General features: G+C 44.8%; 2 protein-coding genes and 1 non-coding gene across 3 annotated transcripts; all 3 read left to right on the forward strand.

The window, feature by feature from the left end:
• The first annotated feature begins 8,750 nt into the window (after positions 1–8,750).
• Positions 8,751–8,857, forward strand: LOC113604006 (U6 spliceosomal RNA). Its single transcript, XR_003425822.1, has one exon. It is a non-coding gene; the product is annotated as a U6 spliceosomal RNA (small nuclear RNA).
• A 15,931-nt stretch (positions 8,858–24,788) lies between these two features.
• IL19 (interleukin 19) lies at positions 24,789–31,620 on the forward strand. Its single transcript, XM_015079930.3, has 5 exons — positions 24,789–25,306; positions 25,461–25,526; positions 28,253–28,405; positions 29,329–29,403; positions 30,880–31,620. The coding sequence occupies exons 1-5, from the start codon at positions 25,163–25,165 to the stop codon at positions 30,973–30,975; spliced, it is 534 nt and encodes a 177-aa protein (XP_014935416.2). The 5' UTR covers positions 24,789–25,162; the 3' UTR covers positions 30,976–31,620.
• Positions 31,621–45,289: 13,669 nt separating this feature from the next.
• Positions 45,290–47,463, forward strand: IL20 (interleukin 20). The gene is made up of 4 exons (XM_015079931.3): positions 45,290–45,685; positions 45,962–46,027; positions 46,122–46,274; positions 46,860–47,463. The coding sequence occupies exons 1-4, from the start codon at positions 45,353–45,355 to the stop codon at positions 47,157–47,159; spliced, it is 852 nt and encodes a 283-aa protein (XP_014935417.3). The 5' UTR covers positions 45,290–45,352; the 3' UTR covers positions 47,160–47,463.
• The last annotated feature ends 10,515 nt before the right edge of the window (positions 47,464–57,978 follow it).

A 57,978-nucleotide genomic window follows, 5' to 3' on the forward strand; every position in this document is an offset into this window, starting at 1 on the left:
ATAGCATTCTTTAGGGGGGGAATAGTACAAAATCTGACTCAGAGGAAATAATTTATCTGCTAAAAGAAATACAAGATTTTATAATACAAATTGGCAGAAACCTGGGAAATACATGTAGAAGTGTGCTCTATGGGCTCTAGACCAAGGATGATAGAATATAGAACTGGATCAGATCATATTTATTGGGTGCATTTATCAGACACTGTTTAATGTGTTAGTTCTTGCAACTGGAAGTGGCAAAAATTTCTTGGTTGGCTGACAGAACCTTGGACTCAATGGTGGAATGTGCTTAATAAGGCTGGAATGCTGGAACTTCCCTGACATGACGTAGAAGAAGGCATTCAGGACAGGAAGAAAGGAATGATAAAGTGACCTTATCGCATGAGATCTGCACACTTACCCCCCCAAGCACATCAACCAGAGGGCCCAGAGGACAAAACATTGAGAAATGCATTGCTGATATTAGCACTTGCATCTCTAAAAGACTCTAGGGGTGCCTGAGTGGCTCAGTCCGTTGGGCGTCCGACTTCAGCTCAGGTCATGATCTCACACTCCATGGGTTCGAGCCCCGCGTCGGGCTCTGTGCTGACAGCTCATAGTCTGGAGCCTGCTTCAGATTCTGTATCTCCCTCTCTCTCTGCCCTTCCCCTGCTCATGCTCTGTCTCTCTCTGTCTCAAAAATAAATAACAACATTAAAAAAAATTTTTTTTAAATAAAAGACTCTGCAGTGGTGGCTGTTTTCTCTAAGCCAGATATAGTGGTGAAGATACTTACACTGAATTGGGCTCGCTGATGTCAATGGGAATGAAGGGATTCCCACATTGCAGAGGCCAAATGACAGAACTTAGCCACCAAAGACAAGGGGGCATTTACCATAAAAAACAACATGAACATAGTGGTAATCAAACTGTTTTGAGACTAGGAATCTTCAATTGGACAACTGATCATGGTGCACCTAGGAGTGAAAAAGATGGATAGACTACCAGAATATTGTTTGATCTTTATATAAAAAGGCTGGTGGCCAAAAATTTAACTTGAGTGTCCTCTCATCCAGTTTCTAGACCCAAGTCAGTTACAGATGAAGAGTCCCTTGGTTGGAGGGGGACAAAATTACCTATCTTGTGGACTTCCGTTAACATCTTTCTCCAGTTATTCCAGTGCCTGTTTAATGGATCTGTATATAAAGTGGCTGTAATGGCAGGGATGGGAGTATGTGTAGGCTCAACAACAGGAACTTGCCCTAATCAAGCTTTTTCTGACCAGCAATGCCGCTGAATGCCTAACTTGCCAGTTACGCAAAGCCCCTGATATGACACCATTCCCTAATGAGCCCAACCAGCCCACAGGGGTGAGTTGACTGTTCCCTTCTGTCATGGAGGAGAGCAAAATTTTTTCCTCCTTGGAGGAGATATGTATTCTGAGTATGCGCTTCCTGCCCAACAATCTTCTGCCAGCATCATCTGCGATTATACAATATGGCATACTGTATGCAAGATTGCTTCTGATCAAGAAAGTCATTGCAGCAATGGATTCATGCCCATGGAATTCACTGGTATAACCACATCCCCCGCTACCCAGAAGCAGCTGATTTGTAGGAAGATTTATTGGCCTACTGAAGGTATGGTACCAGTCGAGAGATTATATCCTGAAAGGACAGTTCTTCCTCAAGAGACATAGATTATACTTAGGATCATAGATAAATACGTAGTTCTGAATGTCCCATAGCCTATCTACATGGGTCTGGGAATGAGAGGTAGAAGCGGACTGGCTCTTCTCACTACTAGATCTCAGAGCCTGCCCACAGACGTTTGGTTTCCAATCCCTGTGACTCTGACCTCTGTTCGTTTGGAGTCTTGATTCCCAAAAATCAAACGCTTCTTCTGGAGCATATATCAATCCTGCGTTGATGTGGAAAATGAGACTGTCACCTGATCATTTTGTGTTCCTCATGCTACTAAACCCATAGGCGAAGAGGAGAGTTACTCTACTGGCTGGGGTGATTGATATTGATTAACAAAGAAAAATCAGGTACTGCGTCTCGAAGGGGAGGATTATATTTGGAATCCAGGGCATTCTCAGGGGTGACTTTAGTATTTTCATGTCAACAGTAAAAGTTAATAGATGACAATTTTCCCACCCACCCCTGCCAAAGGCATATCCAGTGATGATTCAGACCCTTTAGGCAAGATGGATTACCCCACGATAAAAACAAAAACAAAACAAAGAAACAACAAAAAAACAACTATCTGAGGTACTGGATGAAGACAAAGGAAATATGAAATGGACAGTAAAAGAAGGAAGTTGTAAACATCATTTGTAGCCTCATGCCCAATTACTTGCTTATTATGTATATATGTGTGTGTATTATAATTGCATATATTATTTTATTGTTCTCTCTCCTTCTTATCCTTACTATTTTCTCAAGTGTTATTGGAAGTTAATTGGGTTTTTAGAAAACATATGTTCAGATGAAATTGAATTTGAAAAATAACAAATGTTGCTCAGAGACGGGGGTGCAATGGTAGTCAGGACTTTACAGATTTGAATTTGGTAAGAAGGCAACATTGTCTTGGTTTGTAGGCAGAAAAGTTGCCTTTCGGGGGGAGAACAAAGGTTTTTGGGGTAACGTCAAAGTTCAAAATTTGTAGAGTAGTGTTATGGATGCTGAATAGCCAGCCAAAGGAATGGACTGTATCAGTTATTATGTTATTGCCTCTCGGTTTCAAACCGTTTTTTAAAATGGGAAAATGACTTTATTTTGTCCGGGGAAGTGGGCAGGCATCTAGTCTCAGAACTTCTGGGATTGCTTCTTCATGCTGGCAGCCTTGGTAACCTTGAACACCAAGGATCCTAGAGCTGGGACTCCTAAAGCCATATTTTGCTTTTCCAGTTGGCTCTGCCATTTGGTCACTAGATGGAGACTACAAGGCTGGAGGAGGAACAAGAAGTGTGCTCCTTGCTGTATATTTGCTGAGGGTTTTTTGTCTGCTTGTGTTTCCTATAAGTATTACCCCAGCAAAACTTCGTCATCATAGCATAAGCGTTTTCTCCCTGGAACAGCAACTGAATCCGCTTTGCAGTTATTCTAACACCTACGGAATCACCTTCATCGTGTCTCCTTGGGGACACCAACAACAGCCAGCCACTGCCCTTCCACAAAGAACTGGGTCCCAGTGACCTAAGTCCCCTCTTCTGAACTCAGACAACTAATACTGGCTGAGCGATGCCTCCTACTCAGAGGTCTGAGTTTCAGTTCCTCATGGACTATCTACTAAGTTTCTAAGTTTTAATAATTTAATCTTTGTTTTGCTTCCTCTGAGCCCTGCAGTTGCAACTTCCATGATATTTTACAACTCTCTTTTATCCCTTTGTTTACTGTGATGGTTAGTTTTATGTGTCAACTGGGCTTGGTCTATAGTACCCAGTTATCTGATGAACCCTAATGCAGGTGTTGCTGTTAGGATATGTTCTAGATGTGGTGGACATCCACAATCAGTTCCCTTTAGATCAAGGACATTACCTTCAATAATGTGGGTAGTCCTCATCCACTCAGGTGAAAGACTCTAGGAGCAAAGCCTGAGGTTTCCTGGAGGCAGAAGAAATTCTGCTTCACGACTGCAACCTTAGCTCTTGCCGGAGAACTTCCAGCTTGCTGACCAGCTCTACAGATTTCAGATCTGCTGGCCCTCATAATTATGTAAGTCAGTTCCTTGAAATAAATCTATTAAGAGGTTTTGGTTCTGCTTCTCTGGAGAGACATACTGATACAGTTATCAAGTCAGGATCTTTGGATGTATTAATATGTATTAGCCTCTCTGGATCCAAATAACTGGCACGGTTTTGATCTTCTGAGGGAACCTTAACTTATTCAGTGATGCAGAATTGGTGCAAGTTTTAGATAAAGACTCCTACTCTAAATGTGAGTTTAAAAAGCTAACGTGGGTAAATATTACAGCCAGTAAATAGAACATTGCTTAGTCAGAGAAAATAGACGACAATGTAGAATGCGTTGGTTAAAAAACTTAGCAAGAGACAATGATGATGAACATGCAGAGCCCGTGGAGTGTAATGGAGGGAAACAGCTGTATAAAAACCAGTTAATAGAGCCGTAATTAGAATACACTTGAAACACACACAGATTTGAAGAACAAGTGCTTTCTACAAATCGTGTGAGTTCTCTAGAAGGACAGGATTATTCTGGAGCAGAAGGAAAAAAGAGCAGAACACCTTAGGTCGTATAAAAGATTAGAAGTTGGAAAAGAAGAAACCGCAGTAGATCGGAGCAGAAGCTACTTGTCTGAGACACTGGTTTAGAATCCATTTCTTTAGGGAGGACGTTCTCTTTATCTAGTCCTATGTAACAAATCATGTAAGAACATGAAAGCTTAAAACAATAAGCTTTCATTTTGCTCACAAATCTGAAGTTTGGGCAGGGCTCAGTGCAGACAATTTATTTCTGTTCCACACCATACCAGCTATAACAGCTAGCCTGGGGTTGGCAGATCAACTTTCAAAATGTGTTACTCGTATGGCTGGTGCTGGCTCTCTGGGAGCTCAGCCAAAGCGATGGGCTGTGAGCCTTCTCTCCATATGGGCCTCTCTCCAGGCACTTTAGGGCTACTTATGGCAGAGTGGCTGGGATCAAAGAACAGGCATCTTAAGAAACAAAAAGAAACTGACAGGGTCTGAAAGTCTGAGCCCAGAAATTGGTACAGTGTTGCTTCTGCTGCAATCCACTAGTCAAGTGGTCACAGAACCCAGATCCAAGGACAAAAGATATAGATCTCTCTTCTCGGTGGGAAGAATATCAAAGAATCTGGGGCAGGGTCATGTTTTAAAACAGTAATAGTAGAAGAAGCAATCAAAATTTTACTGTTAAGAATACCTACTTGGCCAAGTTAACTGGTGACTTGGCCAAGGTAACTGGTTACCTACTGGTAAGTTAACTGGTTAAAGTATAGCCCCTTTTTTAAGGATGGCTGGCCGGCTCAGTCAGTGGAGCATGTGACTCTTGGTTTCAGGGTCGTGAGTTCAAGCCCCACATTGGGCATGGAGCTTACTTTGAAGAAATAAATAAAACATTTTTTAAAAGTATACCCCCTTGGGGCGCCTGGGTGGCGCAGTCGGTTAAGCGTCCGACTTCAGCCAGGTCACGATCTCGCGGTCCGTGAGTTCGAGCCCCGCGTCAGGCTCTGGGCGGATGGCTCGGAGCTTGGAGCCTGTTTCCGATTCTGTGTCTCCCTCTCTCTCTGCCCCTCCCCCGTTCATGCTCTGTCTCTCTCTGTCCCAAAAATAAATAAAAACGTTGAAAAAAAATTAAAAAAAATAAAAGTGTACCCCCTTTTTAATTGTTATATACATGGCTTTCTTGGTGACATCAGTCCTACCTGAATATCAACATGGTTTGGGGGATTAGACAGCAAAATGGAAATAGCATAAATCCTATGGAAAAATAGTCTTAACATTGACACCAAGGCAAACCATAATCAAACATAGCTTAGAAGGAACCTGGTAAAAAAAAAAAAAAAGAAAAAAACAAATTACGTACCGAGGAACAAAGATAAAAATGATAGCAGGTCACTCATTGGAAAGAGTGCAAGCGAAAAGACAGCAGAGCATTATCTTTAAAGTACCGAAAGCAAAAAAAAAATATGCGTCAATCTAGAATTCTATACTCAGTGAAAATATCTTTCAAAACAGAGGTGAAATAAAGCTTTTTTCAAAAATGCAAAAGTTAGAAGAATTCATTGCCAGAAGACCTGCATTAGAAGAACTGTTAAAGTCTTTTAGGCAGGAGAAAAACGATTCCAGATGGAAATCTGAATGTACACAAAGAAATAAAGAGCAATGGAAATGGTACTACATAAATAAATGTATCAGATTATTTTTTTAAGACTCTCTTTAAACAATAACTATTTACAAAATAGCAAAGGTGTTATTTTAGAGTTCATTACATCAGTGCAGGTAAAACATGACAATAATCACATAAAGGCTGGGAAGGGAGAAACAAAGTTTGCTACTGTATGGTTTTATAGTTTACATGAAGTGACATAATATGATCTGAAGGAAGCATGTAATAACTCAAAGAGGTATGCTACAATCTAGGCAACAACTAACATAAGAAAACAAAGATTTACACATAATAAGTCAACAAAGAAGATAAAATGGAATAATAATAATAAACTCAATGAAATCAAAAGGAGGCAGAAAAAGAGGGGGGAAAGCATTAACAAACAGATGGTACAAATAGAAAACAAATAGCTGCAGGGTAGACTTATGCCTAACCATATCAATAATCACATGAAATGTAAATGGTCTAAATACTCCAGTTAAAAGGGAGTACTCATCAGATTGGATTTAAAACAAACAAACAAGGGGCACCTGGGTGGCTCAGTCGGTTGGGCATCCGACTCTGGCTCAGGTCACGATCTTGCGGTCCATGAGTTCAAGCCCCGCGTCGGGCTCTGTGCTGACTGCTCAGAGCCTGGAGCTTGTTTGAGATTCTGTGTCTCCCTCTCTCTCTGACCCTCCCCCATTCATGCTTTGTCTCTATCTCAAAAATAAATAAACGTAAAAAAATTAAAACAAACAAACAAACAAACACCAACCATATGCTGTCCACAAGGAACACACAAATAGGTTAAGTGTAAAAAAAATGTGGAAAAAGATATACTGTACTAATACTAGTCAAAAGTAAATTGAAGATCACATACACACACACATGCATATGTTTTCTGACCACAATGGAATTAAATTAGAAATCAGTAAGAAAAAGACATCTGAAGAATCCACAAATATTTGGAAAGTAAATAATGTACTTCTAAAACAACAACAACAACAACAAAACCCTGGATCAAAGAAGAAATCAAAAGAGGGATTAGAAAGTGTTTTGAACTGAATGAATACAAAAATACCACATCTCAGAATTTGTGGAATGCTAATAAAAGAATACTTAGGGTGAAATTTATAGCACCAAGTGATTATTTGAAGAGAATTTCATCAATTTACTAAAGGCCACCTATGAAAAACCTACAGCTAACATTATACTTAATGAAAAAAGACTGCATACTTTCTCCCCAGTATCAGAAACAATACAAGGATATTTCTTCTCACCACATGTCTTTAACATTGTATTTGAGATCCTAGCCATTGCAATAAGGCAAAAACATAAATAAAATAAGGCATCCAGATTGGAAAGGAAGAAGTAAAACTGTCTTTATTCATAGCCTACATAGACAATTCTATAAAATCTACAAAAAGGCTATGGAACTAGTAGGTGAGTCAAGTAAGACCGCAGAATACAAGATTAATACACACAAAAAAAGTGTGTTTCTAAATGTACAAAAATCAATTGTGTTTCTGTATACCAGGAATGAACAATCAGAAATTGAAGTTGAAAACTGCAATTTACAATAGCATAAGTATGTGAAATACCAAAGTTTAAATTTGACAAAAGATATGAAAAGCTACAGTGAAAACTAGAAAGCAGACCTAAATAAATGGAAAGATGTACCTTGTTTGTGGATCAAAAGACTCAGTGTTATTGATATACCAGTTCTCCCCAAATTGATCTATCGATTCAACCAAAATTCCAATAGATACTTTTTATAGAAATTGACAAGCTGATTTATGAAATTCAGGGACACTTGGGTAGCTCAGTCGGTGAAGCATTCATCTTCAGCTCAGGTCATGATCTCACAGTTCGTGGGTTCAAGCCCCGCGTCAGGCTCTGTGCTCACAGCTCGGAGCTTAGAGCCTGTTTCAGATTCTGTGTCTCCCTCTCTCTCTGCCCCTCCCCCACTCACGTACTGTCTGTATTTCTCAAAAATGAATAAGCGTTTAGAATATTTTTTTAAATAAATAAAATTAAAATTAAATTTATGAAATTCAAAGGACTAACAGTAACTGAAATGGCTTTGAAAAAGAATAAATGTAGAGGACTAACATAACCTGACTTCAAGACATATCATAAAGCTATAGTAATCAAGACAGTGTGTAGAGATAAACAGATAAACAGTGAGACAGACTAAGGAGTCTAGAAATACATCTATATACATATGGATAACTGATTTTCGACAAAGACGTAAAGTCTTTTCGTGAAGAAGGGATAGTCTTTTCAGCAAATGGGGCTGTAATAATTAGATATCCATTGTTTTTTCAGGGGGTGGGGAGGAGCACCTGGGTGGCTCAATTGGTTAAGCGTCCAAATCTTGATTTCGGCTCAGGTCATGATCTCACGATTGGTGAGTTCAAGCCCCACATCACTGTCAGTGCAGAGCCTCCTTGGGTTCTCTGTCTCCCTCTTTTTCTGTCCCTCCCCTCCTCACTCTCTCTGTCTCTCCAAAATAAATAAACATTTTGAATAAATAAATAAATAAATAAATAAATAATAAATTTTGTTCCCTACTACACATCATACACAAAAATGGATCATAAATTTAAGTATACAACTTAAAATTATAAAACTTCTAGAAGAAAACATAGGAGAAAGTCTTTGTGATTTTGGCTTAACCAAGATCCCATAGATACGATGCCAAGAGCACAGTCCATAAAAAGAATAAGTTGATAAATAGGACTTTGCCAAAATTAAAAACTTCTGCTTTTCAGAAGTGACTTCTAATAAGAGAATGAATGTAAAGATCAGCCACAGAACGGGAGGTAATATTTGCAAAGCTCATATCTAATAAAAGACTTGTATCCAGAAAACATAAAGTGCCCCCTAAATTTTATATTAAGAAACAAACAATTTGTGCTGGCTTCAGAAGCACATATACTAAAATTGGAACAATACAGAGAAGATCAACATGGCCCTTGCACAAGGATAACATGCAAATCTGTGAAGTGTCCCTTTTTTTTTTTTTTTTTATGCCATGACCTCACAGGGCAATAAAGGGTTCACATTAAAAGAGAAAAACAGAAATTGTGGTTTATATACACAATGGAATACTACTTGGCAACGCGAAAGAACGAAATATGGCCTTTTGTAGCAACGTGGATGGAACTGGAGAGCGTGATGCTAAGTGAAATAAGCCATACAGAGAAAGACAGATACCATACGTTTTCACTCTTATGTGGATCCTGAGAAACTTAACAGAAGACCATGGGGGAGCGGAAGGAAAAAAAAAGTTAGAGAGGGAGGGAACCAAACCATAAGAGACTGTTAAAAAACTGAGAGTAAACTGAGGGTTGATGAGGGGGTGGGAGGGAGGGGAGGGTGGGTGATGGACATTGAGGAGGGCACCTGTTGGGATGAGCACTGGGTGTTGTATGGAAACCAGTTTGACGATAAATTTCATATTTAAAAAAAGAAAGAAAGAAAAAGTGGGGGCTCCTGGGTGACTCAGTCCCTTAAGTATCCCACTTTTGATATCAGCTTCAGGTCATGATTTCACAGGTGTGAAATTGAGCCCGGCATCGGGCTCAGTGTTGAGTTTCTCTCTCTCTCTCTCTCTCTCTCTCTCTCTCTCTCTCAAAATAAATAAATAAACATTTCTAAAAAATAAAATCTTTAAAAAAAACAGAAAAGGAACAATTCAATTTAAAAACAGATCATAAAATTTGAACATATTCTTCACCAAAAATTCTGTAAAAACTAAACAGACATCTACAACATGATCCAACCATTTTCCCAAGAGAAAAGGAAGCATATATGTCCATACATACAATACAATTAATTACGATTAAAATTTCCATTTCTCAGTTGCAATAGGCCCAATAAGGGGCTCAGTAGTGCTTTCACTCCATGTGGCATCAGCTGGGGTGGCTTGAAGGACAGCTGGGGACTGGCACAGTGAGGGTCCTCTGACACAAGCTCATTAAGTACAAACTCTGAGTGTCTCGCAATCTTGCCTCATTTCATCCTGCCACCCTCCGCCCCACCCCACTTCCAAGCTCTACCCATGTTGATCAACAGGTATTTCCCAGACTTACCATTCTCAGACATCTCCAGGTCTCGTTCTAACATGGTTTTTTCTTCTCTCTCCTTGACTAACTCCTATGCATCCTTGAAGACTCAGTCAAGGTGTCACCTCCCCCAGGAAGCCTCCTCTGATACCCCCTATCCCCACACACTTCAGTTTGCATTAAGTAACTCTCCATTATATTCCCACAGCATGTGTTTCCCTTCTTTAAAGCACTTCTCACTCTGTAATGGATTATTCCTTTTATTTCCCTGTCTCTCCCACTAGACTCTCCGCTCTTTAAGAGAAGAAACTTGTCTTCTCAGTGTGTGGGATATGGTAAATGCTCAGTATGCTGAATCAGTGAAGGATGTGACTATAAAAGAGATTCTGTAAATGAAAATGGTGTCAAAATACCACATTAGCAGCAGGGCCCAGCACCTGTAAAAGGCCACAGTGAAGCAGGTTCTCCTGGACCCAAGATGAGTTGAGTTCAAGTGTATAAAGCATTCTTGAGCAGTGCCTCATGTGCAGTAAGCAGGTCTTCAGAGGAAGAGCTGACCTTGTTAAAAATTCTTTCTGCTCCTCCATTAAGCGTTTCCCTAGAATGAGACCTTGAGTGAGTGACTTCAGCACCTTTCCACCTGTTACTCTTCCTCAGGCTCTGGGAGTTCCCTGAGGTTAGAATTCCCGAAAGAGGAATCCTCTGGAAGAGGAAGTATTCAAGGCTTACAGTCTGGGTGTGTCTTTCTCTTGGCAAAAGCTTAGTCCCTGTGCCAGTGCCGTCGGCTTCTTTCTCCTACTGGCTTCCATTGCAGCAGGTGGATGCGGGCATTTCCACCTGCCGGGTGTTTCTGAGCTTCCCCAGGCCTGGCAGCGCTGAGGAGAGGCAGGTGCGAGTCAGTGACACATGTCCCTGGTATCTGCCACCCTGGAATCAGCACCCACCTACTCTTTGGGTCATTGGGGTGGAGTGGACCCTCTGGAATGAAAGCCAGTTACCCCTGGGGAGAAGGCTTGGTCTTCACCTCACTTTGGAAGAAGTGCCAGGTTCTTCAAGTTTCCTCAGGCCTGACTCTTGCCCTGCCTTTCTGGGGTGACCGAGTGCTGAAAAGTCCCAGATTCCTCCTCATACCATTCCCGCCCCACCCTCCCAGGAATTTGGGGAAACTTGAGCATGGCAGTTTTAGCCTGAAATGTGATTAATATTTGGTGTTGGGAAAGCCAGAATTCCGAGCTAAGCTTGAAATTTTGGGGATGAGGGGAGGAAAGGGGAATTTCCAAGATGGCCCTGACAGGAAAGAGGGCAGGGTCCTGGGTAAGAAGCTTGAGTGCAGAGAGGGGGTCTGAGAAGGGTTGATGGGGAAACACCCCAGGATAGAAGGGCTGAGAAGGAAGGCATGTGAGAATGGCAGATGTAGGGTCTTAAAGAACCATGCTTGGGGCAAAGATAGAGGGAGACTCCTGAGGAGGGATGCTAGAGTCTGGTGGGTGATCTGGAGGAAAGAATGGAATTTGGTACTTCTGTCTTGTGTTTTCAGGTCGACCTCACTTTCTCAGGAGCTCTTCTCTGATCACACAGGGTCTCCCAGGGCAACACTGTTCTAATCCTCACCCCACGCCAGAGTCAGACGCTGTGGGTGCAGACCCCAGCTCTTCCATGACTAGCTCTATGGCCCTTGTCCAAATATTTAGGCTCTTTTCCCCTAAATTCCCTCAATCTGTGTAATGTGGCCGAGAATGGTATCTCCTCACAGGGCTATAAAGAGGAAATAAAACAATACATTGAAAGTGTTTAGCTCAGAGGTCAGCTCTTGAGTGGTAAGGGCAACGTGATGGCAATGACTGGTTAGACATCTGTTTCTTCTACCACTGAGAGGCCTGTGGGGAGCCAGGGCTGCATGTGTTGTCTGCTACCATGTCCTCAGAACCTAGCACAGTGCCTGGCACATGACAGGGGCCCAGAGGGTATTTGTTGAATGACTGCATAAGTGACTAAGGTGAGCTCAGGTTAGGGCCCTTGTGGGGGTTGGGGCACAGGGTTATAGGTCACTGTGTGCACCCTCCATTTTTCTCTCGGTGACCCCAAGTTAAAAAAAAAAACAACAGACATCGAGGTTATTCCTGGATAGAAGGCCTGTGAGCAACCACTTTTCTTTCCTTCTTTTTCTCTGTTGTCTCCACAATTTTTCCCTAGCAGAGCAAGGATTACTTTTCTAATGGTTAAAAAAGAGAAAATTCTCATAGAGCTTTGTTTCCAGTCGAGCAGAATGTCTTCCCCCTCCTCTCCCATCCCCTCTTTCCCCACCCTCACCGGCCCACACTGGTAAGGACGCTTGTTTTTTTAAAAACTCATGTTAAGGGACACCTGGGTGGCTCAATCAGTGAGGCGTCTGACTTCAGCTCAGCTCATGTCAGAATCTCGAGATTCGTGAGTTCGAGCCCCACGTGGGGCTCTGTGCTGAGCGCTCAGAGCCTGGAGGCTGCTTCAGATTCGGTGCCTCCCTCTCTCTCTCTGCCCCTCCCCTGCTCACAACCTCTCTCTCTCTCTCTCTCTCTCTCTCTCTCTCAAAAACTGAATAAACATTAAAAGAAATTTTGTATTTTATTTATTTTGTAAATGTTTGTATTTATTTTTTGAGAGAGACAGAGCCAGAGGGGGAGGGGCAGGGAGGGAGAGGGAGACACAGAATCCCAAGCAGGCTCCAGGCTCTGAGCTGTCAGCACAGAGCCCAGCGCAGGGCTCAAACTCATGAGCTGTGAGATCATGACCTGAGCCGAAGTTGGACACTTAACCAACTGAGCCACCCAGGCGCCCCTAAAAGAAATTAAAATAAAATAAAATAAAATAAAATAAAATAAAATAAAATAAAATAAAAACTCATGTTAATAAAATCCTGAAGGCGGTACAAAAAAGAAAAAGAGGGTGAGAGAGAGAGAGAGAGAGAGAATGCTGTTAAACAAACCTAACACTGAACAAGATCTGGAAGGGACAAGACGGAGAAGCAACTGAAGGAAACACGTGGGTAGGTAATTCGGGGAATGGATCCTGCTTCTGCACTCCTGCCCATCACCCTCTCAGCCCCCCAGTGCCCCTTGGAGGTCTCACTAGCTGCTTCCTAACAAGGGAATTCTCAAAGCACAAAGCCATGGGGATGAGGCTCCTGCTTTTCTTAAGAAGGATCTGACTGAAGCAGGATCTGACTGTAAAAGGATCTTTGTGGGAGCACCTGGGTGACTCTGTCGGTTAAAAGTCCAACTCCTGATCTCGGCTCAGGTCATGTTCTCATGGTTCATGAGTTCAAGCCCCACATTGGACTTTGTACGGACATCGTGGAGCCTACTTGGGATTCTCTCTCTCTCTCTCTCTCTCTCTCTCTCTCTCTCTCTCAAAATAAGTAAAGAAACTTAAAAAAATAAATAAAAGAACCTCCATGTGTTTAGAGGGAAAGAGTATTTCCAGCCCTAAATCTTGTGGTGCTCAGCAAGGAGCATATACATGTGTGGCAAGGAGTGAAATGTCTCCTGGTGCCCACCAGGACACTGCCACTTGGTGGCCATAGAGTATTGTCTCCAGAGACCCGGCACCCAGGCTGGGGGAAGCACTAGGGGCTGCCTGTGGGGGAAGGAAGGAGAGTGGTCTGGAGGGAAGGCACCTGGGCTAAGAGTTGGGGTGCTCATGTTGGAGGGCTGACTCTACGTGGCTGCATGACCCTCCAGTCACTGAGCCTCAGTTTCCCACCTGGAAAACGATGATGGGAACATCTTCCCTACATCTGAGGAATCTGGAATATAAGCAATACCATATGTGAAAATGCTTTGGAGAGTGTGAAACGGTGACAGACTCCCGTTGGTGAAGGGGAAGAGTGTTCGCAGAGAAGTGCAAAGCATGGGCTCCCCTTAGGGAGTTATGCTTCTGTTCCTTGCATTTTCAAATTAGAAAATGTCTATTGAGTTCCCCCCTTCAGCTAGGAGCGGCCCTATATATTATGTAGTCTCGTCCTCATTTGCCCCAAGTTCTAGATGAGAACACTGAGGCTAACAGAAGCCAGCCTTATGGGACTTGCCCACGGTTGTACAGCGGGCAAGCCACAGAGCCAGGTCTCAAATCTGGCCCGTTTTTCTCAGTCTGACTCGGAGTGAGCAGTTTGTGTTGGTTTGCCCAGGACTTTTCCATCTTTCAGACTGAAAATTCCGTGTCCCAGGAAAAGTCTCAGTCCCAGGCAACGTGGGATGGTTGGTCAGTCCAAGTTCGGGGCTTATTCCATAATTCAGCAGTGTTTGACTCCTGGTGGGGCTTTAGACCCATGGGAGCCAGAAATTATTCACCTGCTTCTTCCTGAGGGAGGGATGGTTCAAGTTCCCCACCTTGGGAAGACCCCTCTACAGGTAGGACTAACATGAAGGAACTCAACCAAGAGGCCAAGTGGCGGCTCCCTCCCAGTATCGGACTTGTGTCTCTGTTTCTGTGACTTCCATCACAGAGCATGTTGTGGCTTGCTCTTAGATAAATAGGTAGAGAGAAAAGGCAATTCTTCCTTTCCAGATGAATGCCCCTCCCTGGGCACCTTGTCAACCCTTACACATGTATGCAGCACATGATTTGTAACACAGGGCAAGAATGGTCAATCCCATTTCTCCCAATGAGGAAAGTGAGGCACAGAGAGGTTCACTTGTCCAAAGTTACAGAGCCAACAACTGTCAAAATTAGACCCAAGCCAAGTCTTTTAAGGTTTAAAATTTAGAGTTTATGGACTTCTGAATGTTCATAGGTGGACATCAGAAAGGTTGCATGTTCTGTACATTGAGGGGGGGGGTTCATCCCATATATTTCATGAATTTCTCAAAGGAACATAGCAGACATCTTGGATCTGTAGTCTGGGCATGATTAACTTTTTCTGTGTTTAAACATTGATGGTGCTACAAGCTTTAGGGATGGCAAGTTACTCTGACACTTACAATGTGCTTCAGTGTTATTGTGCTTCAAGTGCATTGGACAAAGCGATTAATTTTACTTGGATACAACTGGTTACATTGAATTTTTTTCTCTTCTTGTTTGATAATTCTTTAATATGTGTAAAATATCATGTTCACAATTTTTTTCTTCCGGTGCCACATTTGGTTTAATCTCCAAGATAGGTGCACACACTGAAAGAGAAAGGACTATACAATTCAACTCTTCCATAGCGAAGGTTGCTTGTCTCTACATCTTCCCAGGGGCTGATTGTCATGGACACTGGGAGAGAATCATGTAAACCATTTGGGCCTGACCTCTCTGATTTTTCTACGTTAGGACTTTACCTAAGGGGCACCAAAGAAAAGTGTTTCTATGGAACGAATCCAGGAGCCCTTTCTTACTGGGCAACCCACTTAGTGGGCAAGCTCTTTGCATTAATCACCCTAACTTATAGGTGCCTGTGGGGAAACACGAAAAAAATTCTGCAATCGTGTATGCTTTTGGAAGTTCCCATTATCTGCCATTCATTCCTTCACTCATTCAATAGACATTTATGCAGTATCTACTACGTGTTATGTTTTGGATGCAAAATAATGAACAAGACAGACAAGATCTCTGACATTATGGAATTTATACCCAAGCAAGAACTTGACCTTATGTTCTCTAACTGAAAGACTGACTTACCAAAGGAGAACCATCTAGTTGCTAGCTGGAATGCAGTCCTCTGATGAAGGAAACCGTGCTGAGAGGAGACCAAGCAGAAAAGAATGAAGGGGGGGGGGAGGATTTCTGGAGGAATTGCAACATGCTTTAAATTTGAGCCTTCAGCTGAAAATCCTAGCTCACTTCTAAGAGATACCAACAGCTGGCTCCCACTCAACATGCCAAATGGAATGAATACGTACCTGGAATATGGTGGAGGTTTAACCCATCCACTGGAATAATCCTCTAGGATTAGTAAATTTAAGCAAAACCTCTGGCTTTCTGGATAGACTGGATCCTAAGAGTTGGGATAATACCACAACAGAGTGCTACTGGCTGGGGTCTTCGTGCCTGCCTGCTCTCCCACCTATATTCAGAGTATTTCAGATCCATCAGCCCGTTAACTTTGTTAACTTTGTTAACTTTGTTGCCTGTTAACTGTAACTATGCAGTAAGCCAACAGCCACCAGACCAACCTCCTCCTCCCCTCAGGTCTCCTGAGAAGAAGCTCTCCGCAGGAACTCCCTGGCTCCCAGTGCCTGTGGGAACAGCTGTCTTCAGATGACATGGTTCATTTTACCAATGAGGGAAAAACCACCTCCGATTTCTACAGAATCAGTTTCTGCTGACACGCCTGGATTTGTTGGTTGGGAAGGGTGCTCTCAAGCCATATTGTATACCATTTGCTGTTCCGCTTTTCTTTGCTTGGAGGAAAGAGGTGCCTTTCTTTCTTTCTTTCTTTCTTTCTTTCTTTCTTTCTTTCTTTCTTTCTTTCTTCTTTCTTCCTTCTTTCTTTGTAGGAAGTGTCTGTATTTGTAGGAAGAAGCCAGAAGTGATAAGTGATAAAGTTCATGTGAAGGAAAAGAGCACTGGACTGAGAGTTCAGAGATATGGGTCCCCAATCCACCACTTTTCAGCAGACAAGACACTTCTCTCTTCTCTGAGCCTCAGCTGTTTCCTCATCTGCAAATGAGAAGCCTGGACCAGATGCTTCTTCATGGCTGGTAGAATGCAGTGGTTAACAGTGGGGGTGCTGCCTCAATGGCATTCAACTCCACCACCTACTCCCCAGCTGCCCTTGGGCGAAGCACTTGTCAGGGATCAGCTTCCACAGCTAAAACAATAGACACACAAACATAGCATGGACCTCGTGGAACAGGTAGAACTTCAAAAGGGATAGTGCATATAAGTGCTTAATACCATGCCCGGGGTGATAAATGTGCTTAATAGTTGTTAGCTACTCTTGTTAATCTAGCTCCTTCAGTCTGTGAATTCTCGGTTTGGACCATGAGAAATGTAAGGTAATACAATGAAAAGCACATCAAACTTGAATCTGATACTATTCTTCTGGTTCTTCCTGGAGCAAATTGAGACAGAAGGGCCAGAGAGCAGGACTTTGCCTTCTCCCAATGGCTCATGCCTCCTTGGGTAGACTTTTGTGACAAGTTGCCTCAAAAGAAGTGCAATTGTGATATGTTTATACTGGTGGGATGGGGCAGGGAAGCAAGCATATTTATATGGGGTGCTGTACAAGAACTTCATTTTTATCTTCTATTGTAGTTAGCTGATAGATCATTTCTAAAATGAAGAGTATGAAATAGCGATAAATGCGTGTCCTTTAGAATTACGGAGCTATGTAGCAGAAGAGGAAGCTAAATGTTGACAGGTGTTGCCTACAGGGCATAGGAATAGAGGGTAGAGAGAGATGGGGCAACTGTTTGCAGTTTTCATCATATATATGCCTTCTAAAATTATATACGCAGAAATCTTTGATTAAAAATTAAAATTAAATTCCAAATACAAATAAATGAAATGTATTATCTTAGAGTCTGTGGTCAGTGGGGATTTACTGCTTAGCTAAGGAAGTTTAAGCTTTGGATCTCTCCCTTGCATGTGCTCCCTCCAAGTCTCTGGAGGAGTCTTAGCAATGTATTCACATGTCATACGGTCTTAGAAAATTCAAGAGAGGAAGGTATGTTAGCTGTAATCAGTTGAGATCAGTGTCCTTGTTCATTCTGACTTCCCCTCCTGGCAGGTGATGTTAGAGAAGCCACAGTATGTGGGAGATCTGGCTAAGGAGCGGTTGATTTGGGGATGCATTTGGCTTTTAGCGATATATATTTCCATGGCTTCTAATCACATCTGTGTGTGGTTAAAATTTTGCTAGCCATCCTGGTGTGAGAACAACACCCGGGACAGTCCTTCCACCCACAGTGTCGACTCTTGTTACTGGAAGTATGCAAGCAGTAGAAGAGAAACAAAGTTTGAGATGTATGGAGACAGAAGGAAGTGTGTTAAAAATTCTTCCGGTCATCAGACTGGAAGCCAAAGATTAGGTTTGCATTAAAATCAAGTCAACATAGAAATACTTATTCAATAATAAATATGATTAGAAATGAATCACATACTTTTTTATCTTCTGATGGGAACATTGTAAAACAGAAATTATCAGAATTTTCATGTTTGTAGGGTACAAACCTGTCACATACGTCATGCATTCCACCTATCATCAACAAAAACCCGATTCTGGACAACCATATCAGAGGAAATACACACTTATCTTTTTATTCTTTTCATAGAAAATAACACTCAAAAAAAATCGTTGTTGGGGCGCCTGGATGGTTCAGTCGGTTGAGGGTTAGACTTCGGCTCAGATCATGATCTCACAGTTCGTGAGTTCGAGTCCTGCATTGGGCTCACTGCTATCAGTGCAGAGCCCGCTTTGGATCCTCTGTCCTCCTCTCACTCTGTCCCTTCCCCACTTGCTTTCTCTCTCTCAAAAATAAATAAAAGCATCAAAAAAATATTATTGTCAAAGAAGAAGCAAACAGAGATGTTACATAGTTAATTTATAAAAGTGTTCAGTTATCCTCCTGGATTTTGTCGTATGTGGTACTTGTCAGCTTTTAAATTTTGTAACTTGTTATTTCTTTTGTCATTCTCTTTTTAAAATTTTTAATGTTTATTTATTTTTGAGGGAGAGAGAGAGAGAGAGAGCGGGCAAGCAGGGGAGGGGCAGGGAAAGCAGGAGACACAGAATCCAAAGCAGGACCCAGGCTCTGAGCTGTCAGTGCAGAGCCTGATGCAGGACTTGAACTCGTTAACTGCAAGATCATGACCTGAGCCGAAGCTGGATGCTCAACTGAGTCACCCAGGCGCCCCTCTTTTATCATTCTAAATAAAGATTCACTTTTGTCTCAGTTTTTTACTTTTATTTTAAAATTTCTTTTCTTCAGAAGTACTCTCCCTCCCTGATCATATGAGCTATAGGCCTCACACAAACTGGGTCTGGCCCTGGCCGGGGTTGACCATCTATCTATCGAGGGTTCAGTGTAAGGTTGCCAGATTTAGCAAATAAAAATACAGGAGCCCAGTTAACTGTGAATTTCAGACGGAAAAGAAAGCACCGAAATGTGTTTATCTGAAATTCGAAGTTAACTCGGCATCTGGTACCCATCCACTGGGAATATGAAAGAAAGAGGAATCAACTCAACCAGGGTGGAGGTAGGCAGGGTGGAGGAGAGAAGGGGGCAGAGGGAAAGGAAGAAGGGAGAGACTTCACACAAGAAGTCATCCAGAGTTAAGTCTTGAAAGCTGGATAGCATTTGCAAAGCAGAAAAGCAAGGGGAGTGCTTTCTAGGTGAAAGGAGTCAGTGAGGTGTCTGGGGCTCTCAAGAGAGATGAGGTTGGAAATGTGGACAAGGTCCTGATTGTGATAGTTCTAAAGTTCTATGGAGAGAGGCTTACCCTTTATCCTGGTGGCCCCTGGGAGGCATGCTGGAAGTTTTAGACTGAGCAGCACCAAGACTGGGTTTGCATTTTAGAAAATCTGGCTGCCTGGGAGACGATGGGTTGTTGGGAATGAGACCAGATCAGTGATCCAGGACAGGAATGGGGAGGCAATGCTTGGACTCTTTCCATTACCCATCCTTGGCTTCTCCTCTCCAGTCTCTACAGAGGTTGTTTCATGCCATTTGACCCATAGAATCCATTGGCATAAGGTGGATCTAGATCAGCAGGACTTGACTGAGAGCCCTGCGGGTGAAAAAGAAGGCGTGGCCAGGTGTTTGTGGCATAGGTGCCCAATTTGTCCTTCCTTCCCCCACTAGGCAGGATCAGCCAGTTCAAATTTCCTTAGGTCATGGACTTCCTAGGAGAAGGCAAGTCTGTACAGCTTGCCTTGGGAGAGTTACATCACCTCCCCTGCTAAACAAGCTTGAGGTTCCCCATAGCTTTGTGTTCTATTCCACTCCACCTGCTATTAAAATGAGAGGGCAGCATGGAGTTAGAAAGGGCACTGAGCTAGAAGCCAAGAGGTGGAGGTTTGAGAACAGAGGGACACTTCCTTGGCATGTGGCAGGAGGGCTGGTTCACGCCTCCATTTGTTCACGGCTATAATGCGAATGCTGAGCTGGGTGCTCTCTGCTATCGTTTCTCACTCTTCTTTCTCTATCCCAAACAAAGGAGAAAATTTTTAGGTTTAAAGCCCCAAGAACTGGGAGATTTATCCTTTTTTTTGTTTTATCTTCAAAGCTATACACAAATCCCAAATGTATCCTTACAATCCAAATGTATTCATCAACACATTTAAGCATTTATATTCTTTCTGTGTTTAAGTTCTTATTTACTTCCCAGATGGAATATCTATTCATCAACATCAACACTTCTTTCTTTGGCAGATCATTTCTCTGTCATTCTCTCTGGTGTTGTAAAGTCCTCACAACGATATGCACAAAGTTATTCATACAGACCTAATCCATTTTGTCCAGATCACTCAGTAGGGCCACACTACTCAACACCATGGAGCCTCACTGCCGTAAAAGGCAATGGGCACGGTGCCCTCTGGAGTTGTGCAATGCTTGGCTCATTTTTTGTCTGAGCTCCAGGACTTAGCACTCAGAGGAGTGGGCTGACTGCACTCTTTTATGGAGAAGAAATCGCCCTCGCACTACCATGAATGGTTCACGATGTTGGAGTGGATAGTGGGGAGGGACAGGGCATTGGAAGGCATGAGAGAGCTGTGCCCAGCACATGTCAAACTCAGAACATTCTCCATTCTGGCTCAAAAGCCTTCCTTCACATGCTTTCTGCTTCCCCATGTACCAAATGGAAAATGGAGCTCTGGTATTCCAATGGTTGAGTCAACTGATTCTAGAAGACCCAATTCTAAGGCTAGACATAGCTCTAGATTTATGGGTCAAATCTATAATTTGACTGCTGTCCTGGAAGGGATACCATTCCATTTCAATCTATATTCTTACTTTTTATATTAACTGTTAGGCAGCAAGGCTTAGGATGGAGGAAAATAATTTCTTATTGTCCCTCTTCACTCCCAGTTTAGGGGCTCAAAAAGGGACTGTAAAATTAAAAGGCAAAGTTAGCATTTTTTAATCTCCTCTTATGTACCAGACCCTGTGCTAAGGGCTTATGTATTTAATCACTCAATCTCCACACCCTGCCCACATGGTGAGTATTTAGCGGGCACAATTAACACCACTTTGCAGATGCATACACAGAGGCACAGAGATGAGCTGGCTTGCCTTCATTCTGACATTCAGCCTAAGCCAGGCTGCCTGCAGAGCAATGGTCCTAGCTGCTATGATAACGCTGTGTGCCGGAGGGGAGCTATAAACATATCACATATTTTTCCTTCCTTTGCAAGTTTCCTGATATGACATCTCTGCCCTGAAATGTAAGCTGGGTCAGGACATCCAGTCTGAGCACAAGGGGATGAATACAGGGTGAGAGCCAGCATGGACAGTTTTGCAATCATCTAGAAGGTGGAGCTGGGTCACCATCTGTGAGCTATGACCCAGGCAGCTCAGGCTGTGCTGGGAAAACAGCAGCCACCTTCCTGTCCACCCCTTCTGTGGGGAAGCAGGGATGTGTGGGGGGCAGAGCTCTAGACTCAGAAGAGCTTCTTTCTCCCTGTCAGAAGGAACAGAGAGAAACCTATTAACTCCCAATGAAGGTGTCTTGTCCTTTTCCAGGTACCTGGCACACAGCATCAGAATAAATAATATTTATTGAGGACTTACCATGGATCAGGTCCATTAGCTCATTTAGATCCTCACAGTTTATGTTAACTATTTTATTGAGCTTCAGAAAAGTCTCAACTGGCTCGTCTGGTGTCCAACAGAGAAGAGGGAAAGTCAGGACTTAAATCTATAGCCACACTGTGGCCACAAGAATCCACTGTTTCTTACAGCACATGTTATTTCATTGAGTCCAAGATGTTGGACAACAAGATTTTTAGCCCCCAGAACTCCTTTCCCTTGCTCTTACCCCATAAAAAGTCCCCAGGCTTCCCTGTCCCTCTTTCTTCTCCTCCAGGGACTCTTTCTTTTCTGCCAGTGATCTGCCCATCACTCCCCAGTCTGCTACATGCAAGGTCTGCTCCAGCCCATTGTCCAAGGAGCCCAGTGGGTCTCTTATAATTGAACCCCATCCTAGAATTGCCGCATTTGGTAGAAACAAGTTCTGCTCGGTTTGGGATTTCATGTTTGGGGAGGGAACTTTTTACATCTCTTCTTTCCCTCACCATCACTTCAAACCCTGGTCCTTGGAGAAGTCATGGTGTAGAGTATGTACAAATAAAGTGACTTAGATGGAGGCTCTTCTCTTCCAAGGGCAAGGACTGTAGGCTCCGTTCTTGACCCTGCCCCTGGCTGCTCAGCCCCTCTACATCCTAGCTTAATTTTCTCCCCCTGCACGAATCAAAATGAAGCAGCTCTCCAAGGGAAATGACAAAGAAGGAAGAGGTAATGTCCAAATACACGGTTGCATTTCCGAGGGGAAGAAAATGTTTCTCATAAAGTTAAACAAAATAACGCAGGCAGAGCACTTAGCTAGCGTCTAGCACAAGGAGGTACTCAACAGCTGTACGAGGCATCTGGCAGATGGAGTGAGCCAGGACCAGGGGCACCTGTAGAGTCTCCTGAGACTGGCTGCTGTCAGGGTGTGGCCATCAGGAGAGAACTTTCCTGAGTTTGCCTGCAGGGTACAGTTGGTGGTATGCTACAGCAGTCAGGAAAGTGACCTAACTTGGATTTTTCTGCCTGGACACAGAATTGCAAGAAATTCTCATTTGCATGGAAATCGGGAGTTTATTCTTCCTAGAAGCCGCCTGTCAAGACCCAGAAGAAAGAGGCATTTCTTAATAATGATTAATCAGCTATATCTCAAGGAAGCAAGAAAAGAGAACAATTAAGGAAATGAGATGCTAAGGAAACAAGGGAGAAAAAAAAAAAACAATTTCCCAAGGGGGGGACCCACCCATAAACCTTGACAGCATTTCCTCGTATCCACCTGCATAAAAGTGACCGGCCCTTTCCAACTGGCAAAGAGCACCAAGACAGAAGACACAAGAGCAGCCTGGGAGCACCCACTGACAGGTGAGGTTCCCCTGGGCCCTCACTGGAGACTTTTAGCCAAACCACCCTAGCCCTCGTCCCTCACTGCTGCAGAGAGGTGACCCGTTGTCATTGTGTCTGGCCTGTGACGTCCTAGGCCCTGGTATTTTGGGGGATGGGGAGGGCTACTCCGTGCAGAGGATAAACCTTCTGGTACCTTGTTCTCAATAAGAAAAGATGGAGAATGGGGAAGAAGGAGGGCAGGAAGGAAGGGAAGGGGCAGGAAACTAATATTTACCTTTTGTTCTAGGAGCCTGTGCTGGGCACTTGGTTTTTTTTTTTTTTAAGACTTTGCAGTATTAAATAGCTCTTTAAATGTAAAGAGGTTCAGTGGGAGCCCATTGGAAAGGTGCTCCTGTCTGTCTGGTGTGAGCAGATCGGCCGGGATGTCCGGCCGAGGCCCCGACAGGATGGTGCTATAAGTGGGATGGTCTGGTGGTGAGGACAGCTGGCTTGTCCTCCAGTCCTGACTCCACTACTGGTCGCTGGATGCCTATCTTGGGCAGCTTTCTTCAGTCCTCTGTCTCAGTTTCTTCTTGAACAGAATGCAGGCGGAGACAACCCACCTCACAGGGTGGTTGTGAGCATTAGATAATTATGGAAAATGCTTGGCACAGTGCCCAGCACATAGGGCACGTACGAGAAACATCAGATACTCCTGGGATGTGAGTCTGCCAAGATGTCTCGGATGGCCTAGGCAAGCTAAGGGAGGCATCTTTCTCCTCTGCACAACGGGGTTCAGGCATGGGGTGATCGGACAACGTTCCCCTGCTTCTGAGAGGTGCCTTGTCAGGAGAAAAACTGGGCTCTCCTCCTAGCCACTTGGCTTTCCAGAAGCATCCTAGTTGCCTTGAGAGGAGCTAGAGCTGCAGGGGACTCTACAGTCTTGCCGGCCAGGGGCCGGGCGGGGGGGGGGGGGGGGGGGTCTCTTTTCCTGTTTTGCCAGAGAGAGGCTGGAAAAAGAAGAATCCATGCCTGCCCCTGGGTGAGGCCTCATCCGACACCCGTGCGCTCACGGGGAATGACTGAACGTGGAGTCGAGAAGACAGGAGGCCACATGGTTTTCTAAACAGGACTTGCTGTCTCTTGGCCTTCTGGAGCCCAGGCATCCCAAGGAAGACTGGGGAGGGGCGGCGGGGCGTGGGGGCCGCCGAGGCTCGCACCCACGCACATGTGCTTCATAGCTGTGGCAGTGGGAGCCAGGGCGAGGAGTTGGGTGCGAGGGCTCTGCAGTCCCCCCGGCTGGCGTCCTGTCTCCCGCCCTGCCACACGCGACGCTCACGCCGACCCACACGCAGCTCCACGGAGCGCAGCGCGGGTCCAGTCACACGCCGCGTCCTGAGGCTCCTCTTTAAGACGAAGCCCTGGGCCGGTGCCGAGGAAGGTCAGGGAAAGAGAGTCCACAAGCTGGGCGATCACATCGTGTGCACTTTTCTCAGCGCGTCTGGGTGACACCGTGAAAGGGGTTTAAGGGCAGAGGCAGAGGCAGAGAGAAGGAGGAAGGCAGGGAGGGTCATGGGATGAGGAAAGACGGCACGTCCGAGCCTGGCCCTGCCGAGGGCTAGCTTAGCTGCAGACATGTCCCTCACAGCCCCTGGCTCGGTGGGTGACAGGGCGGGAGCCCCCAACTTGGCCTCCTCTCTCGCTTCATGGTGGCCAATGGGTTGTTCTCCAGAAGAAGGTGACACCTTCAGAGATGGCTTCAAACGAATGATTTTAAGCGGATACTCATCGAGGGTTTATACTAAAAGGGTGTCGCCTACTTCGGGAGCAAACATAAAAAAACCAAATGTGCTTTTAGGGTTTCTCAGATCTGTTGCCTAATCCCTAGGGCATATTACCAACCCTGTTTTTCCTATTTAATTTATTAAAAACAATGCTTTTCAACACTGTTGACAAAATGAGCACGTTGAGTCATAATGGAGTGATATCCACACGAATCTACTCTCTGGGACTTGAGAGAGCACTGTCGGGTGCTTTCTGGGGTGAAGGTGGGGGCTCATTCAATTGATTCAAGAAAACCAGAGGAGGAGACACATGACCATGAACACCACAAGGCTGAGGTAGTGAGTCTTGTTTTCTTGGTTGCCGTCTGGGTTGCCTTGCAAGGTCCAAAGGACAGCTCAGTCAAGGGCCTCTACTGCTTTCCACTCTCAGCTCGGCAGTTGACTTCCATCCTTTCCTGCAGGATATGAAGGCACAGCGTGTTTCCCTCTTGCTCGTGGCTGCTGTGCTCTTCCTGTGCTCAGTGCATGCCCGAGGTCTGAGAAGATGTCTGGTTTCCATGGACATGCGCCACGTAGTAGAGAGTTTCCAAGAAATCAAAAAAGCCATCGTGAGTATGGGCTCAGGGTGAAGGTGTGGGCAAGGGGGTGTGTCTCAGTTTACATCTTCATTTGAAGAATGAGTTCTTTTTCGTTATTTTTTGTGCCTCGGGGGGGACATGGAATATTCATGGCTCGTGTCTGTTCTTCTGTTTCTCTCCATAGCAAGCTAAGGACACCTTCCAAAATGTCACCATCCTGTCCACATCGGAGACCCTGCACAGAATTAAGGTATTGGCCCCAATCTGCTTTTCCCTGTATTGTTATTTTTATGGAGAAGTAGCTCCAGGCTGAGAAAGAAATCCCCACCCTGTTTTCTCTGGTCTAATCTCCAGTATTTAGTACTCTAAATATTCCCGGTTGCTCACTTGCCAGCTGATGCGTTAGGGCACCCTTGTGTCTCAGGGACGTGGAAGCCTCCTAGGAGGGATCAAAGAAGTATTACTTACCTAGAGAGAGATTGGGGGTACCACACGCTCAGATGGGACAGGCTGCCTGTGGCTCAGGTGATTCTGGAAGGTTTCGTGGGGGAGGTGAGAAAATGAGCAGTGACTTAAAAGATGAGTTGGCTGCGGGTCGGTGGATTAGGGAGTAAGGAGTCTGGAGATCAGGGAGAATATGTGTGAGATCAGTGAATGTGTGTCAGGGGACGGTGAGGCAGCCAGGTTTGTGGCGTGAGGGACACGCAGGTGAATGAGGTGAATGGAAGAGGATGAGATACACTAGAGTCATTTTACCAAGAACCTTAAAAGTCAGGCTGAGCGTCAACCTTGTAATAATGCAGGCAATAGGGAGTCACTGTGGGTTTTTGAGCTGAAGACTGTATGACCCCAAGACCTTTTAGAAAGACAGTCTGGTGATGTTCTTTACAATGGAGAATGTGAGGCAGGGAAGGCGGTAAGGAGATCAGCCCAACGGTCCATATGAGAGGTCTTGAGGGTGTGTTAACAAAACAGTTGACTTATGAGGTGAGAATTCGCTTTACAGAAGGAGCCACTGGGAAGTGCCTTTAAAAATGAACTCCTCCAGGGACGCCTGGGTGGCTCAGTTGGTTAAGTGTCCAGCTCTTGATTTTGGCTCAGGTCATGGTCTCGTGGGATCGAGCCCCATGTCCTGAGCTGATTGTGCAGAACCTGCTTGGGATTCTTTCTCTCTCCCTCTCTCTCTGTCCCTCCCCTGCTCATGCTGTCTCTATCAGAATAAATAAACATTTAAAAAAAAAAAAAAGAGCTCCTCCAGTCCTAGTAAGCATTCTAGAAAGATCCAGTTTTTTTCAGATATTTATCTCCCAGAGAAGGAGAGATAGCTGCAATGAGTTACACTTTTTTTTTTTTTTTTGGCTTCTCTGAGTGAAATGGTTCTTCTAGGAAGTATTGGGCCTGACTTATTTGTAGTAAACAGATGTAGCCACTTACTAAATACTATTCTAGTCAACCGTGTAAGAGACTCACAGGATATCCCAGCTGGAAGGGACCCAAAAGGCCACCTATTCCAAAACGAACATTTTCAAATGAGCAAATTGATAGATAACCAGTGGGCAAAAAAATGACCAGTCAGTGGTTGAGCCAGTGGTTGAACCCCCAAGCTCTCTCTGTCTCCAGATTCTTTCTCTTCTCAAGGTCTAGAAATAGCTGATGTTGGCATAAGGAAAGGGGTCGATTGGGAGGCAGGTCTTTATCATGTTTTCTCCTTCTCTCCCTGGTCAAACAAAGGTGTGCAACGTTTTGCCCCTTTGGTTGAGGGAACCAGCAGGAGAGAAGGAGGAGAAGGGTTTTGCGTTGCAAGTAGAGCTTGTCATCTAGGAAAAGCTGCTTGCGGGGGGCCAAGGAAGCTTTGTTGCTTTAATGCTAATGAAGATAGATGCACTGTTCCCGCTGCATACTCCTCCCTTCTGACTGAGCTACAAATCTCCTGCAGAGCAGCTCACTGACTCGCAGGGCAGGGTATAAATTGCTAGAAGAAAACTCAGCCTGGCCAGCTGCTCTGAGCTGTGTCCTAGGAATTCAACACTGTCACCCCCCCCCACCCCCCCCCCCCCCCCCCACTTAGAGAGATATGCACTCTGCCAGCTGCGGACCTGACCAGATGTGCATTTCTGCAGCTGTCAGTTTCCCTCCTTGCAAATCTAAGCTCCATTCAAATGATCCCTGCAGTTTAAAAAGAACAGACCTGTGGTGGGGTGGGGGGCATCTGAGTGGCTCAGTAGGTTGAGCATTCGACTTCGGCTCAGGTCATGATCTCATGGTTTGTAGGTCATGATCTCATGGTTTGTGAGTTCAAGCCCCGTGTCCCGCTCTGTGCTGACAGCTCCAAGCCCGGAGCCTGCTTCGGATTCTGTGTCTCCCTCATTCTCTGCCCCTCCCCGGCTCATGCTCTGTCTCTCCCTCTCTCAAAAATGAATAAACATTAAAAAAAAATTTTTAAAGGACAGATTGGGGTGGTGGGGGAAGCAGAACAGGATAAATGCAATGTCATTACAATGGTAGGAATGTGTGCCCAGTGCACACCCAGTGTGCCAATAGCTATTGATAGTTATGTATGTGTGTGTGTGTGTGTGTGTGTGTGTGTGTGTGTGTATTTATATACATGTTGATGGATGGGAGATGGAACAGAGGAGTAAACTGAAGCAGAACATAAAGAAGTACTTTTCCAGAAAGCTGCTCAGGCATGGATCCTCTCAAAAGGCAGGTGCCTAATTCTGTGGCTGGGTTCCATCACTTGTTACCATACTTCCTGGCCATCAGAAAGAGGAGGTGAACAGCAATCTCTCCTCAGTGCCCTTGTCACAAGTAGCTTTGATGTGGTAAGAGCAGTGGGACGCTCTGAGACCGATAGGAATTTGAGAAACTTGACTTTTAGCTGTTTCATTCCTTGACGCCCCTACTCAAAAAGCTTGCTGTGGCCCTAAGACAGTAAGGAAGAGGGCTTCTGGAGCTCTCTCTAATTTGTGTCTGTAGCCCTTAGATGTATGCTGTGTGACCAAGAACCTCCTGGCATTTTACGTGGACAAGGTATTCAAGGACCATCAGGAGCTGAACCCCCAAATCTTGAGAAAACTCAGCAGCATTGCCAACTTTTTCCTCTACATGCAGAAGGCTTTGCAGCCATGTGTGAGTTGCCACATCAGGACCCGGAACATCTGTCCCCCGTCTGCCCCAGGACATGCTGGGCCCAGTCGGCTCTCTGACATGGCTCTTGGACCAAAGGAAATCCCCTGCCCTGTCATCCACGGGGAGAACTGTCCAGAATCTCTTCCTCAGGACTTCCTCCCCGCTGATATCCCATCAGACCCGGTTTCCTCACAGATAATCCTCCTGGGGTGACCACTTATATCAAAGTACTCCTCAAGTAGTCTCAGGGCTGGCTTGTGAGAGAGGCAGGCCCTCGAGTCCAGGCTTATCATAAGCATCTCCCTATCTCTGTAGTTTCTTTGTTTGGGACCCTTTGGGGTTTTCATACCAATTAACCTCTACGTTGTTCCCTCCTATGGTCCATCCCCAAGGGTTACCTATAAATTCATTGTGATCTGTTAAAAACAAACACCAGAAATAAAACTAAACCCAAACGAACCAACGAAAACTTAGACCAGGAGAAATCCAGGGCTGTCCCTGCCAACGATCACCTGTGGTGACTTTGTGGCAAATCACCTCTCCTTTCTGTGCCTCGGATTCTAAAATTGTGAGAAGAAGTCATGACCCCTGCCGTTCGTTTCATCAATTACTTCCTTAGCTAATCCAATAAATATTTAGGGCCTCCCCTGTGGGGTGTTGCATTCACAGAGTGGTGACCAGACAGATTTGGCGCCTACTTCCCTGGCCCTTCCCGTCGGGTGAGCTGTAAACCCAGAAAAAGAGCAAAAGCCCTGGCAAACACAGGGTGACTCTATAAACAGACTCGACTCCCCCTTGCTGCTCCAACCTGAGTTTACCTACCAGACCCATCTTGGGGAGAAGGAGGAATGTCACCCAGCAGGTGGAAAGAGAGGGGTGGATGGCAAGGTCCTCTGATGGGTCCTTCCTTCTCTCGATCACAGCAGAAGCAGAGGCAGTGTCACTGCAGGGAGGAAGCCACCAACGCCACCAGAATCATCCACGACAACTACGATCAGGTAAGGATGGGAGGGGGAGGACCCGGAAGGTGGAGGTGGAACGTGACACCCTGACAGGGAGGGGGCCAACCCTTCGGCCCCCATTCCCCCCGTCGCTCATGGACTCAACAAGAGTTTATTGCTAGTCTTCCCCATCCTGTGTGTCAGCAGAGTGTGTTGGTCTTACCCCCTTTGCTGATTTGCTGGGCCCCCCTTCTCCATCACGCCCCCACAATCTTCTTCTGACCTCACATATCAGAACTAACCTGCGTTCAGTTTTGAGGGAAAGCACACACTACCTCCGATGGGTGTGATCCACAGAGGGAACAAAGATCCCCAGCAAACCGTAAGCTGCGGTGCATGGAACATGTTACCTGCCAGGTGGCACTGTGGGAGGTGACTGCCGCCAGCACTCTGGGGGTGACAAAGAGCAGTGCTTCTCCCATACGTGCAGACGTAGAATGCACATCTCATACAGAGATAGAGGGGACAGCCTGTGCTCCTTACAGGCATCCTCCAGAGACTTTGCCAAAATCAAATACAGGTTCTGGCTTAGGAAGTCTGGAACGAGGCCTGAAATTCTGCATTTCAACCACCCTGCCAAATGATGCCAATGCTTTGAGTCAGAGCGAGAAGGCGAGAGGCCGTTCACAGCCTCCTCGTGGAGACGCTCCATAGAATAATATTGTAACAATGGCTAAGACTTTGTATTGTCCTTACCACGAGCCAGCTGTTGTTCCGATACAGTACAGGTACTAACCCATGGGCTGCTCATAACCGTGCTGTGAGCCATTATCTACATTTGACAAATGAGGGAGCTGAGGCACAAACAGGTGAAGTAATTTGACGAATGTAACCACTGCAGCCAAGTGGTGGGTAGGACTCGATCCCGTGCTCCCTGACTCCACAGGATATACTTTTGGATCTTACCATCTCCTTGCCGTCTGCTGGAAAGGGGCAGAATAGGTCAGGAGACCCGAGTTCTAGTTCCCGTTCTGCTGACTGTCTGTGTGACGTTGGGGAGGACACTTGTCCTTAGGGGCTTTGGTGCCTTCATAGGTCAGATGGGGACAACGTGTTACCCTACCCACGGGAGAGCACCGCTGGGGTTGAGACTTCCTCAGGGAGAAGTAAAGCAAGCTGATGGGAAAAGGAAAACAAACAAAAGGACTGGCCAGTAAGGCCTGTGTGTGTGTGTGTGTGTGTGTGTGTGTGTGTGTTTCTATGGGAAAAAAAAAAAAACACAGGAAAAAGAAAAACAGAAGGCAAAGAATGAAGAGTTTTTCATTTTATTTATAAGTTGCTGACATGATGTAACCGCTTGTTTGGGGGAAACAATTTGGGTTGGCTGCTAGAAAAATAGTTTGGGGTGTGAACGCTCTGCCAATATAATTGGTGAATGAAAGGAAAGCCTCACGGGGCCTGGAACATGGGGAAAGCGTGGCCGACTACAAAGCCTAGAAAGGCAAGTTCTGACAATGATTTGCCTGGTTGCAGCTGGAGGTCCGATCAGCGGCCATTAAGTCTCTGGGAGAACTGGACGTCTTTCTGGCCTGGCTTGACAAGAATCATCGAGAAAATTCTGCTGCCTGAGGACCCACCTGGGAACCTGAAGGCCCAGGGAGGAGTGTGCCCCCCCACTGCCAGGCTTTCTGAGGGGATGGAGAAGGGGGAAGACCCCGTTTTTATGCAGATGAGGGTGATTTTGAAAAGACCTCCCTTGAGCTTTCGAATTCTCTCCCCTGGGGCTGGGGTATTGCAGGGAAAAATCTAGGTTTCAATGATCTGCTTGCACTGGCAAGGCCCACCGGCTGGGCCTGGACTGCTGATCCCACCTGAAAGTAACCAAGTAGTCTGCTGTCATATTTATGATAAATAGGTCTGCCCGAAACGTCCCGAGGGCCACCATGGAGGGGACGGGCCGGCTTCCCCCTAATTTATTGTGCAGTTGTTTTTCCCATGACTGTGATGGGAACAGAACGATACCTTGTAGTGCATATTGTACTGACTGGTTTTTCCTGAATAAACTCCGTCCTCTCTCAGTTAGTGGAAGTGTCTTCTCGTTCGTCGAGGGCCAGTCAAGGAATCGTAGTGGTGAAGATTAGAAGTGAAAGAAGCCTTATGGGGCGCCTGGGTGGCTCGGTGGGTTCAGTGATGGCTCAGGTCACCATCTCCCAGTTCGCGAGTTCGAGCCCCGCATCTGGCTCTGTGTTGCTTGAGATTCGCTGTCTCCCTCTCTCTCTGCCCCTCCCTTGCTAGCTCTCTCTCTCTCTCTCTCTCTCTCCCTGTCTCTCAAAATGAATAAATAAATACTTTTTAAAGTGAAAAGGCTCTTAAAGAATGCACATAGGTGGGGAAACTGAGGCTAGAGAAGGCTAAGCATCACTGAGTCCCAAAGTGAATCAGTGAAGAGATGGGCTCCACACTGGGTCTCTGAAGCCTCCATCCAGCACCTGTCCTCCCTCCACCGATGATCAAGGAGATGGATGTGGGGCTCCAACCACCAGCAGGTTGGTATCTCTCCTCTTCTGAGCTCCATTCTCCTCTCTCTCTCTCTCTTCCCATTTCTTTCTGTCATTTCTTTCTTACTGCTCCCAGCCTAGATACCTCTTTTCTGACCCAGAATTCACCCTCCATGGGTATATATGTTGTGCCAGAGAGAAGGTGTTTCCAACAGAGGGATGACTGTCCCGGCGAAAAAGTATTTCAGCAAGTACAGCCCAGAGCAGGGGGTATCGGGCACCATCTTCTAGAAGGACACTCCTCACATGGCTAATGGCAGTAACAACCGTCACTGAGCACCTGCCATATGCCAGGTGCTGAAAGAAGCACTTTATATGCACTACCCTGGGTCAGCATCTATGGTGGAACTGGCCGGCTGAAGCATCCTTTCTTCCTGAGGAAGAGATCGCGCAGAACATGCTAGAGTGCACAGAGCAGGATCTCTGCAGTCGGTCGGACCTGGTTTCAATCCTGTGTGACTCCGAACAAGCTACTTAAGGTCTCTAAGTCTCAGTGTCCTCTTCTGTAAAAGGGGGACCATGAAAGCAATCTCCAAGTGTTGCTGAGAGCACCAAGTACAGTGAAGGGTCCCCAGGAGCCCCAGCAGGGCGGGGGCCACACAGCATGGTGTAAAGAGTGCCAACCAGGAGCCATGATCTGGTGTCGAGGCTTCTCCTGCCATGAACTGCCCAGGGCAGGTCACTAAATTTCTTTGGTCCTTAGTTGTCTGGAAGGTGGACACAGATCCCTTTAACAATCTACCGCGTGTGATCATTCGAAAGCCAGAGCCATAGGATGGTCTAGAGAGCCCTACTGTCTGTATACCCTGCCTCCCCAGCTCCGTTTCCTCTGTGTCCCTAGTGCTGGTTGGGGTTCACTCCCACCCAGCCACACTGGCCTCCTCTGCGTTCTTCAGACACACTGGGCATGTTCTCATTTTAGGGCCTTTGCACTTTGTGGGCACACACGCATGTAAACGGAGGTAGGGTTACAAAAACAAACCCAGGGGCGCCTGGGTGGCTCAGTCGGTTAAGCGGCCGACTTCGGCTCAGGTCGTGATCTCGCGGTCCGTGAGTTCCAGCCCCGCGTCGGGCTCTGTGCTGACAGCTCAGAGCCTGGAGCCTGTTTCGGATTCTGTGTCTCCCTCTTTCTCTGACCCTCCCCTGTTCATGCTCTCTCTCTCTCTGTCTCAAAAATAAATAAACGTTAAAAAAATTTTTTTTTTTAAAAAACAACCCAATGTTTTGCTCTGATGGGATTAATAGGCTGTTAAGAGAAAGCAGGATGGTCTGCAGAGGACTCCACCTTTCAAGGTGACCTCGGATGAACATCCATCCTAAGCCAGCTGGACAGCTGGATGCGGGCGGGACCAGCTTCATCATAGCATTTCTGATCTCTCGTGCCCACTCTGGGGTGCACTTGACCCCGGACACCTGCACAGCTTGCAACTCCTCCTCCTTTAAGCCTTCATTGAAAGCTATCTTATGTTATTTTCTATAAAACCCCTATTTCCACCTTCAGCACATCTTACACCCCTTTCCTGCTTCCCCAACGTCCTATTTTATTATCCATTTCCCCGCTCAGATGTAAGCTCCAGGAGGGTGAGAATAGTTTGGTTTCTTCACTGGCTGGCACTTAGTAGATGTTAAATTCACATTTCTTGAATAAATGATCTGGATAAACTTAATAATAGCAAACATTTATACAGTGCTTTCTGTATACCAGGGAATAGTCTTTTTTTTAATACAAAATACACGTCCTGTATTATAATATGAATATACATGTTTTATTTTATTCTCACAACAGTCCTATAGCAGTTCTGAGAAGGAAATGAAATGAACAAAAGGCCACTGCTTTGAATCCTAGCAATGCAGATCATTAAACCCGAAGGAGGAAACCGGGGCACAGAGGGGTTAAGTCACTTACCCAAGGTCACACAGCTCACAAGAGCCAGAGAACCTGGTTTCAAGAATGAACTATAATGTCAATGACAATGTACGCGTGTTGGATGCTCACCACGTCCCAGGCACCGAGGTGAAAACTTTACATATGCTTTTTCCTTTACTCCTCACGATGCTTTTCCGAGGTAAAGATTACCGACCAACCCAATGCTACAGGTGAAATCTAAAGCTTGGTGAGGTTCCTCAACACGCTTTGGTTCACGCAGCTGGTTGTGGAGCTGGGATCCAAGCTGAGGGCGTCTTGCTCCAAAATCCGGGCCCTCAGTCAGGATGGAATATCCCCGCTGATGCATTTGGCATGCGTGGTGCGAAGGTGCCGCACCGGCGTTCCCACAAGGTTGTAGAAGTAGCAGAGGACTAGGAGGAGGCGATGGGGCGGGTGGGGGAGGGAGAAATACGGAAGAAGTGCCTTCCATCTTTCCTTCCATAGATCTCGTCTGCTTATTTCACCTTTCCACTTCGCTGGTTCACCTGTCCTTTCTTTCCTTCCAGACTCGAAGAACGTATTCTGACTCTTTTGTAGCCCCCGGAGGGCCCGGAACAGGGCTGGATTTTTATTTTTGGCATGGTCGTTTTCGTCTTTTCGTTTTCTGCTTTCACAGAGCTGGTGCCTGAGAAATATCTGCTGATGTCGCTCAAGCCCCAGAGGAGCCGAGGATGTCAGAGGCGATCGGTGTGATCAGTCACAGCGTCTGAGGCTCAGGAAGGTGGGAGACTTGCCCAAAGTCACGCAGCTAAGGCATGGCAGATCTAGACAGTAAATCCAGGTGTAGTGCTCTCTGCCCTGGCTGCCGGGGGAGTTCACTCTATTTTGGCCAAGACCACATAATCCAGGGCCTAGATTACCGTGCTGGATGCCAGCAACACAGATCATTAAACCCAGATGTACAAAAAGGGGCCTGGGCTGACTTGCAACAATCCTGTGAAGTTACACACTAATTAACGGTCCAACACTGAGCGAGAAGGCAGAGGCTGACTTCCGAATGTGTCGCACGATGTTCCCGGTCCAGCTGAGGGTCTGGGCTCCTTCCTGAGGACACTCTCTCCTTCTTCCATCCTCCAGAGCAAATCATTGGCAGCCACACATGCTCTGGGCAACCGTCTTTTAGAACTATGGTCTTGCCCAGAAGATTGGCCAAAAGGTTAAGAGGATAGACTTGTGTGTGGAATCCTGCTCCTTCCCCTTTCTGTGTGATGCTGGGCAATGTACTTAACGCGAGCGTCAGTTTCCTCATCGGTACCAATGAAGGAGAAAGCTGCTTCGCAGAACTGTCGTGGGGATTCAGGATACTGTCCAAAGCAGATGTGTACAATAGATGTGTAGCAGGTACTCATTAAAAAGGATGGTTGAGGGGCGCCTGGGCGGCTCAGTCGGTTGGGCATCCGACTTCGGCTCAGGTCATGATCTCACAGTTCATGAGTTCGAGCCCCCATCGGGCTCTGTGCTGACAGCTCGGAGCCTGGAGCCCGCTTTGGATTCTGTGTCTCCCTCTCTCTCTGCCCCATCCCCATTCACGCTCTGTCCCTCTCTGTCTTAAAAACAAATAAAACATTTAAAATAAAAGTTTAAAAAGGATGGTTGCTCCTATTTGAGGATTCCCAATTGCTCTAATCTGATTTCCCAGAAAACACTGTCATTTCGGGAAAGCCTCCTTCTTACATGTTTTTTTTAAACTGGCAAGTGAGACAAGAGGAGAGGCTGTGTTTTCCTCTGGGTCTGCATCTCCAGGAGGCTGTCAGCCGAGTCCCCAAGAAATGACTTGCAGTTTCTGTGCAGCCGGCCAGGCTCCAGCTGTCTTCCTGAATCTCTCTGCTATTCAGATACCCTCCTGCAGGCTCGCCCTTACTCCTCTTTCTTCAGTCACTCACCCCAATGTGGGACCCCTCTCTTGATCGGTCCAGACCTCACCTCATTCATGCCCAGCGCAATCGCTGGTACATACAATCACATGCTATCTCCCAGACAACCGGGAATGAGAGAAACTCATTCCGGGAGGTAGGTTCAGGGGCCAGCATATTGCGTTTGGCCAAGGAGTTGGGGGAGGATAAATTTTTAAACAGCTGTTATGAGCTCTAGAGCATTCTAGAGAGAGCCTACACGTCCAGTTCTGTTTCTGAGAGCCAGCCTCAGACCTCTGCCATGGAACCACCATCTGTAGGTTCGAGTGTCATAAAAGAAGCCTCCTCCAGGCAGGCACAAGGTTTGATCCAGTCACCGTGCCCGGAGAAGCTTCAGGATCTAGCTTTTACCTGGAAGTACGTTTGCCCCAGCATGCTCTTAGTCTGGATTCCTCTGTCTGGTCACTTTCCTAGGCACTAAGTAGACTCCGTGGCTCGGTTTCCTTATTTGGAAAATGAAAAGAATAATCATATCTACCTCAAGGGTTGCCTGAGGACAGAATGAGTTAACATTTTACGAAATATTCAGTGCCTGGCATTCAGTGAAGGCTACAAACAACAAAAGAGCCATTGGTCACGCTCTGTTGCTGTTCTATCTCTGCCCTGGCCTAGGCTTCACTTCCCAAGAACCATAGCTCCACCCTTGGGGCAGAAAGCAGTCTTCCTCTTGTTCCTTCTTCTCCACCACACCCTACTTCCATTTGTGTTCCCTGGGACCCAGGGTGGTTTTCCAGGTCTCGACAAATCAGAGATCCCTTAGGGCCCATCTCCTCTCTCCAGACTGCTCTCTTCAGGGACAACTACGCCGTGAACAGCCGCACTCAGGACATAAACATTCCTTGAGTAAATTAATACATATATACGGAGCAAAGCCGATCTCAGATGTCTAGGCAGCTCCTTCTTGGAAGAAACCTATGGCTTTGCTTTTTGGCTTTAGGACACTCTTGGGTTTCCTTGACCTCTAAGGACACATCTGTTTGGTGTTCCTGTTTCTAGCCTAGAGTGAGGAGTCAGTTTTCCCCTTTGTCTGGCCTCCCTGGCTTTGGTCTTGATTTTGCCCAGATTGTTGTCTTATGGTCTTTAACTCCACATCCTGAAGCCAGAAGGTCAGTGTCTCCCGTCACTTTCCTGGACCGGCCAGCCCTTTGGGTATCTTGCTAACCCGGGTCCCTGCTCATCTGCAAGCATCATGGTCTTGACTGTGCAGGCTGTGGGGTGCTGTCTGCTCTGACAGGGCCAGAAGTAGCACCTTCCCTCTCGGGCAGGGAGTTCTCAGTTTTGTTGGGCCAGCAGTCCTGTGAGCAGGGAGAAAGAACTCCAGAAGTACTGACTCAACCTCTTCTTCACTTCCTCAATGCCTCCAAATCCCCCACATCTAGCCCGAGAAGAGCGTAGTGCAACTCTGGATGAGATGCTCCTGAGGCAGAGTGTAGACAATGCCCCTTGGCAGTGACCTCTGGAGGGACTGGGTTGAGGAAATGGGATTATACCCAGGGAGCTAGACATGATGTCCAGTGGAACAGTTATTCGATATCAGAGAGCTTCATCTCTGTAGGGAACCAGAGCCTGAAAAAGCATTTTGAATCCAAATGTTAGGGGAATACATAGGTAAGCAAGTCTGATGTGTGCAACATTGACCTAGATGTCACCCAAGGAAACCAGACATCGGTTATTAGAAATGGAAGGTTTCAGAGTGCACTTCCTCAGACTGATGTTCACAGTTCATGGCATTGACTCTTCTCAACCTTCTTCAATACCTGCCCCCTTACCCCACCCAAGACCCACAGGGGTGCCCTCACTCAGGTACAGAAGCATCCACCGCTTCAGGAGCTTTGTCCTAGCTCCCCCATTGTGAGGAGCAAGGGTCCTTCTCCTGCCACAGCTTCTCCAGCCCCAGAGCTCATAAAATCAGTTCTTCAAAGCATTGCAAAAAAAAAAAAAGTCTTGCACAAATCACACTGTCTCCAAGAAAACAACTCAGACAAGAAGTAATCTCTACCCCACAACCCTCAATGCCCATCGTGAGCACAGACTGAACTTTCTAAGAAACTCCTGACAACAAGCAGTCTCTCCCATCATCTCCAGAAATAGCCTTCTTCATCTCTCACTTCACGTCACAATTGGGAAGGTGAGGTTGACATACCCATGCACCTTTGTTCTTGCCATTAGAGCCGGGGATCTCAACCTTCTGTGTGCTTTGGACCCCTCTGGCACACAGCAAAGCTTGTGGACCCTACTCAGGATAATGTTTCTAAATGCATAAAATAAAGTACATGGAATTACAAAAGAAATCAATTATATTAAAATACAGCTATCAAAATATAGAATGACAATAAGCAATATATAATAAATGTGCTTCTTTATTAATGCATTAATTAATAAGATCTAGCAGCAGGCAGGCTTACAAACTACCAACATCCCTCTTATTTATTTGTTTGTTTATTTATTTATTTATTTATTTATTTAGAGATAGAGAGCATGAGCACAGGAGGGGAAAGGGGGTGGGGGGAGACAGAATTCCAAGCAGGCTCCATGCTATCAGAGCAGACCCCAACACGGGGCTCAATTTCACCACTGTGAGATCATGACCTGAGCTGAAATCAAGGATTGGGTGCTCATTTGACTGAGCCACCCAGGCGCCCCCAAACTATGGACATTCCTAAGTAGTGATGAGTATAAATGTTATTTTGAAGTGTCTGAAACAACTCTAATGTGATACAAAAATATTTGTGATTTCTACCAGTGACAAAGTCACCGGTACTTCTAATACTATTGTGATTTATGTTTGTTTCCCATGCTCATAATCAAAGAAAATGTTAAATGTTAATTAGAGGTTTGTGAAAAGAGGTGTTTTTTCCCCATCCACCTTCTCCCAGGTTAGGATCTCCCACATTAGAGGCTCTGTTCCCCTACAATGCTCTGGAATCCCACAAGAGGTTCCAAGGGACCATGTCTTTTCACTGGGGTACCTTGGGCTCATCCAGCTCAGTGCTGGATTCCCCAACGTGGGAAATTAAAAGGCAATGAATGAAGTTCGTCTTTAGTCTCCTAGATGAGGAAACTTAATTCAAGGCCATGTCTGGATTTTTTTCCCCCCAGATTCCACTCAAAGCGAGGCTTCTCCTAGGGACTCCCGCTTTGCAGGCAGAGGCTGGGAGGAATTAGCCAATACTGGGGACCCAGCTATGTCATAGGAAATCTCGAGAGCAAGGGTGGCAGCGAGTCAAGTGGGTTAACCAGAGCATGTTGGAAAAACGCAGGAAAAGGAAATGACGTCACCCACTTTGTAGGCTCTGAGGACAGGGAACTGAAAATGTACCCTTCAGAGAGCCGTCAGCTGCCCGCCCATCTCCATCCGGCAGGGGGGTAGCCGGGGAGGTACCAGGGGCTGCAGGCCCGCAAAGCTCCCACATTGCAGGCCCAGGAGTGAGAAGAGTCTCTACTTGCCCACTCAGGGAGCTAAGGTTCTTCCTCCAGCAGAACCTGAACACCCAGCGTTTCCATGCAAGGTGATGCAACTTGGCAGGAAGCCCATGTGCTAGCAACTATGACGTTGTTGCAGACAGGAAAAACCCTGAGCTGTGAACGCAGGACTTGCCATGGGAAAAAAGGAGCGGCTGGGTTTTAGTCCTGGTTTCTAGAAAGTCGTTTCCTGCCCCAAAATGGCTTAGTTGGGAAGCTGAATTTATTCCCTAAGAAGGGATTCTTTTTTCTCTCCTCTGCCCAGCTTACCTTTACAATCACACTGGCTCTGATTATATGTTGATTCCTGATTTTGAAACCCTATCTCCCAATGTTGGCTTGATGCGCTCAGGAAATGTACCCCCCATTTCTCCACCACAGCCGTATCATCCCCCAACTACTTTGTTCCATCACTAACAACGTGCCAGGCACTCTGCCGCCCTTGAAGCTCTCATGGTTGGTACAGTTACGACCGCGTCGCTTTCCCCACCATAAGACATTTCACATTTCAAAAGGGCTCCTTATTGCTTTACTGCGGGGGGGGGGGGGGGAGTGGGGGGCAGGAGGGGGGTAAAGAATTAGAGTATCAAAAGGCAGAATTGAAAAGACCTTAAGTCACTTAATTAATTTCCTCAGAATTTACAGATGAGGAAACTGAGGTCCAAAGAAGGGAAGCAGTTTCCCCAAGACCACACGGTGGGCTGAAGATAAAGCCAGAGCTAGAACACAGCTTTCTGGACTCCAGGTCCACGTTCATTTTCCTTGGCATGAGATCCCTGATGCTATTTCCAACTTGATCTCCCACCTGCCCCTCTACACGAATCCAGCTCCGGCCGGCCCATCTATTGCTGGTGTTCAAAGACGTGGTGAGCTTTGCTGTGCTAGTTCTCGCTATCACGAAAGCCCTTCCTCAGACCCTATTCGTCCTCCCTGTCTTCTCGGCCTCAGGTGGATTTTCTAGTGTGCCTATCCAATCACATGGCTCCTTGCTGAAAGCCTGCATAACTCTCTGCTATTGGATTCAATCCAAATTCCTTAACATGACCAATATTACTTCTGACTTCAAACCGGCTTATCTTTTACCCTCATCTCCCCATCCTCCTATCTCTCTCTGATTTTAGGCCATTTGGTGATGACTGATTACTTTGTATGTTTCCATTTTTAAGTTTAGCCAAGCCTAAGATCCTGTGGTTTTGGGATACAACATAAAGAAAAAAATATTAAAAAAAAATTTTTAATGTCTATTTATTTATTTTTGAGAGTGGGGAGAGGGGACAGAGGGAGAAGGAGAGAGACTCCCAAGCAAGCTCTGTGCTGTCTGCGCAGAGCTCCAGGCAGGGCTCGATCTCATGAACCGTGAGATCATGACCTGAGCCAAAATCAAGAGTCTTGGCCAGTTAACCGCCTGAGCCACCCAGGCACCCCCCAAAAAATGATTTTATAAAATTTTTTTAATGTTCATTTACTCTTGAGAGAGAGAGAGAGAGAGAGACAGAGTGTGGGCAGGGGGAGGGGCAGAGAGAGAGAGACAAGGAAACACAGAATCCGAAGCAGAGTCCTGGCTCCTCGCCATCAGCACAGAGCCCTGATGAGGGGCTTGAATTCACAAACTGCAAGATCATGATCTGAGCCGAAGTCCAACGCTTAACCAACTGAGTCACCCAGGTGCCCATTGGAAAAATGATTTTAATCGTTATGTTCATTCAATAGTCAAGTATTAACTGAGCACCCACCAGGAGACGTTGAGTCTTGGAACCACAGAAATGAATGTGGAGTCTCAGGCTAGTGAGAGATCTAGATATGCAACCAAAAAACTGCAATGAACTGTGATAAGTACAAAAGAAGCATATGCAAAGTAAAGTGGAGGTCCACAGGTGAGGGACCAATTTTGCCCTGGGAAATGGGAATGGAGAGAGAGGTTAGGGTGAGGCAGGTACAGTTTTGTAGAGGAGGAGAGTTGAATTGGTGTCTGTACAGAGAGCGGAATGGGATCTAGTCAATGGATTTAAAGAGAAGAAAGTATTTCAATGTAGGAAAAGGAGAGATTCATTTATTAAAGTAGAATCGGGATTGCACCTGAATAAGTTTAATTAATCATTACAGGTGACTTCAAACAAAGCTATTGGGTTCTTCTTGCTTAAAGGAAAGGAATTGACTGGCATGGGAACAGCTTATATTATCGGAAGGTTTTGACTTCAAGTATTTTTGTCAGACCGTGTTTCTCATTATTTTAATCACGGTTATGGATGATCATGAGAAATAGTTTATTTAGCATCAATGATGAAAAAACAGGCATGAGTTCAAGAGATATTTAGATTAGATATTCGCACATATTTTCAGCATTTATCAAGCATTACAACGAAAAGTTAGAGTCTTCATTTTAAAGGAAATTCTGGAAAACATTAAAAAGAATGCTCTGACCCAAAAGGTAGAAAAGCAGAGAATCATAGTGACACTGAATGTCAGAATTGGGGGCGCCTGGGTGGCGCAGTCGGTTAAGCGTCCGACTCAGCCAAGTCACGATCTCGCGGTCCGTGAGTTCGAGCCCCGCGTCGGGCTCTGGGATGATGGCTCAGAGCCTGGAGCCTGTTTCCGATTCTGTGTCTCCCTCTCTGCTCCTCTCCCGTTCATGCTCTGTCTCTCTCTGTCCCAAAAATAAATAAAACATTGAATGTCAGAATTGGAAAAGATCTTGTACGTTGCCTATTCTATTACTGTCATTTTACAGATATATAAACTGAAATCCAGAAAAATGAAAGAATATGGGAAATTCACCCTGTAAACCATGGACTCCCTGAACTCAAGTACAGGATCTCAGAGTCTTAGATATTAAGATAAGAGCTGAGAAGAAATATAGTATAATCTCTACTATCTTGATATTTTTCAAAGATTGTGTATAGTTAATCCCAGGTGCTTTGATTTAATCTTGCCAGGAGGTGTTGTCCTACCCAATGGATTAGTCCCTAAGAAAATCTTCCAGTATCCTTAGGGAGAAAAGGCTAAGATTCATGAAGAAAAAGGGCGGCAATATTAGACTCTCTCATGTGCCAAAGATATATTTGTGATTGGAAGTCTGAGAAGGAAAGGATTGGTGCGGCCCGGAATAATTCAAAACTAAAGAATTGGGATCAACTCTTTGATGATGAATGGAGGGAAAGAAGGGCAGCCATTGCTGAAGGGAAATGGTGGAAATAACAAAAGCAAAGGAGAAAGGGCAGGAGTGAGCCCATGGTGTCTGCGCTGGGGAGAAACATGGTTAAGGAGAACTGGATTTAAAGTGGCGGTGGGTGCCTGGCTGGCTCAGTTGGTAACACATGAGACTCTTGATCTTGGGGTTGTGAGTTTGAGCACCATGAACAGCACGTTGGGCGTGGAGATTACTTAAAAATAAAATCTTACAAAATATGAAGTAAAAAAAAAATAATGAAGGAGCAAAAGCAGCTTTTGGACTTCTCTTCCAGTTATGTAATTCAGGGATCTTTCCTGTCCTGATTACCATTTTACCTTCCTTCTGGAAGGCAGCTGGGAAGAAAGAGGCACATCCTTTTTTTTTTTTTTTAATTTTTAAAAAATATTTATTTGTTTGTTCATTTATTTATTTATTTATTTTGAGAGAGAGAGAGAGAGCACAAGTAGGGGAGGGGCAGAGAGAAGGAGACAGAGGATCTGAAGCAGGCTCAGCACTTGAGCACAGTGCCCCATGTGGGCTCGAACCCGTGAACGGGGAGATCATGATCTGAGCTGAAATCAAGAGTTGGTTGCTTAATTGACTGAGACACCCAGGCACCCCCAGGCATATCCTTTATCTAAAAACTATAACTATAACTAGATAAACTATAACTTTGTCTAAAACTATAACTAGCAGTCTCCTAGGAAGGAATCTTTAGGAGGAAAGTGTTGAGGTAATGCAGCCTGAGATTAATCTGTCTTAGAATGGGAGGAAGTGAGATGCCACCAGAGAAATTCCAAGGGAGTTCCAGCCCTCACCTGCAGGAGTTCACTTCCTTTCTGTGACCTGTATATAAAACTGGAAGCCTCTTGGCTTGAGACAGACTCCTAGGTGACCAGAAGCAGCAGCCTTTCCTGAGCTCAGGTAAGAGAATTCCCTTTCTCTACACTACTCACACAGTTCTGGAGATCAGCCTGGTTCTTCTAATCATTTACCCAAGTATGTTCAGGGCCACGTCTAAAGGAGCCCTTTCCAACAGTACAAAATATCCTGAGGATAGAGAATTATCATGTTTATCTTCACACACCAGTACCTAGCACAATATTTGAGATGGTGCTCAATAGGGGTGCCTGGGTGATTCAGTCAGTTGGGAGCCCGACTTCAGCTCGGATCATGATCTCATGGTTCATGAGTTTGAGCCCCACGTCAGGCTCTGTGCTGACAGCTCAGAGCCTGGAGCCTGCTTCGGATTCTGTGTCCCCCCCTCTCTCTGCCCCTCCCCTCCTCACACTCTAAAATGAATAAAGATCTCATTATAAAGTCTCTCAAAAATGAATAAAGATTTTAAAAAAATTAATTAAAATAATAATTTAAAAAGATGGTGCTCAAGAAATGCTAATCAAATTGTTGAATTTAAAGTATATTTACTATATACCCTCTATGCTCAAGGCAACTAACAGCATTTTCTATTTAAAATTAATTGATCACTCGCTATATTTTAGGTGTGTAAATCATGCATCATTGTCTTTAAATGTCAAAACAAGCTTCTGGGGTAAGTGTGATTGTTTCATTTGGGGGGGCTAAGAAAACAAAACTCAAAGAGGTGAGTTTACCTGTCCAGAGTCACATAGACGTAGGGTGGCTACCTCATTCAGGTTTACCTGTGACTTTTCCAGTTTTAAAACTAAAATCCTTGTGTCCTGGGACACCCCCTTCCCCCCCTCCCCCGCCGCCCAGTCCTGAGCAAATAGGGACAACCTATTTTGATGGGAACTTGTAGCCAATATGTCTCAGCATGGCACTGGCAGATTCACTCGTTATTTAAAATGTTGATATGTTGGGGCGCGTGGGTGGCGCAGTCGGTTAAGCGTCCGACTTCAGCCAGGTCACGATCTCGCAGTCCGTGAGCTCGAGCCCCGCGTCAGGCTCTGGGCTGATGGCTCAGAGCCTGGAGCCTGTTTCCGATTCTGTGTCTCCCTCTCTCTCTGCCCCTCCCCCGTTCATGCTCTGTCTCTCTCTGTCCCAAAAATAAATAAACGTTAAAATGTTGATATGTGGTTCATCATGGATATGTTTTTCATTAATTTTGATACCGCATGAAAATATTATTTGTCTTGTTGATTGAGACTTTTAGTGCCCACTTACATTCGGTGCCTGAGATGAGTACTCCATTCTCCTTACACTAATCGCAGCTCATTATAATTTATCTTCAAACTCAGGAGACACTATAAAGTGCCCTCCTATGGAGCCGTCTATTCCAGGAAGAGATGAGCTCCCCTCCTGCCTTTCTTCTCTTTCTTTTGGGACCTGGGCAGAGCCAGAAAAGAGCCCGCTCTTGCGTCCCTCTCCGGTGTGCCTGACTATAGTCTTCCTGTAGAGGGCGCTGTGGAGCACAGACACCTCGGGAAACAGAAGTGCTAGGTGTAACTGGGCTGATGGCCCATCAGATCTTGCCTTTCCCTGGCAGTAAGATTGTTATGAAATCATTGACTTTCTACTTGCCTTTGGGGCTGAAATAAATCTATTATCCCGAAATAACCAACCCGATCCCAGACAAATACCAAACGGCTAAGCTCTTCTGCCCTGGGGGTAGCCATAAAATCCAGACAATTTTCCCCCAAGTGTTTTCAGTGGCTCAGCAACAACAGCTTCTGTAAGGTTCTGTTTTCCCACAGTTCCCCTGTGGGCTTAAGGGGACCAGAAGAGTGAGCTACACTGGCATTCTGGAAGGGAAGACTGTATACGTCAATTGGGCAAAACAAGTTTTAACATTTTCCCCGAAATGTAATCCTCTGTCTACTCACTGCAAGTGCCTGCTGCTCCAGGCCTTACCTGCTGGGCAATGACGATGGGGCTGGGATGGGGACAGAATAAAGGAGTCGGGACCTGTAGCACCAACTCACAGACCCTGAACGAGCAGCCGAAGTCTCTCCTTCCGGGACAGCAGCTCAGCAGCTTTTCTTAGTAAGTTAGATGAATGGGCCAGACCGTCCAAACCCAGACAAAGCTATTGAGTTTCACAAGGGGACACCTGGGGAAAGCATGTCCCTGGACTGAATTGGCTTCTTCAGACATGACATTGGGAAAATCAGTAAGTCATGCTCTTTCCTTTGAATTCCTAGCTCCTGTGGTCTTCAGATTCTGGCACAAGATGAAAGCGTCTGGTCTTCCCATCTGCCTTCTCTCTGCTGTGTTTTATCTCTTCTGGACACCTTCTGCTGGGCTGAAGACACTCCATTTGGGAAGTTGTGTGATCACCACAAACCTTCAGGCAATGCGAAATGGGTTTTCTGAGATACGGGACAGTGTGGTAAGCGAAGGAGGCAACCCCTCCCTGCCCCTGTGGCTGCCTCTCTCCTTCTCTACTTGTCCTTCTCTGTCCTCTGGGACACAAAGAGAGACAGGCTGGGGACCCCATACCAGGAGGATGCATTCCCAAGAAAGAGTTGTAGTTCAAAATTGAAAAGTGTTTTGGCAAGAGACGTCCACTGGGCTGTGGCAAGGAAAAGTTGAGAGAGGTCTTGATGTCTAACACCCGGCAGCAGTCCCTGACCTGTCCTTTCCTGCCTTGCCTTCTTCCACTTAGCAAGCCAAAGATGAAATCACTGACATCAGAATCTTGAGGAAGACTGAGTCTTTGCAAGACACCAAGGTATGTGCTTGGTCCATAAAACTGTGGGAGGAAATATAAATTGGAGGCATCTCCACCACCCCGGATGCCACCAACATACTAGTCTCCTTTGTAGCCTGCAGATCAGTGCTGCCTCCTCCGCCATGTACTGAGACTGTACCTGGACAGGGTTTTCAAAAACTATCAGACGCCTGACCACCATATCCTCCGGAAGACCAGCAGTCTTGCCAACTCTTTTCTTACCATCAAGAAGGAACTCCGGCTCTGCGTGAGTAAAGGTCTTGGGTGAAAGGACCCATCGCCGCACATAGTTCAATGACTTAGCAACCAAGCTCTTTCTTATCCCCATTTACTGGCTAGAAAAACTGAAACCAAACGTTCTCATAATCGGTATTGTACCATGTGACAGGTCATAAGAACTCAGTTTTACTGCCTTTGGTGTATAGGGCCTATGCAAAAAGTCTACATAACTGCAAAATGCTATTTCATGTTAATGATAATTATCTATTATCCATGAATTACGCTTTCCACTGTAGGTGAAGGATCCTACAGTACATTAGTGTATCCTCAGCCTCTCAGCAGGCCGTGGGGCTGAATATCAAGACAAGGTCTGATTAGGACCTAGGTATCCAACAAAGAGCTCCCTATGTGAGCCTACAAAGCTGGCCTCCTCTTCTGGCTGATGAGTAGTTTACTGATCCAAAATGATGAGGTCTGAAAAAGCTTTCCATAAGAATGGAGTAGGTACAGGAACGCAGGTGAAAGAGTAGAATTCTCCTTACTTTGTGGCAGTGGTGAGGGCAGATAATCAGAATCTTTAATAAAATCCATCATTCTGTGGCATTCTTTTCAGCATGCCCACATGACATGCCCTTGTGGGGAGGAAGCAGCGGAGAAATACAGCCAGATTCTGAGTCACTTCGAAGAGGTATATGCAATTTGGGCCTCAGTAGGGATGGGTGTGTTTTTAGAACTGAGATCACAACTGGGTGGGATAGACATTCATACCGGTAGAAATCCTGTAGTCCTCAACAATTGCCCTCTGAGGTCATGTGGACCATCCCTCTGCTTTAACCCAGGGGACACCCATCCAGGCTCTAGAAGGGTGTTGTCTCTGGAAGACGCTCTGGGATTAAAGAGGGGATGGCCTTAATTCCATCAAGTCACTCCAGAGACATCTGTGCCTTCCAGCTGTACAAACAAGAAGCAGTAGTTTTCCAACATTACACACTTATACGTACCCTCAAAAACAGTCACAATTTCACACACGCCCATGCCATGCTGTTCCTCACCTTGGTGCCTTTGCACATCTGCCAGGAAGGCTTGAAGTCCACTCCTCACTGACTAATTCCTACTCATCCTTTAAGACTCACCCTAAGCATCACCTCCAGGAAGGTACTGACTATGTCTCTCAGAGGTAGGTGCCTCTTCTGTCATCCTGTGGAGACTCCATCCTCCATCCACCACACTACATTTTAGTTGTCTGCTTCTGTCTCCTTCACTTGACTGAATTCCCTGTGGGTAGGCATTGCGCCATTTATCTCTGAATCCTTAGCCAGCCCAGTGCTTAACACAATAAATATTTGCTCGGCTAAAGTTGCACAGTAGGCAACTCCTAACACACACACACACACACACACACACACACACACACACACACATCTTTCTTTAAAAAAAAAAAAAAACCCAACAGTCTAATTGCTTTGATCTCTGTGATTCAAGACGCTTGGGTTATACTCCAAACTCTGCCACCTTCTGGGCTTCAGTTTCCCTATGTCATGGACTCCAGGATTTTCCTTCCTCTTGTGAGATCTTGAGATTCCATCACATCTTTCACGCTCTCCATCTTGAAGAGAATACTGGGCTCGCAATGCCCAGCAGACCTACCAGTGAAAGGAGAGCATTAACCCGGGAGTACATGTTGTCCCTTTATGAGATGCTCAGCACAGAAGTGTGTGTCTTTCAGCTTATGCCTCAGGCAGCGGTGGCGAAGGCTTTGGGAGAGCTGGACATTCTCCTGCAGTGGATGGAGGAGCTGGCCTAGGAGGAGGGTGACGACCCCGCTGGCAATAGTGCTGGCCAAGAGTCCCAGTCCTCGGTACCCGCGAAGGCGTGACCCCCAACCACCGTCTCGCTGCTGTACAACGTAGTGCTGGCCACTGTGGAGATTATTTATTTATTTATTATTTGCTTCCTTATTGTGGTTGTCCCCAGGAGTTCCCACTCTGAACGGAGACCATGGTTTTATAAGATTTTGATGAGATCTTTTCCACCGTGGGGTGTATTTATTACTTAATATATTTATTTATTTTTGCTATTTAACTTATTTATTTTTGTATGTGAAGACAAGACTTAAAAAATTCACGGGTTATATTTATCACCTGACTATGAGTTTTCGCACAGTAAACAAACCCTCTAAATTCTACAGGGGTGGCTAAGGGTGTTATTCATTTTTATTAAATCAAGGACATGTGTATCTCACTCTGTGAGATATTTAAAAGTGAACTAATGGCTACTGAGTGTGGGCTGTAGAAGAATTTCTGATGTGAAATTGTAGACTTGTCTCACAATTACTGACCACCTCCACTCACCTCCCCAACCCCATACTTGCTGTGGAATCTTGTATGGCAAAAATGCACTTCTACAAATAAAGTTTTCTTTGCATGATAAATATCTTCTTGGAGTTTGCAAATGCTTCAGGAGCAAAAACAATGGCGCGGAGAGCTTGAATCTTGTATCACCTAGGGACTTCTTGCTCCTCTGGGGAAGAAAGATGCCAGTGGGAACCTGGACCTTTTCCCTCCTACTGAATGCATCCCCAATTCAATTCTTAATTCACTCACATCTCTGATGCCATGACTCTGCCCTCCACATAAAGTGACGATGACTGAGTGAAGGGCTTCAGTTATCCCTGCCCTCCCCTTGTTAGCTTTGAGCACTGTCCTCTGTGAAACTGCTTTTCTTTCTTTGGGTTTTGCGTCAGGAGACTTGATTGCAACACAAATTACCATGGGCAGGAGGTTCTATTATAAGGGTTAAGAACACACAGGTGCAAAGTTTAATTACTGAGCCTTGCCCAGAGAGGTTCGTGAACCTTCTCTTGAGGCTCTTCCACTTTGTATTCTGGCCAGCACCCAGGGTCTAGCTCATTTCTGGGTCGAGTCTTTGTCTTTATGACCAACTACTAAGTCAGCATTCTCTGTTCAGGTCCCTTTCATATCGCCCTTCCCTGGGCTCTTCTGGCATGGGCTTCTTGCCTCCTTCCTCCCCACCTTGCTTGGAACTGCACCCCCAGTGGCAGTTTAGTTTTTCCACTTTCATGAAAAGCAGACTAATGCTGATGCCCTGGTTCCCAAAGCCAGCTCCCCTCACTGCCTCGGGTTTCCGCTCCCAATCCTCAGCTTGGGTCTTGATGAAGTTTAAATAACTTTATTAGTTTCTTTTCTCATACAAGTAACAACTACCTAACAGAGAAAATTTGGCAAATACAGAGAAACATAAAGAAGATTGTTTAAATCACCTAGAATCCGCTCTTAAACATTTAGGTGTATTTTTCCAAGATCTTTTTTCTTGGATCCATACCATGACTCAACCCTCATTACCTGAGAGATTTGGGCTGTAAAACTTAACCTTCTTGGAATTTAGTTTCTTCCTCTGGAAAACAGGATGATAGTGTCTACCTTTCAGAAGGATGGAAGACATGGGTTTTATATGTTCCTTTGAAAACAAGACATCTTCTGCTTTCATATTCCACATAATTATCACCTATTTGCTATCAGATTTTTGCTCCATCTCACCTGTCTTCTGTCATATTTTCTAGTTGCATGTGTCCTGGTTTCTGACAATTTAGCTTCAACTCTCCAGGAATAGTCAAGTGCACTGAACTCAGTGCTAAAATTGTGATAACCACCTCCAAGAAACATTGGAGAGCAGTGAGGAGGTCATTTTATCTGCCAAGGCTGTGAGTCTTCCAGATGGGTACGTTACAGGTTGACCCACAGCTAAGGACGAAATTTCTCTACTGTTTGTTTTCTGGGAGACATTTCTGACTCTTCTGGCAGTCTGGGCCATGGGAAGCCTGGGTCTTTGGGGACTGCAAAGTACCATGTTCGTACTGACTTGTTACCTCTTTGTCTATTCCTTTTCTCAACAGGACCCTGGTCTCTTCTCTTCTTGACCTGTCATAGTACCAACAACAGCAAATTCAGCAGTGAAGAAGTCAAGTCAGGTTGTGAAAACCTCAAGGGAACATTTCATAAAGGTGGGGCCATTGAGGGACAGACTCTAAAGAATGGTTTATAATGGTCACTTCCAACTCCAACAATTAAAATGATGATGATGATTATTATTATTTATTAAGTACTCCTCATGTGTCAGGCACTGTACTGGGAATTTCACAGATATTACATTGCTTAATTCTTAAGACAACAACCCCATGAGTTAGATAGTATTATTACCAGTTTTCAAAGGACAGAGTGCTCAGAGATGGTAAGTAATTTGTGTCAGGGGGCAGAACCAAGAGTTGAATGTGAGCACTCTGATCCCACAGCCGTATATGCTTCTCACTCTACTGTTTACTTTCCCAACAATGACATCTTGTGTTCAGAGGCACAGTAGGAAGGAAAACCGTGTTATGACTTCATAGAGATATGAGTAAAAATCTTGACTCTGACCATCACTGTCTTGGGCAGGTGACATAACTCTCCTTGGTTTCTTATTCTGCAAAGTGTGGGTTACACACTTACCACACTGTTGGTGTGAACACTAAACGGGATTGTCATAGCTAACTTGAACAAACACTTATTATATATTAGGTGCTGTTATAACTGTGTTGTAAGTACCCACTCATTTAATTGGTAGAAGAGCATGATGAGATAGCTGTTGATTATTCCCATTTTACATATGATGAAGCTGAAGACCAGAAAGGTAAAGTATCTTAAGTTCACACAGCTAACAATGATGGAGGTAAAATACGAATACAGTAGGCAGACTGGAGAATCATGCATTTAACCACTTCACCTTGCTGGTTGGATGGAATGTCCAGCAAACAGAGCACACTTAGCAGAATCTCTGGCTGTAGCAGTGGTTCTGCCTTGAGAGGAAAGTGATGAGCCTTCCTGCCAAGCTGTAGCGCTAACTTTAACTTCCTGGTGCCACTTCCTGCTCTTTATGACATCTGTGTTGAACTTCATTTTTCCATGATCTAAACCTTGTCTCTTCAACAAGCAGAATGTAAGTTCCTTTGGAGGTCACAAGACAAATGTGCTGAACCTCATGTTGACCTATCAGTTCTAGTTACTCTACCTCTCTGGGCCTCCGATTCCGATGAGAGACTGAATACACAAATGGAGAGTGGCTAGACAATACGTAAAAATAGAATTCCAATCCACAATCTGCAGCCCAGTAAACCGACCCATTTCTGATAGTACCCAGCCCAGGAAGTCAGTCTTCTATCTATAAGTTGGATTTGTATGAAGCCAGACTACTATCTGTCTATCTATGGAAGCCAAACCATAACCCCTGTAACAATTGGCCCCAAATGGTCAGGAATGATTGGTAACTGACAGCGTCCCTACTTTTTGTTCCCACTTTCAACATAGCATGAGTCAGAAAAGCTAAATATGCACTCCTAAGTAATCACATAGGATTCCCAGCTTCTAGCTGCCCACCAACAGCTTCCCCATTCCAATCAAAGCATATCCAAAGCCTTCCTTATTTTCTACTTTAAAGCTTTCCCACTCATGCAGGCCTGTGAATCTGTGCCAAAACACAAGTAATGGTAGATGACTTCTTTGCTATAGCAAGCTCTGAATAAATAACCTTTTCCTGTTTTCATTTGGTCGGTCTTCATTTATTCCCACACTGCATTTGCAAAATGAAAAGAATTGAAACAGATGATTCTGAATTCTAGAAATCAGATGTACTAAAACTGACTCAGGGGATCAGATGTAGCTTCAGCTGCCCTTCATTGCCAGAAAGAGTTTGCATGGTTCCTGTATCACTAGGTTTGGCTTCAGAATTTGGGGTTAGCACATCTGATTGGGCAGGCTGGAATGATGCCCCGGATGCATCTTCCTTCCCAGGAAGGCTGGGAAAATCTTTCCTCTGTTGGGGGGTGGGCTCCTTCTCAGAACGAGTGATATCTCCCAAACCTAGAAATGGGATCTAGGTGCAGGGTAAGTCAAAAGAATAAAAAAGTCCACTGTATCTCTTATTCCCATCATAGCTTGGAGTTGCCCAAATTCTTTATTTTCAAAGATCCAGGCCTTCTCCAACATAGTCCAGTGTAGCTTTGTCTGCCCATCCCTCTCCCAAAAGGATGTAGACAGAATGAACCGTCGCCCTGGTGGACTCAAGTTCCTGAAGGATAGAACTCTGTCTTTTCAGCTTTTTAGCCTACCTTATCTCAGCATAACATTACATCCTTGATGAGGATTGAATTCAAAAACAAAAGGCTGGAACGTGTATAAAGACAAAACTTTAAAAAGTACTAAATGAAATTGCTGTTTCTATGTATGTTGGCTCCTACCCCCCCCTTTTTTTTTCAGGAGTTAAATGCTTTAGCTTTTGCTAGAACACACATAACCCACCCCACAGACGGGGCTTTGCCAATAGGAGGCAGCAGAACAAATGGTAAAAGGATGACTGAATACAGCCACTCCCCTACTTCACTGGAAGATTGGGAGGAGAGGAGGTGACACCTTCCAGTTCAACTCAACTGTCCTGAGCACGATGAGTCAATTGCTTAACGGGAAGAAGGTAGGACTCAGAAGCCTGGGGGCAGGAAGCCCTGGATTACAACTAGAAATGCTAATACCTTTCAGAAAACATTATTTGTCTGACTGAATGTTAGAAGTGGGAGAGGATATAGATCATTTTACAGGGCAACTGGGGTTCAGAGAGGAAAGTGACTTGCCAAAGTTTACACAATGAGTTATGGCAGAGCTGGCATTAAAACTCAGGTCCCTGTACTTCCAAGATTATTAAACCTCAATTCGATTCAAGAAGAAATAAGTCATCGACAGTGGAAATGAAGTAAAATGGCCTTTATTCATAGATGACGTGCATTGCCTGGGTAGAAATATATCTACAAAAGTCTCCTAAAACTAATAAAGTTTCCTTTGGTAGGAGAATATAAGATCAATGTACAAAGATCAATTGTATTTCCCATGCCATTAACACACAATTAGAACTTGAAATTATATATATATATATATATATATAACAAATAATAATAGAAGTCAATAATGTATAAGTAATATATGTGTGTATGTATCTATTACATATGTGTGTATATTAAAATAATATAATAATATATATAAATAGTATATAATATACACACATACATATATACACACTAGTGACCAGAGCAGAAAAAAATCTGAATCGCTTGGGGATAAATCAGACGAAAGATCTGAAAGATTTCTGTATTGAAAACTACCAACCATTGCAGGGAACAAGAAAAGATGATCGAAATAATGGAAAGACATCATATTCAAGGATTGGAAGTCTCAATATTATTATTAATATTTGCATTGATCTACAAATTCAGTGAAATCACTATAAAATTTTCAGCAGCCTTTCTTTTAAGGTAGAAATTGATAAATTCACTTTAAAATTCCTACTACATTACAAAATGTACAAAAATACAACAGACTGAAAATAGTCTTCTGAAAGAGAAGAACAAAATTGACTGATTAATATTATCTAATCTCCAGACTTATATAAAGCTATGGCCATTAAGACCGTGTGGTATTAGTATAAAAGTAGATCAATGGAACAGAAAAGAAAGACTAGAAAAAGACCCACACATTTATGGGCAATTGATTTTTAACAAAATTATAGAGACAATTCAGTGGAGATAGAACAGCCTTTTTAAAGAAATAGAGTCCTAAAATAATTGGGTATCTTATGGAGAAAAATGAACTTGGACCTATACCTTACTCCACATAAAAAAATTAACCCAGGGGTCCCTGGGTGGCTCAGTCAGTTGAGCGTCTGACTTCAGCTCAGGTCATGATCTCACCATTCGTGAGTTCGAGCCCCGCGTCGGGCTCTGTGCTGACAGCTCAGAACCTGGAGCCTGCTTCAGATTCTGTGTCTCATTCTCTCTCTTCCCCTTCCCCACTCATGCTTTGTCTCCCTCTGTCTCTCAAAAAGAAATAAATGTAAAAAAAATTTTTTTTAATTAACCCAAAATGGACCATAGATCTAAACACACAATCTATAAAAAAATTAAGCAAGATATATGATGAGACACCGAAGAAGATACACAAACAAACATACGAAACGCATGAAAAGATGCTCACCGTCATTTGTCATTAGGTAAAGGCAAATTAAAACCACAATGAGATACTACCACCTACCAATTAGAATGGCTAAACGTCAAAAGATTGGCCATACTAGGTGTTGGAGAAGATGTGGAGGAACTGAAACTATCATGTACAGCTGTGGGGATTGTAAAATGATAAAAACCACCTTGAAACCAGTTTGTAAAAAGTAAGCAAACATCCGCCATATGACCCAGCCAATCTACTTTTATGAATTTATCCCAAAGAAAGAATTTATCCCACGTCCATACAAAGACTTGGATGTGAATGCTCATAGCAGCTTTTTTTAAAAAAATAAAATCTTGAAACAACCTAAATGTCCACCAATAAATGAATGGCTAGTGTGTGGATATGTTTATTATCGTGATGGTGGTGATACTTTTACGGCTGTACACATAAGCCAAGCTGATCAAACTGTACATTGTACATATGCACAGTTTATTGTATGACAATAATACATCAGTGAAGCTGTGACAAAATAATTCAATTCAAGGCAGTTCTCTTTCTAGGCACTGTGGAGGTTACAGGCATATAGGGAGAATGAGGGAGGCAGGGCAAGACACTGTCCAGCAATACATAACCCAATATGATTAAGGAAAGACACTTGTGTGGAGGGACCAGAGAAGGCTTTCCAAAGGAGAGATCCTTGGATTAGACCTTGAAGGATAAGCAAGGATGCCAGCAAGTGGCATGAGAAGACAAAGGACCTTGAAGTCCCACTACTCCAGGGAAGTGGTTGGATCTTGTGCTAATATCCACATTTCTTTTTGCTGGTATAGTATATGGCAGTTTAAAACACCCTTGTTTAACTTATTTTATTTACTTATTTATCTCCCACCTCCTATCGAAGCGATTTAGCGTGGCTTATAAAGATACTTTCAATACAAGATTAAAAGAAAGTGGATGAAATCCTTGGAACACGGACCACATAATGAAGTTGAACTAGGACTTTTTCCACAAAAGATGGATCATAAGTTTCTGCATCATAAGTTGCTACAAGGCTCTAAATTTGGCTCCGTGCTTTATACAGGCTGGAACAAATTGGGAAATGATTATTACAGACTCACTAAGCACTTGGTCTAGGTTATCTCATTGAACCCTCACAGACCCTGTACGGTGGGTGTGTCCCTCCTCCCCACGACAGAGGACAGAGATTTTTCCGAAGCTGTTGGGAGCTGATGAATATGTGGAAGTTTCTTCCTCCTCATCCGTTCTACGTGAAGAAGGAACTAGCTGTTGGCCTTTAAATGAAACTTCTCACTGAGAAGACTCCAAGAAAAATTGGAAAAATCAGGAAATCCGACAAGGTATTGGAAGGTGTTGGAGAGTTAATAGGACAGACATAATTACAGAGTCGGGGTCTGGGTAATGGCAATCCACTCAGTGCTGGGCTCCACACTGGACATGACTTTCCCCACAGGGAGTTCACCTAAATTGAGAAACATTAATGAAAGGTTGGGAGACTGAGAAGGTGTGTGGAATTCAACACAAATTTACAGGATGGGGGCCACAAAATAGGTGCTCAGAGCTTGCCGAAGAAGCGCCTTCCTAACTCCCTGCTGAGTTCCCAGGGAGAAATCAGCTTTGAATCATCTCAATCTACCAAAGCATTCTGAGTAATTGAAGTAATCTGAGGTAGCCAACCCCTTACACCTCAGAGGAAAATGATATTCTAAGCTTGAAATTATCTTTATAGTTTTTCAAATACAATGACTGGAAATGTTCAGAATAGGCAAACTCATAAGAACGGAAAATAAATCAGTGGTTTCCAGGCACGAAGGGCAGGGGGAATGGGGAATGACTGAGAATGAGTAGGACGTTTCTTTGGGGGGTGATAAAGATGTTTTGGAATTAGATACCAGTGCTGGTTGCACAACTCTGGGAATATACCCAACACCACTTTTAAAGGGTGAATTTTATGGGACATGAGTTACATCTCAATAAAGCTATTACATGAAGACAAAATAAAAAAACATTTCAGGTCAACAAACGTTAGCAGAAAGCAGGAATAGCTGCTTAAAGGCATAATGATTTCAGCACAAAATGATTGGGCTTATTAGGAAATGATTTAGTTCTCATTTACTTTCATTATAAATGTTAATTTAAAAAACCCAGCCCACTCAATGAATTCTGGTCCTGAGGTTTCCATATCATATTCTCACATGATTTCTCTTGGGACTGAACTATTTATCATTTTTTAAAGCAATTTTGCAGGCATTGTAAACAGACGATAGAAACTGGGATTAACCACAGTACATTCTATTGTTTCTATATGGGGTACTATTATAAACACTATTTTTATTCCTCCTAAGTGGAAGAGCATATAGATAAAGAATAAGAACTTATTTGTATCAATATCAAGCTTTTTTTATTAATAAAATGTATTAAATATGTCATGATAATAAAAATATTAGTAATATTTTAATAGTAGCTAACTTTTTCAACTTTTTAACATTTATTCATTTTTGAGAGACAGAATGTGGGGGGGGGGGGGCAAAGAGAGAGGGAGACACAGAATCTGAAGCAGGCTCCAGGCTCTGAGCTGTCAGCACAGAGCCCAACGTGGGACTCGAACCCAAGAACCGCGAGATCATGACCTGAGCTGAAGTTGGACGCTTAACTGACTGAGCCACCCAGGCGCCCCTAACTCTCTCTTATACATACATGTCGAGCTCTGTCTTCTATGTGCTTTGCATGTATGTTCTCATTTAACCTTCACAAAAACCTGTGATGTGGGTAGCTCCTTTTTATTCTCACTTCATAGATGAAGAAACTGAAGCATAGGGGAATTAAGGGACTTATCCAAGGTCACACAGCTAGTAAATTACAGAGCCAGGAAGGCAAACACAAAGTGCGAGTCCATGGCTGCATGTCTTCAGGTGCACTGTGTCACTGACTTTCATACACTCAGGCTTGGAGTCAGAGTCCTGGGGTCAGGTCTAGGCAGCTCCGTTTACTAGCCCTATGAGCTTAGGCAAATCATTAAACTTCTCTTTGCCTTGGCTTTCTTCTTTTGTTTTTTAAGTTTTAAAATTTACTTTGAGGCGGTGGGGAGTACAGAGAGAGAGAGAATCCTAAGCAGACTCCATGCCACCAACGTGGAGCCCGACGCGGGGCTCTGTCTCACTAACTGGGAGATCATGACCTGAGCCCAAATCAAGAGTCGGATGCTCCACTAACTGAGCCACCCAGGCGCCCCTGCCTTGGCTTTCTAATCCATAAAATGGAGAGAATGATGTCTGCTCTGTCCCGCGGGGTTTTTGTGAATATCCAATTGTGGAAGAACTTTGTAAACTACAGTGCAACAGGCTGGCTTGTTGGACTAGAGTTGTGACCTAACCCCAACCCCTGCCTCCCCAAAGAAATAATGAATTCCAGTTCCAGGCTACCAGAAGTTGCCCCCAAACAAATCGTCCACAGGCACCCTGGTGTGTGGCCAAGAATGGCTTTCAGTACAAATTGGGAAAGCTGTTTCACTGAACTCTGTAACACTTTGGGCCAACAATCCCATTAGTGGTGAGTGAGAGCTTTCGACATTTTTTGGCTGGGGCAAATTGGCACTGAGAACCTGGGGAGGAAAATCCCATTGTCACCATCACTGGGACAGCAGCCAGAGCTTATAATAGCTGGCTTGGCCAGCCC

The sequence above is a fragment of the Acinonyx jubatus genome, chromosome E4, assembly GCF_027475565.1.
Source record: "Acinonyx jubatus isolate Ajub_Pintada_27869175 chromosome E4, VMU_Ajub_asm_v1.0, whole genome shotgun sequence".
In the NCBI taxonomy this organism is placed as follows: Eukaryota; Metazoa; Chordata; class Mammalia; order Carnivora; family Felidae; genus Acinonyx; species Acinonyx jubatus.

What these genes read in the sequence shown, in the direction of transcription:
- IL20 (XM_015079931.3), top strand. Translation starts at nt 45,353, where the DNA reads ATGGGCCAGACCGTCCAAACCCAGACAAAGCTATTGAGTTTCACAAGG. An exon ending in CTGAGATACGGGACAGTGTG is followed by an intron (nt 45,686 to 45,961) that starts GTAAGCGAAGGA and finishes TCTTCCACTTAG; the next exon opens with CAAGCCAAAGATGAAATCAC. An exon ending in AGAAGGAACTCCGGCTCTGC is followed by an intron (nt 46,275 to 46,859) that starts GTGAGTAAAGGT and finishes CATTCTTTTCAG; the next exon opens with CATGCCCACATGACATGCCC.
- IL19 (XM_015079930.3), top strand. Translation starts at nt 25,163, where the DNA reads ATGAAGGCACAGCGTGTTTCCCTCTTGCTCGTGGCTGCTGTGCTCTTC. An exon ending in AGAAGGCTTTGCAGCCATGT is followed by an intron (nt 28,406 to 29,328) that starts GTGAGTTGCCAC and finishes TCTCGATCACAG; the next exon opens with CAGAAGCAGAGGCAGTGTCA. An exon ending in TCCACGACAACTACGATCAG is followed by an intron (nt 29,404 to 30,879) that starts GTAAGGATGGGA and finishes GCCTGGTTGCAG; the next exon opens with CTGGAGGTCCGATCAGCGGC.